The 64,048-nt window shown below is 33.0% G+C and overlaps 8 protein-coding genes and 2 pseudogenes across 18 annotated transcripts; 6 read left to right on the forward strand and 4 right to left on the reverse strand.

Annotated features, from left to right (window-relative positions):
• Positions 1-514: 514 nt before the first annotated feature.
• Positions 515-6,881, reverse strand: LOC100807371 (uncharacterized). 9 transcript variants are annotated; one of them, XM_041007346.1, is made up of 10 exons: positions 6,417-6,818; positions 6,079-6,233; positions 5,551-5,820; positions 4,641-4,740; positions 3,895-3,951; positions 3,393-3,510; positions 2,454-2,536; positions 1,758-1,819; positions 1,546-1,642; positions 515-937 (listed from the first exon to the last, which is right to left on the reverse strand). In XM_041007346.1, the coding sequence occupies exons 3-9, from the start codon at positions 5,769-5,771 to the stop codon at positions 1,546-1,548; spliced, it is 738 nt and encodes a 245-aa protein (XP_040863280.1). In that variant the 5' UTR covers positions 5,772-5,820; positions 6,079-6,233; positions 6,417-6,818; the 3' UTR covers positions 515-937. The 9 variants fall into 9 exon arrangements, with proteins under 9 accessions (XP_040863280.1, XP_014619942.1, XP_040863278.1 ...); XM_014764456.3 differs by having other exon boundaries at positions 1,546-1,651; XM_041007344.1 differs by having other exon boundaries at positions 5,551-5,946.
• Positions 6,882-16,728: 9,847 nt separating this feature from the next.
• LOC100809866 (inactive leucine-rich repeat receptor-like serine/threonine-protein kinase At1g60630) lies at positions 16,729-22,586 on the reverse strand. Of its 2 annotated transcripts, none has more exons than XM_006592001.4 (3): positions 22,064-22,586; positions 19,974-21,917; positions 16,729-17,649 (listed from the first exon to the last, which is right to left on the reverse strand). In XM_006592001.4, exons 2-3 carry the CDS (start codon positions 21,316-21,318, stop codon positions 16,991-16,993), a joined length of 2,004 nt encoding a protein of 667 aa, XP_006592064.1. In that variant the 5' UTR covers positions 21,319-21,917; positions 22,064-22,586; the 3' UTR covers positions 16,729-16,990. The 2 variants fall into 2 exon arrangements, with proteins under 2 accessions (XP_006592064.1, XP_003540649.1); XM_003540601.5 differs by having other exon boundaries at positions 19,974-21,914; positions 22,064-22,573.
• A 1,411-nt stretch (positions 22,587-23,997) lies between these two features.
• On the reverse strand, positions 23,998-24,770 carry LOC100527090 (uncharacterized). The gene is made up of 3 exons (XM_003540744.5): positions 24,634-24,770; positions 24,328-24,494; positions 23,998-24,259 (listed from the first exon to the last, which is right to left on the reverse strand). Exons 2-3 carry the CDS (start codon positions 24,372-24,374, stop codon positions 24,055-24,057), a joined length of 252 nt encoding a protein of 83 aa, XP_003540792.1. The 5' UTR covers positions 24,375-24,494; positions 24,634-24,770; the 3' UTR covers positions 23,998-24,054.
• Positions 24,771-30,768: 5,998 nt separating this feature from the next.
• On the forward strand, positions 30,769-34,200 carry LOC100817349 (protein ENOR3-like). Of its 2 annotated transcripts, none has more exons than NM_001372089.1 (9): positions 30,769-31,119; positions 31,283-31,339; positions 31,455-31,545; positions 31,637-31,797; positions 31,922-32,022; positions 32,129-32,266; positions 32,944-33,036; positions 33,138-33,255; positions 33,394-34,200. In NM_001372089.1, exons 1-9 carry the CDS (start codon positions 30,987-30,989, stop codon positions 33,486-33,488), a joined length of 987 nt encoding a protein of 328 aa, NP_001359018.1. In that variant the 5' UTR covers positions 30,769-30,986; the 3' UTR covers positions 33,489-34,200. The 2 variants fall into 2 exon arrangements, with proteins under 2 accessions (NP_001359018.1, NP_001359017.1); NM_001372088.1 differs by having other exon boundaries at positions 30,773-31,119; positions 31,895-32,022.
• Positions 34,201-35,327: 1,127 nt separating this feature from the next.
• On the forward strand, positions 35,328-37,750 carry LOC100820014 (eukaryotic translation initiation factor 4B3). The gene is made up of 2 exons (XM_003540752.3): positions 35,328-36,559; positions 37,398-37,750. Exons 1-2 carry the CDS (start codon positions 35,487-35,489, stop codon positions 37,465-37,467), a joined length of 1,143 nt encoding a protein of 380 aa, XP_003540800.1. The 5' UTR covers positions 35,328-35,486; the 3' UTR covers positions 37,468-37,750.
• Positions 37,751-38,535: 785 nt separating this feature from the next.
• On the forward strand, positions 38,536-40,756 carry LOC106795253 (probable amidase At4g34880; annotated as a pseudogene).
• A 3,586-nt stretch (positions 40,757-44,342) lies between these two features.
• On the forward strand, positions 44,343-45,170 carry LOC100781542 (dirigent protein 23). Its single transcript, XM_003540763.5, has one exon. The coding sequence runs from the start codon at positions 44,412-44,414 to the stop codon at positions 44,982-44,984; it is 573 nt and encodes a 190-aa protein (XP_003540811.2). The 5' UTR covers positions 44,343-44,411; the 3' UTR covers positions 44,985-45,170.
• A 1,496-nt stretch (positions 45,171-46,666) lies between these two features.
• LOC100810931 (translocase of chloroplast 120, chloroplastic) lies at positions 46,667-51,037 on the reverse strand. Its single transcript, XM_003540603.5, has 2 exons — positions 50,886-51,037; positions 46,667-50,561 (listed from the first exon to the last, which is right to left on the reverse strand). The coding sequence occupies exon 2, from the start codon at positions 50,530-50,532 to the stop codon at positions 46,897-46,899; it is 3,636 nt and encodes a 1,211-aa protein (XP_003540651.2). The 5' UTR covers positions 50,533-50,561; positions 50,886-51,037; the 3' UTR covers positions 46,667-46,896.
• Positions 51,038-51,473: 436 nt separating this feature from the next.
• On the forward strand, positions 51,474-53,835 carry LOC100811469 (pentatricopeptide repeat-containing protein At2g21090-like; annotated as a pseudogene).
• Positions 53,836-55,129: 1,294 nt separating this feature from the next.
• On the forward strand, positions 55,130-56,654 carry LOC100789013 (PI-PLC X-box domain-containing protein DDB_G0293730). Its single transcript, XM_003540774.5, has 2 exons — positions 55,130-55,555; positions 55,940-56,654. The coding sequence occupies exons 1-2, from the start codon at positions 55,130-55,132 to the stop codon at positions 56,465-56,467; spliced, it is 954 nt and encodes a 317-aa protein (XP_003540822.1). The 3' UTR covers positions 56,468-56,654.
• The last annotated feature ends 7,394 nt before the right edge of the window (positions 56,655-64,048 follow it).

The following is a 64,048-nucleotide window of genomic DNA, read 5'->3' on the forward strand; positions in this document are numbered from 1 at the left end:
AATAACAGCATTCTATATTTTAAATGACTATAGACACTATTTAGTACTATTAAATACAATACTATTTAAATAAAAGTATTAAAATAACTATTTTATAAAATAAGTATATGTCTATTTAAACAATTTTATTTTATTTTTTCTTAATCAATGATTCAGGGTCCATAGACACATTAAAAAAGACCTGGTTCATGCAAAAAAATAAAGCAAGAAATAAACACATTAAAGAAAAGGATAAATATATATTATAAGCCAACATACATAAGTTGTTAGCTGCAAGGCAACTCAGCGAACTACAACCGAAACCATGTACTTATGTTTGGTTTCCCCCGTCTAATAGGCCTCTGACTTGCGGTTTTAACGTGAAAAATGGAAGCTAAAACAAAGTAACTTCTCTGTGGACGTAAAAATTAAACACGCATATGAGTTATTACCAAACATTCTATAACTTGATTCCCGCACGTACAACCAAGAAATTATGTAAATAATGATTTACCTTCACACATTACACAACAGCTATCAACTGTTAAATATGACCATTACTTAAATTTGAAGTCGATGACAAACTAGCATAAATAGATCTACAATAGTTCCTATGGCATGAGAAAAACACCTGCACTCTGAAATCAATAAGGTGCATTCAGCTCAAACCATTGTTATATTAATCGCTTCCTATTTTCTCCTTTTTCTTTTTTTTTTTTTTTGCAAGGAAAATGTTTTGTTTATACAATAGGAGTTCCAAGGTTTCCTTCAAATGAAATAATAAAGCAGGGAGCAATAAGATCAAAGATGGATTAGAAACTCTGGAAAGTCATGAGATAGTCCCTAGCTCCTCAATGGCATGTGGCACCAAAACAGTTGCAGCTAAGAATGCGAACCTCTCTACACTGATTCACTTTAATTTGTGTTGGAAATGTTGATGGAGTCAGCGCTTTGCCCGCTTGAATTGGCAATGCATAAACCAATCAACTTTTTAGGATATATGATATTCTGTACTTCAACAAATACGAGTATATGACCAGATATTCATGCTTTTTATGATAGCCATTTTTAAATTTTATTTTAAAGTTTGGTGCAAGATGTACTGCCAATGAATATGCAAATCAATTTTTAAACCTAACATCATCAAGAAAGATGCTCTGGTTATGTAGCTGTGGCAGAAACATATAGTGATTTTAGCTTGTTTGGTAGCAAAAAGGGAGTGACAGCTAGCATGCCTTCAAATTTCCCAACCAACTAGGCAAATCAGTCAAATTGAATCATATAGCGATTTGGTTCAATTTCCTTATGGCTTGCTTTGATTTGCTAAGTGGATGCCAAGAATGATTTTATATATCTCTTAACAGTTGGAATTTGTCATATGGTTGGCCTACTTCTCTTTCTTTATTTCCTTTCTTTCATATATTGAACATATTGCTATTTTTTTGTGGACACAGATTGCAAATTTGCAATTAATCATGTACTTGCACTCACAAAACACATGGAAGCATGAATATGCAACTTCAACAATGAAATACAAGAAATGAGTTAAGCTTACCAAGAGCTTACCTATGTTCTATTAAGCAAAATACTACTTGCAAGATCTTCGTTAATGTTAACTTGCAGTGGCGGCATTTGGCTCATAATGCCAGGCATCTCACTCATACTGCACAAACTTAATTAAGTGAACTTCATAATGTTTATAGATATCAAAACCAAATATAAAAGAAAATGAATTTGCACGATATTAACAGCAAAGTGAATTCAAAATATTCACGTACTTATTAAGAATGGTATTAATATTGTGCCTTGTGTGGCAAAAGAGGTCGATGTTATCCTGCAACTGTGTTAACAAAGAAAGTGATCATTATCTCATTTTAATGTAATTATATGTGAATGAATAATATGATGAAGGCATAGCAAAAAGAGGGGGGGTAGAAAGTATATAAAATATCAAAGAATGATATGCATTAAATCCCCCCCCCCCCCCCCCCCCCTAATGCAGAGTAAAATGAAGTGAATGAAGAAGAACCTACTTAACAATAGACACTGGGAAATCAATGCAATACTAGCACACAATAATCAAAGATGTAAATTTGGAAATTCATTGATGCATGAGAGTAATTCCATTCATTAAGATGTTTAATTGAAGCAGCAAGACAGACAATTCAATCACTATCTTATATGGCATATCAAACCTTGACTTCAGTTAAATGACTGATAACTTTTCAACGCCACATGTGAATGTGATATTTTTCTTCTATTTCTAACAATTTTATCTTTTCCTGAACATGGTATGAATTATCCATCCATCAAAAAATTGAGGCAGGTGAAATGCCACATATAGTTAATACTTCAGGCCTACTATTTGTTAAGCATGGTAAGATTTTCTTTACTTGTGGAAGACATATAATCATCAGCTGATCCAGTATTTCTGAAGAAAAAAAAAACTAAAACATGACAGTTGAGCTATTTACCTTGTAAGTAGACAAATTGGCAGTGATTTGATTAAAAGCTTGAGCATTCTGCTCCATGAGTTGCTTCAAAGGGCTACATATACCTGATTGCACACAAGGAAGAAAGTATTTGATGAAAATAAGGGCAATGGTCACACAAAAAATGAGACATCATAAAAGCTGGGGCTGGGAACGATTCTATTCTAAGGCTAACATTATAATCCCATGGGGTTTGGTACATCAATTTAAAAAAAAATGAAAAGTGATAAACCAATCATGGCATTCCATTTACCAGACACAATGAGACATTAACTAAAAGCTACCAGAACTTCATTTAGATATAACAGAACATTAACTACCAAAAAGATATGTCATTGGTAAAGAATGAGTAATATGTACAATTTTTTTCTTCTTTGGATTAGCATAATAGTAGAAAGCTGGCTTGCCAGCAGGGATAATGGGGACGGAGAGTAGACTTGGGGATTGAACTGGTGTCTCCACAATTTGTGGGAGAACTTAACACCATGTGGGCCACTTCTCCACATTCTACAATTATTGTATTTAATATTTATGCATTTTTATTTTGGGATCTAATGATCATAATTGTTGGATTCATGATTAGTTATTAGGATAGGAATGTGGGAAATTAGAGGTTAAGAGCATGTTTTGAACTGTTTTCAAAAACATTCTTGGTTTTCAATAATTAGAAAACAATAAAATCCATTTGAAAGATCATTTTCACTCTAAAAATATTAAAAACAGATAATATATTTTCTCTCAGCGATGAAATGTGTTTGCTTATAGATTCTAAGACTGGCAGACTGGCAGTCAAAAGCTGAGCAAGAAGTTTAAAAATCATGAATAATGTGGTTGCACACAAGAAAGAGAAAATGATAAGAACTTACATTATAATTCATACTTCATATATTAAATTAAATAAATAAAACCCGATAAACTAACCATCATATTGTATCCGTTGCCTTTGGTCCATATGGTGTGAAATGCGAGAATACGTAGCCATGCTTGAGGGCAGAGCTGAATGTAAATTTGTCTTTGAAGCTAATTCCACTGGCTTATCCTGAAGAAGCATGACTTTAGAATACTGGTTCTTCAGTCAACATTAGATCCTAAAGACATTATTGATTCAATATATCAAAACTGGAATCCCATTTATGGGATGCAATGCAATCATATTTTGTTATTAATTGTGTTATCATCAACATCCTTGAGGTAAAATATGTTTTGAGTTTAAAATGAACTTTACACACATGTTCATCAGCATCCTTAGAAGTAAAATATGTTTGAATTTTTTTAATAAAAATTATATTTGAAATTCAACACCTACATAGTACATAAAACATCAAAGGACAGAATCAGGGAAAGATTAATATCACAACTCTTAAAACACACTAAATTACAAGAAACATAGTATATGTACATCAGTTTCCCAGATTTCATGTACCTTTCTATTATTGACCTTTTTTCCCAGATTGTGTTCTTCTGATTTCCTCCGCTTTCTCTGCAAAATAGTTTAAATAGTACTTTAAAGGGGCAAACCACATAAGTACCCAAGTCCAATGCTTAATGCATTATGTTCATACAGTGCATAACTTTCTATTTTGTGGATAAAACTTTATAAAGGACCCTAATAACTTTTCAACTTTTAACTGAAAAGAAAAAGGGCAAGGAAAGTTAACTTGGTTTATTTTATTAAGAGTATATTTGATCATGAGATGAAACATAACCTTTAAATAGGGTTCTAAATTGTGATCTGCAGTGGCAATTGCAGCCACAACAACCATATTTTGGCCAAATTGAAAATTCCATCAGCTTTATTTTCCTGCATTTTTCTGCAATTGCTGGAGCTGCTACCATGACAACAACCAAAATCTAAAACCCTGCCTTTTAAATCACTAATATCACGGTTGCTTATACAACAGTTAGCTACACAGCCATGCAAAAGTTGAGCCATTGTAACAATGCCAAAAACTAAGGTTTCGGAGGTGGCTAGACTAGAAAATTTGAATGCATTGGGAAAAGGAAGTGCAACTGTACATGTTCAACTTTCAAGTAATTAATCACAACATATTCAAGTGATTTTAATGCATTTAAAAATTTGTCTTCTATTGTTGGGAATTGGATAGGTATCATAACTGGTGACAAAAAAAAATGGAGATTGGAGAAACTGTTCAAAGAAAAAGAGCTTACTGTCAACCATCTACACCTCAAAGCAACATCACGAACAGTTTTATCAGGCAACAGGGCAGCAATTTTGATATACCTCATGATACTTGGCTCATCAGCATATCTAGTCCCAAAACAGAGGAATCACAAAAACAAGGGTCATGAAATATTTTTAAACTATATAAAGAGAAAGAAATATCAGCACTATAACATAAATGGTCTGATTAGTTCAATGTTAAAGGGAGGGGAGATGGATTTTAATGGAAGGTGGGAGGAAGGAATCCCTTGTTTAGTTAGGAGGGGGAGGGGAGGGAAAAACAATTAATTTACTATTATACCCTTAAAATGAACAAATAAAACCATTAAGCTCAAGTATTCAAATTTAGAATAATATAGTCAACACAATTCACAAACTTTTAGTATTTTCCCTCCCTTCCAAATCCCCCAATACAGTAGAGGCAAAAATGGGAGGGAGGGATATGGGGTCCCCTAATTTCCCCTCCCCTCCATTTCCATTTTCGTCCAACCAGTGTAAGAAGTTAGCAAAGAAAAGAATACTTAGCAGCAGTTTAATTAGGATTTGAAATGACAAACCAAAACAACATTCGAAAATTGAGAAGACCATTATAAGAAAAAGTAAAGCATGTAGTTCACAGATACAAAGACGGACAGCATGATTGCTTTATGTTTCATAAAATGGCTTACAGACAGACGGCATGATTAGTTCACGGATACAAAAGGGCCAACTGGCAATTGATTCATCACACAAACAAAAAATAAAAAATTATGTCCATCTAAGATCCGAAATTATTATCATCATGAGAAAGTAAATTGAAAATGAGTTACCATGCACCAATTTAACACATAGAAGCCATAATGAAAGGGTTAAAGAAAAGCTAAAAATGTCCTAACCTAGTCAAAACAAACAACTTACCTGGCAAGGTCCTCCTCCAATCTGTACTGTTCATCAACAGACCACTCAACAGCCAACCCTGTGTCGTGCTTCAGCCCCGGGACCGAATCGAGAAGAAGCGAAGAACTGGATGGATTACCAGCTTGACTCATGACAGGATTACTGTTAATGATGCTTGAATTCCCAGAATATATCATCCCAGACGAACTACTTAGCCCAAAATAATTTCCCATTGGAACCATCTCAGACAAACGGTTAATAGCACCACCAGGTTGAAATGATATTGCATGCCTGTTCAAAATAGAATCTATATCTTCATTGTGAAATCCAGCGTTTGACTGTGCTGCCATCCTTATTATACCGTTATCTAAAAACTTCCCTAAATCACCTTAAGCCACAACTAGCATCAGCAACCATCTTTAAACCAAAACAACAACGCCAATTCACCGATTCAGGGTACCCTCCAAGATCAAAATTATTCAGATTCCACACAAATTAAAAGTAAAAAAAAAAAAAGGAAATACCCAACAGGAATCAAAGGCCAAATACCCAGATAAGGTTCGATATTCAGTTGATTAAGGGAACTTGGTGACACCCCAGAATAAGCAACCAGAAATCCCACGATCAAAATCCTCCAAAAATTCAGACTTCAGCTCAGAAAATGGAGATCCCAGAAAAGTAAAGAGTGACCCAGAAGGTGAAACCTGAAGTTAAAGCCCAGAAAAACCCAAAGTCAGAGTCTAGAAAAGAGAAGAAGCTTCATCGTCAAGAGGGTCAATTATAGAGCTACAAAGTAAAGGAAAACGATAAAAGCCCTGATAACAGCAAAATCAGACGTGTCGTAACAGAACAACAGGGAGTGGATAGAGAGAGAAAGAGAGAGTTACCTTTTTGGTAGCAACTTTCCGACCGAGGCCTAGTTGGTTGTGGTGACGGTAGTGCTTTTTTTTTTTTCTCTTTCTCTCTCCAACACTACGCTACAATGCTAATACTGAACTACCATTTGGCATTTGCTACTTTCTGGGTTGCGGGGTACGCTGCTTTGCGTTGTGACACCGAAACACACACTCTCTCTCTTTCCCCTCTCGAGAGAGACAAGAGATGGCTTAGAGCTCCGCCAACAGGGATGCAGAGAAAGGGAAAATAGGAAAATCTAGTTTTAATTTTTGAAACAATTGTTTTTAAATTTAAAGGAAAGATAATAATGGATGGTTGTGGATCTTGGAATTCAGCAACAGTGCGAATCCCAATAAGCATTTGATGCTGATCATTGTGGACTCCACCTCTCCTTTCTGCTTAATTTTTCTGCTAATTTATCTTTTATCATTTGTTTTTTTATGCAAAGTATGAATGTTATTTTATTTAAAAGCACAGGCATTAAGTACATACATCCTATGCCAAGACAACATCCCATGATAACTCCATTCAAATTTAATACATGTTCAAAAGATAATTAACAATAACAAGTAGGGTATTTATGTATTAAATTAGTGATTTTATTGATTTTTCATCATTAATATATCTATTTCAATGATATTCATATGTTATTAGTTTGTCAAACACATATTATAATATTATATTTATGTTAACTAAAATAGAAGTAATAGATTCAAAGTGTGTTTGATTTGGCAGTGATTTTTCCTATATCTTTCATATAAAATTAAAAATATTGTTGAATCCACAAAAATTTAACTGAATCTACTTAATGTACCGTCAAGTCGTATTTATAGCCTTTTTGGCTTCACATCACATTGGCTTAAAACTTCAACCCAAAAAATAAGTCATATTGAATAGCTTTGAAGTAATATATTCCCAGCCTATTAGCTTTGACCGGGGCTCTCTGTATATTTTTCACTAAAAATTATAGTCTAATTGTTGCTTCATTAAATTTACAAAAATTTAATAGAATCTACTTAATGCACTATAACGCCACATTTATAGTCTTTTTGGCTTCACGCCACATTGCCTTAAAACTCCACAATGAAGGATAAGCCATATTGAATAGCTTTGAAGTAGCATATTTACAGCGTGTTAGGTTTGGTAGGGACTCTTTGTGTATTTTTTACGAAAAATTAAAAGCAGTTTAATTGTTGCTTCATTAAATCCACAAAAAAATTAATTGAATATAAGTAATGCACCATCATGCCACATTTATAGCCTTTTTAGCTTCACTCCACCAATGAATACTCATGAATTAAAAATGACTTCCATTTGAGAGAAAAACTATCATGTAAAAGAAAATCATACTTGAGAATGTGATTGTTAGAGTACAAGTGTAAGGTGGAATTTCACATCAGGTAGGAATGAGAATGTTAGACACCGGATAAATTAGGAATGTGGTATCAAATTTACTTAAATGGTTGCTCATGATGCATTGATGAAAATCTCTGTAGTGTTGACCCCCTTCGATTTCATAACAATTGATATCATAGTTGATGATTCGAATTGGTGGATGACTCAGATGAGTAAATGACATTGATGGATCCATGTACATACGAAGATCTCTTGTATTGAAAATCTTACTGGTGGAATGAGTCCATGCATAAAGGGTCAGGTAGCAGGTCTCACAAGTGTTGCAGCGGTGTTAGGTACTAAAGTATGTTAATTGTAATAGTTAGGCGAGCCAAGGTAGCCACAATTAAGCTCTAAATGCCACCATGGGATACTCATGGATTAAAAATGACTTTTGCTCGATGGAAGACTACCATATGAAAGAGACTCACACATGAAAGAGAGATTGTTAGAATACAAGTATGAGGTGAAGTCTCACAATAGGTAGAAATGAAAAATTTAAGTATTATATAAGTGAAGATAAGATTCATAAACATGAGCCTTAAGGTTTTTAAATTAAGGTGTGATATCAAGTTCACTTTATGTGATTACTCATGACGTATTGATGTAAATCTCATCAATGATTACTGGGTCAAATTTCCCAACCCAATCTAGTTGTTGCTTCATTAAATCCACAAAAATTAATCGAATCTACGTAATGCACCGTCAAACCGTATTTATAGCTTTTTGGTTTCACGTCACGTGCCTTAAAAATCAACATCGAAGGATAAGCTATATTAAATAGCTTTGAGGTAATAGACTCACAATGTGTTTGGTTTAGTGGTGGCTTTTCACATATTTTTCGTGAAAAATTAAAAGTTTTGTAATTATTGCTTATTAAATCCACAAAAATTTAATTGATTGCACTTATGCACCGCCACACCTCATTTACAACGTTTTAGTGTGTTTGGAGTGTTGTACTTTGACATCAATTAAACATTCATTATTTAGTATGTATTTGGAGTATCATTTCACATGTACCAAACATCAATTCACACTTTCTAATACACAAACTAGAAGATATGTACAATGTGTGTGTGTTGGACTGAAATAAACTTAAGTTTGAGTTAAACTTAAGTTTGTAAAAATAATTTAAGTTTTATTTCTTTAGAATTAAACTTTTAAATAAAATTTTACTCTCAAACATACATACCTTTAAAGAATAATCAAACATGACTTTAAACTAATTTTACTCTTAAACATATATATGAAACACTCCGACCAAAATCTAAAAAATACCTAATTAATATTAATAGATTGAAAAAAAGTTAGTTAATTCACATCACATCATTAGTCATTTAGATATACATCTATAAATGCATAAGAATCATATTGAAATTATTACTCGTATGACCTGAATTTTAATAAAGATATTTTTATAAAAATACAAATATAAAAATAAATATTAATATCTTACCCAAACTATAACTTATATGATCCCTAGAGTTGAGAATTGTCAAAGCACTAATCATCATTATCAATATAAGGTCCTCCCATTCCCATGTCGGGCTAGACACATGTGCACTTCCTTCTATAGAAATAGTTTGAAAATTCTACAGGAATTCCAAAACAACCAAAAAGAACCAATACTTTATTGAAAAGAACCGAGTTTAAAATGTTTTATTTAAAATAAAAAAATATGTAGAAATGATTTTTAAAAATTAAGAAGAGTCCATAATATATTTTCTTCCGGACTAGTGATCACTAGCCAGCGACAATCTCACTTGATTAGCATGCTTTATTAGGAAAAATCACAACACACCCTGCTTTGGGGTTGAGAGCAACTTTAAACCATGTTTTGTTTTTTTTGTTTTTCTTAAATATTAATTATTAGATTTTATCGCAAATAATCAAAATTAAAACACAATAGTCATGAGGTTTTTTTTAAAGTTATGTGCCTATTTTAAGTAGTTATGTGACCTTAAATTAGGATCATCTATACACAATTATATTATTATTTTTAACTGCATTTTTTTTCATATAAAAATAAACTCTTAAAAAAAAAAGTATGCCCCGGCTATACCGCCTTCTATATTATTGTCATATTTTCTATCCATGAACTCAATATAACACGCGGAAGACTTATTTCTTTTAAAATGAATAATTTACTTTAGAGAAAAAATTAAAAAAATTCTAATTAATAACGAGAAAATTAAAACATAATTTTTAACACAAATTATCATACATATATTTTTAATATTAATTATTTTTTTAAAATGATTTAAATTTCTACTTTTTAAAATAAAATACTTACTGTGATTCAAATATTGATAAATTTCGCATGCAGAGCACAAGGTTGACGAGAAAACCGATTTAAATAGTTTAGTTCGAGCAAAAGTTTTTGGCATGGAGGTGATTCTAATCTAGAAGGGTACTGTGGGATAATGGTTTGCTTTGTGGTCTTGAGGCTTTATTCAAACTTCAAAGTTTAATATTCTTACAACTCCATTAAATTTTGTGTTGGGAATAGGAATCATATCTAAGTCAACTCCTTGACTTCAACATTGATGTTATAGAAATCGGAAATGCTAAGCATTATAAATAAATGTTGCCAAGTGCCACAAAGTATTTCTTATTTTGCACTGAAGGATTATTTTTTATCATAAATTAGATGTTGTTTCGTGTTGATTTTGTTGTTTTTCGGTTAAAATTGGAGTTCATCTAAAAAAATTAAAAGATGTAATTAAAATTTTAATTTTAGAAAAAAAATATATAATTGCATAATACAACATGTTTCTATCTTTAATTGTCTTTGTTTCACATTTAAGTTTTTGACACAGAAATTAAAAAATATAATTATCATCTCATCTTCTTTTAAAAAATTACTCCTTATATTAATGTGATATACTTTTTTTTTCAAATAACTTTTATTAGTTTTAATTCCTTTAATATCTCTCATCATGTTAAATTTATTGTTTTAATTTTTATTAGTTATAACTGTGACTCGTCAAAATAACATTTCCTAAATATAGTATTCTATAAATAAAATAAAATTAGATTCTAAAAAAACTTATGACTTTAATGTATTTCACTCACTAGAATTTAGAAGAATGACTCATATAAATACATTTTTTTATAAAAGTTTGATAGATTTATCTTCTGAAACAAAAAGTTCTTGTTTATAGAAGATTTTTTGAATTGGTTCTTAATTATAAAAAAACCAATTCAAAATTTTAATTTATTAGGTCTTATAAAAAATTTAGATGAAGTATTGGATTATGTTAAGCTAAAGTCTCATTAGAATAGATCAAGTTATTTTAAGAGTAATTCTCTTATACTAGTTATTTTTCATTTTATCTATTAAATTTCAAGAAAATTAATGATTGAGATAGAAAACAACACTTTCAAAATCAATTAAAATAACTTAGATGCCTCCATATGATAGAATTATAAAAGTTAAGTCTAATTTGATTTAACTTGTTTCTATGGTAATGAGTTAATTAATCTTTCCTCCATGCTAGTGGTATTCCTCACAACTTTCTATACTACATTAGTACAAGGAAAAAATAACAATAAATAACAACTAATTTCAATGGTATCAAATTACTGAGTGGATTTAGACTAATCAACCATGAACAACGTAAAACAATGTCTATGCAAAAAATGTAAAACAAAGTACTTGGCATTGTTTAGGGCCATTGACCTTTACACCAAACCACAATTAATGGATTATGACGAAGTGCGGATTTGATCAATTCTGACTTAATTAATTCTCCTGGTTAGTGATTGGTGACCCACTTCAAAGACATGTCCTATATTGATCCAAAGGCACATGAACCGTAAATCATCTAAAACACATTATTAAATGACCTTTTTTCTGGTCACATCAAACTCTTGGCTGCTTCTTTGTTACTTTTCTTTTGGCATGATATTAAATAATTACATATGTAATAAGTTGTGAGGTAAATCAATTAAAAAAATAGGTTAAATTACTCATTTGGTCCTTATAGTTTTAAGATTCTTACTTTTTTTGTCCCTATAATTTGAAAGTGATTTTTTTAGTCTTATAGTTTACATTTCAATTTTCTCTTAGTCCCTATAGTTTTGAAAATGATTTTTTTAGTCTTTATAATTTGTATTTTAATTCTCTTTTAGTTCCTATAATTTGAAAGTGGTCTTTTAAATCTTTATACTTTATATTTTAATTTCATTTTAGTCCTTACCATCAAAATATGAGTAATATTATCAATTACAATTAACTACAAAAATATTAACAAGTAATTCATAACTAATTTATCGTAAGATAATTTGTAATAAAAAAAAAATTGGTAATTTATAACTAATTATTTTTATATTTTTTTGTAGTAAGGACTAATAACATAGACTAAAAATATCACTTTTAAACTATAGGGACTAAAAGAAAATTAAAATATAAATTATAAAGATTAAAAAAACACTTTTAAACTACAGAAACTAAAAAAGAATTAAAATATAAACTATAAAGATTAAAAAAATCACTTTGAAATTATAAAAATTAAAAATGTAAGAATCATAAAACTATAGAGATCAAATGAGTAATTTAACCAATTTTTTTTTAAAGGAGTATATAAGTTAAAGAAAATATATTTATTTATAAATAATTATAAACTATTATAAAAGTAAGTACAGGAATATTATTAATTATGACATAATTTTTTTTATAGAGACATATAATTAGTTAAAGCGTTTATAATTAATTATTAACTACTTTTAAAATAATATTTTTAAAATATTTAAATATTGTATATTAAAAATTTTAAATGCCTTTTTTAATAAAACAGTTTTATTCTATTTTTACTCTTATTTTTATTTGATTTATTTTTTCATAGAACGTTATCACATCTTCAGCAATAATATATAGTTATAAGCTATGATTCTTTGTAATTGATCGGTATTTATTAAATTATTTATCCTGAAATCTTGAAGTATTTTGATGATGACGATAAATAAAGATGAACAAACTTTCAAATCTTTTACAGTGATCTTTTCATTAGATCCTTTATTACTTTTAATATATTTAAATTTATTTGACACTTTTTTTTACTACAAATTTGTAAAAGAAAAACTTCTTAAACCATCTCATGAATATAGAACATAAAAAGGAAAAATAAAAAAGAAAAACATGGTAAACAAAGAACTATATATAACTATATAGTGCTGAAGACGTGATGATGGTTCATGAAAAAAAAATCAAGAGTACAAAATTAAAAAAAAAAGTGTTTTTCAAAATAAGAAGTTTTAAAATTTCAACATACGAAATTTAAATATTTAAATAATGTAATAATACATTTATGTTAACATTATATAATATAATGTGTAATATAATATCACTATATTATAAGTGTTATTGAGGTGTATTATATTTCAAAATTTTAAATGTTTATTAAAATATTTTGAAACATTGAAATATAATGAACGTATATAATAATTCTGTTAATGGATTGTACTGTGTTAAAATGGATCATTTTTTCTTTTATAAAAAAGTCATGTATTGATTGTATAAGCATCTTTTATATTATTATTTAATAACAAACTATCATAAAAAATTTGATCATTTTTATAATAATTATCATCCGATATTTTGTTAACTTTCTTTTTAGTATAAATCATAAGTATCCTCTCTCAAGTGGAGGTAATTAGTCTGTATTTAACTTGGTTGATAATAATTAAATGTAAAGATATAATAATCATAAAATTTAGTTAAACGAACTTTATGTGAACTTTTTTTTTGTAAGTTTCAACAATTAATTGAACTGAAACTTAAATTATACTATGAAATAAATACTAAAAGCTTTTACTGTTTTTTATGACCAAATAGATAAAATTTTATGAGAATTAATACGATCAGTCAATATTAATTATAGTGTTTTTTTTATAAAATTTTAGATTAATTCTAGTACAATATATTAAAATATTATTATTTTATTTGGTACCGAATCCCGCACATGTTTTTCTGGAGCAGATAAAATACTCAAGACCAAACAATCCCGCACATGTTTAATGACAATTATTAATGCAATTACTCTATTGCTCCCAAGCTCAGTCAGGGAGACGGGTGGACATGGATTGGAGTAAATAACAAATAAAAAGTGAAAATTTAACACCTATACATTTTTAAGAGTTAATTTTAGCTAATCTTGGTCAAAACTATTTTTGATTAATCTTGGTTATGATATTTTTGATCTACCTCAATTAGGACAATTTGGGTTGATATCGGCTCATATATTTTTAGATCGACGTCAATTAAGATTTTTTTTTTGCTAACGTTAGTCATTACATTTTCAGTTGATGTCACTCAATGATGTATATAGTTATTAAATGGTTGAGGTTGACTAGGATTTTTAGTCAATGTTGGTCAGTAACATTTTTTGGTCAACATTGCCTAGGGATTTTCGATCAGCATTGACTGTGACTAGTTTTTCATCAACGTTGGTTACAATTTTTTTGGTCGACATTGGTAAGATTTTTTTGACCAATGATGGTCATTTATATTTTTTGGCCAACATCAGCTGAGACTATATTTTGGTTGACGTTGGCTAGGTTTTTTTGCTGACGCTGGTTGAAACTATTTTTTTGTAGGTGTTTGTTGGCCAACATCAATCATGACTATTTCTTTTGGTCGGCCCTGGCTAGGGATATTTTTTGTTAACATCAACTTGGGTTTTTTCAATCGACGTCAATTAGGGGAATATTTTGACCGACGTTAGCTAGGTTTTTTTTACCAATGTCAGTCGATGATGTTTTTCGGCCGATGTCAGCCAAAAAAATCATAGCCAATGTCGGCAAAAAATAAGTCTTGTCTAACGTCAACCAAAAAAACCCTAACCGATGTCGGTCAAAAAACCTACCCAACGTTGACAAAAAAATAATCTCGACAGGCATCGCAAAAAAGAAACCCTAACTGACGTTAACAAAAAAATAACCTCGACTGATGTCGGCTAGAAAAACTTTGGATGACATCGGCCAAAAAATAATCTCAACCAATGTTGGTCAAAAAAACCCTTACCGACGTTAACAAACAAATAATTTCAACCGACGACGATTTAAAAACATCATCAGTTGATGTTGTCGAAAATAATTCTAGACGAGATCATCTAAAAAATAACTCCTACTGACGTTGGTCAAAAAGACCTAGCTGTCATCGTCCCAAAAATTGTATTGGACTTAAAAATCCATACAAATATCCAATTCATACCCAATTAATTGGATTAGATTTAAAATCTAAAAAATTGGATTTGGATATAAAATCAGACTATTTAAATGAATTTAAAGTAAATTAAATTGGATTGAATATGAATTGATTTTATATATTTGGATTTTTTTCACAACCCTAGTCATGGAACACCAATGAATAAAAGGGAGGATCTCAAACTTTTTCAAAAGCCAAATTGAGTCCACTTTGAAACACATCAAGGTACAGAAGATTCAAAATGTCCTTCATCTAAGCTATACTACAACCTTTAGAAATTGAAAACTTCATCCCAACCAAATTGTTATCTTGCTTCTGGATCTATAATGTGGGAAATTGGACAGAGATTTGAGAAAGAAAGAGGAGGGAGAGAAAAAGAGAGGAGAGAGGAAAAAAAAACCAAAATGGAATACAGAGAAAAAAAGTATTTTAAAAAATCATTCTGATCAACATGAATATATTTTAGAAGGACACTTAAAAAGAGAGAAAATTTGTGAGCATGCCACTTAATGTGTTTTTGTTTATCAACTGATGTTTTTATTAATGGATCCTGATGGAGGCATTAACTTGCTTGATGTCCGAGTCTCAAATTTTTTTTTTTTTAATTTTTTTATCTTTTAAGGACTAACTTTTAACAATATTGCTACTAATTGATCTTGATGAAAGATTTAACTTACTTGATGTAATACAATTTCAAAACTTTTATTGTAATTTTTTCATCTTTTAAGGATTACTTTTTTTACGTCTCACATTTGTAAAGACAAATTTGATGGTTTAATCCGGTGCAGACTTATTTGAGCCTAGTTTAATTTTTTTTTCGTCCTTTCAAATTGGGTTGTATCTCATTACGAAGTAGTGAATTTATCATAAATTGACAGGCCAGCCAATTAGCTAAATTTTGCATCTACATGTACTCATCGTGACATCATCAAAAGTAGTTTTGAAGGTGTACGTATTTGCCTAGTTTACCAATCACCCTTATGTGTTAATTTTTTTAGAGTGGTTGAATTTCTATTATTTTTTTTTTACAATGCCTAATATCCTTAAGAGTTTGTTTGGCAGAGAAAAAAAATATAATAAATGAAAATAAAAAATGTGACTAGAAATAGGTGATGAATAAAATAAAAATTAAAAATATTAGATTAAAGAGAAATAAAGAAATAAATGAAAATAAGTATAAAAAAACTAGTGAATCTCATCCTATTTTCAATCAATTATTTTCACCACCATAATTTCTACTCTCCACACCCTATTTCATCCAACCAAACAAGACGTAGCAAATAACACACTTACTTTTATTTTAAACTCAATTTTTTAAAAGGTAATTATACAATTTATTACATAAACATTTTTACCCTAATTTCTATTTTAAAGTTCTTAATTAATTATACGTATATAATTTATAATTTAAATATTTTTTTAATTTGTGAATTTTCTATTTTGTACAAATTTAAAAATATTGGTGCCACACTCGCATAGTTAGTTTTAGATTATTCCAAACACATTTATTGACAACCTCACAAGTCACAACCATCAACTCATGACTATGACACATTTATGCTTACACAAAAACGCAGAGTTGCATTGTAGCATAATCAGTGTTAGTTTAGAGTTAGTTTAGTATAATTAATTTTGATAGAGTTGATTTTAAATTGTTGAATATAACTTTGACACGGATCTAAATTAATCTGAACCCCATGTTTTTATTTGGAATGTGTGTTTTATTTTAAAAAGAAAATACAAGACAAAGCAGGAACTGATGATCTCCCACTCTTTGCAACCTGTGATGACTCTATAAAAGAATCCTTAATTACCCTTTAAAATGCATTTACTCACACAGCTAGAGATTAAAAATGTAGGTCCTCACGTATCACCTAGTTTATGCATGAATCGTATCAATAACCAATTCAGGAAAAATCAGAATGCATAGTTTCAACTAATAAGCTGTCAAAAAGTTACCAATCATATGCTCTGGTGTTCTTCCCTTGGAAAGCTTTGAACAGTATCTGACCATCTACCAGGGGAGTGATCACTACTGTTAGATGAGACATGAGCCTCCCCTCTTGCATCTCTTATCATCTTTAAAACTTCTCTCATTGTAGGCCTGTTCTCCGGCACTAGTGAAACACATGCCATTGCAATGTTCAAAAGAGCCTGAAGCTTCTCTTCAGATGCTTCATTGCCTGAAGCAGGATCATCCCCAGACTCCGTCTCCTCTTCGCGCACTGACCGAACCCACCTAGGTATGTCTGAACCATATGTCTGAACAAGGTCTTGGAAGGGTGTTTTGCCAGTTAAAAGCTCAAGAAGAAGGACCCCGAAACTGTATACATCAGCTGGTTGAGTTTGTGACCTTTGAAAGTTGCGGCATTCAGGTGCTCTATAGAACAAAGAAGTTGCACTAGGCTCATCCATTGTGTCAGGATTAAGGAACACAGTGAGACCATAATCAGTAAGACATGACTCAAAGTCAGAACCCAACAATACATTAGAAGATTTCAGGTTTCCATGTGTCAAGCCAGGGTTCTGGTGGATATAGAGCATGCCTGTTGCTAGATCCTCAGCAATTTTAAGGCAGGATGTCCAGTGAAGAGGCTTTCCCCCACCAGATGTTTTCGATCCTGCATTAGTCATCACAACAGCTCTTTTGTCAATTATTAGTTTGAGAGCAATGTCAAGATGCAGCAGAATTTTCAGTTTAATTCTTAGCACTTAGAAATGATCAAAGTGGTGTTATTAGTTTCATGCATAGTGTATTAGCACGTGGTGCCTTTAGAATGCTATTTTGGTTTAAAATTCAAGCACTTCCCAAAGGCTCAATTAACAAATACAAACAATTTCAATCACATCATGAGAATATCACTTGCGCCCGAAATAATGAAGTAGAGCTAAATGCAACAGATATGTAAGCCTTACTTGCATAATTCAATTTCCAGAGGCAAGCTCAAACATTGCCTCAGTTTATTCAAGGTAACTCAAACATACATGATAGTATCACTTGAATTCTACCTTCATCTCCATGTAATTATTAATTATCACCGTATATGTTGTTTATTATCAAGATACAAGTCAGTCATACAACTACATGGTAATTGCACGAATACTAAAAGTTCACAAGGACTTAACTTTTAAGAGAAAAACAGGCACAATGCGTGTGAAGAGAAAAACAATGGTTTCAGGCCAGCAGAAATACACACGAGGATCCTGGAAAAGTGGCAATTGGAATGGTTGACATTGACTACTTTTTATTCTAGGATATTATGATTCCACCATTATTTCTAAGAGAAAAAGAAAGCCTGACTTGTTGATTTGTTAAATGCTCTGCAAGAAAGTATATTATCTTATCCCCTTTATAGAAATGAACTAGGGGGCTGTCCCCTAGGAATAATTATGCTTATACTTTTCTCACAAATACTCAACTTTTAACATCATCGGGCGAAGATAACACTTTTCTTCATATATTTACAAAACAATGTAACAGGTTTTAAAATTTAAACAGTTGCCGGAACACTGTTGTTTATCTAGCATCTTTCCTTTATCTTCGAAAAGGATTCAGGATTCTAGAAAGGGGCGATCACTGAACTTTAGAAGGGACAATTCCAAAACCAAAGAAATCGAATTTGTCATGCTCAGGACCAACAGGTAAACTAAATCTTTAATATTGAAATGCAGATTTCAGATACCATATTGAAAATAGTTCAATTGTGTCATTTTTCTTTTAAATAACACAAATTTGAATAAAAATATGGTAACGTTAACCGCGATGATTCATCATAAAAACATGATGATGCTGATAAAAAAAATAAAAAAATAAAAACATGATGATGATGATGGATGGGATTATTATGAAATTCCAAATGAGTTATGAAATTTCGAACATATTGAATATAGTCAATATACAAGGCTTAACTTGACACCGATTAAGGTGGAATACATGATATTACACTGAAACACGACTTCACTCTTTTGTAATGTTTCAATGGTTGAGTGAGACAACACTAACATGGGGGTCACGCTAATAAATGAGTTGTCAATTTAAGAGCACACACATTTATAAATTTTGAAATTACATTAAACAGCTTGACAGGGAAAGCAGCACCCTTTGTCCTTATTTTACTAGTAAATCTGAGGCAGAGGGAAAGATTTAGAGCATAGACATAATTGGAGGCCCCATTACCAAAAGATAATCTTCCTTTACGTCAGTCTCAGCCCCCCTTTTAAGGACCAAACTACATTCTTATAATAATAGTTACATGAATCATATTCAGACTTCCATTGTATACTACTAAAAACTAATTATGCAGACACAATTGTTTTCCATTAGATAATTATATAAACATACATCTGCGACAAAAAAAATACGTTATAATATGAATTTTATAATTAACTTCATTACCCCACCTTGCATAAACTATGTCTTCCAGGCAAAAAATTATCCTCCCCAGAATCCTCACAGTGTGTATATTAGCACTAGCCAGATTAAAATACCTTATACCGTTCTAAACCCTATCCCCTTTTTCTTCACTGAGCTCCAAAAAAAAAAAAGGAATTTGAATAAATAATATATATATATATATAAACTAGTGAAGGAAACGGACCCTCTCAAATAGTATATCTACTATTGCTTCAGAAGTCGGTCTGCACTTGTCAATGTTACCAGGCCCAGTGGCATCTTCTCGTTAATATGGCGTTAGGATCAAAGAAGCAATAAGATACACATTTTAAATTTTATATAATCTTCGGTGCATACTGCACAAGAACATTTTTACATTAAAATTACAGCACGCTCAACCGAAATATGAAAACCAGTGAATCATATATGAATTATTTTTATGGATCGTAAAGGTGAAAGAGAAATAAACAAGACATGAGTCTGAAAATGATTTAATATTAAGAAAATTGAGTAGCATGGGGTTGCTTAGATATGAAAGAAAAGAATGCGTACCGTGAATAAGGGAGAAGAGGCTGCCATTAGGAAAGTAATCATAAACGAGGAGGCGTTCCTCCTTAGCCTGGAAATAAGCCCTGAGAGGGACGAGGTTAGGGTGGGTGAGCCTCCCAAGGACTTGAATGTGAGCACTGAACTCTTCCAAGCCAGGGTACCTTGCATCTTTCAACCTCTTCACAGTAACTATGAACCCCGATTCCATCACTGCCTTATACGTACTTCCCATTATACCCCTCCCCAGTGTCTCCGCCGAAGCCTTGAGCAAATCCTCCAAACTATAACTCATGTCCCCATCCCCTCCTCCGCAGAACACCAGCTTCCCTATACCCTCACTTTCCCACGCAAACCCCCCACCTTCTTCTTCTTTACTATTATCACCTCCTCCCCCACTTCCCGCCGCACCCACTTCCCCTTCTGCCACTTCAGCACCACCCTTCCTCCTCCTCCTCCTCCTCCTCCTTCTTTTCCACTTCCTGCAAATCACCCACACCAAAACCACGCATCCTAATGCAAAAACAACTCCCCCAACGCTCCCTCCAATTATCTTTATCAATTTCGTGCGCTTCGATTTCCCCATCGTCGTTGACGTTGTTCCTCCCGGTTTCAACGGATAGCTAGGGCTTATCGATGGCGGCAATGAACCGCTTCCGTTTTTGCATGCTTCTTCGATCTGTTCCCCGCAGAGCCCCGGGTTCCCCCAAAACGACGACTCATTGAACCGGATCAATGCCGACGTCACCGGAATCTCGCCGGATAGACGGTTTTTCGAAACGTTTAAATACCTGAGGCTGCTCTGGTTGAAACCGGGAATGCGTCCAGTCAACGCGTTGTCTTGCAAGTAGAGAACGTACAGTCGCCGGAGATTCAGCAGCGACGCCGGAATTTCGCCGGAGATATGGTTTTGCGACAGTACAATGACTTTCACGCGGTGGAGGAGGGCGACGGAGGCGGGAAAATCGCCGGAGAAGTTGTTTTCGTTGAGGAAAATCGATTTGAGGTTGACCAAGGCGGAGATGTTGGGTATTTGCCCGGAGAGCGAGTTTCCTTTGAAACTGAGGACTCGGAGCTGGTCCAAACGGTTCAAGATCTTGGAATCCAGAGAACCGGTTAAGTTGGAGTGTTCCAGAACTAGCTTCCTCACTCTTCCGTTGAAGCAGTCTCTGACCCCTAACCACGTGCACACGTCGGTTCCTTCTCGCCATGGAAGCTTGTTGAGAACGTCTATGGAGGATTTCAATGCCAGAAGCGGTTGTGAATCATCTTGTGATCTTGCTGGTTGGGACAGGAAGAGACAAAGAACCGAGACAAGGAGAAAAACAAAGACATCATAGGATCTCTCCATGTTAGGGACCAACCACACACTACACACTAACTACAGCAAGTGAGGGTCTTTTAGTTTCAATTGTTTTGGTTTCCCATAATGAGAGCCATTGAACACTTTAATGCATGGATAGGAGAGTTAACACTAACAGTTAACTGGCCTACTTTAAATTAGCTGAAAAACGGTTGAGACTTGAGACAACAGAACAGGATCTTTGGTTTTTCTTAGCTGTTTTGTTTTCAGTCTTTGCTCTTCTCACTCACTTTTTAAGTCTTCAGATCTACCATTGACAAAACCAAACCCCTTTCTTGTGGGAAGAAAAGAGTCTTCAACTACTCATCTAACCCAAAAACTTGAAATGGGATTGAAACTTGAACAGAACACAAGTAAAGTAAAGTAACCACGGGAGTGGAAGAGCTAGCCAGCTCTGTTTGGGAGCTCTGGTAGGGATCCATGAAATTGGAGACACTTACTGTGGTTAAAGTGGTTGGCTTTGCTGGGCTTCTCGAAACTCCTCCACACTCACGGACACTGTGGCAGAACTCTCACGTGAAATCAATCATCCCAGTAACCGCAGACCACAAATAACCATTCTCTATGATTTCTATATTCCTAAACTGCTGCAACATTATTAAACAAAAAGTAAACAACTTTGCAAGCAAACAAAAACAAGTACTTTTTATTTATTTACACTATATATATTTTGGTTTGATCCTGTTGCGGGATAAACAAAAGGCCATGCATGTAGTAGTAATTTTATACTTACTTTCTCGGGTTGCTAATACTCGTGGATTTTAGCACTTTTTTAAAACTTGGCCGAGGTGGGATCCAATGATCTCTCCTTTAGAATCATTGCAATAGCAATACCCATTGAATGGAATGATGGAGGTTTGAGACAGGCTCAAAAAGTTTCAACATTTTCTCCAATTTCTTCTTTCAGTGGTGGAATTGAATGTTTATAGTGAAAATAATATATATTAACAGTAGTTGTGGCAGTAGAAACACACATGGTGCAAGTGCAGATTCCAGCTGCTAAAACCGCTATAGTCGAAGATCCATCTGTACTCTGAATGGGTTAGGAGCAATAATGAGAGAGAGAGAGAGAGAGTGAGAGTTTCTCTGCTGCATCTATATGTATTATGCGCGTGTCTGTCTGTCTGATCAGAGAGAGAGAGAGAGAGGACAGAAAAGAACATGCCCCGTTCTTCCTCTCACGAAGGCAAATGCCCCTCTTTTCCCACAGGAAATTGGTGAACGAATTGAAGGCCAGCGAGAAAGCAATAAATGAGATTTCATTTTACAAAAAAAGCAGAGATGATGATAAAAATATTAAAAACCAAACACCTGCCACGTGTTGCAATTAAATGGGCACTGGATGAGTCAAAACAAAAAAAGTGGACTGGTGTGTAGTTGTGAGCTCGTGGATCACTCACCATTGACTCTTGCCAGCTGTCATATTCTGCATCTTATCCTTTGTTCTCCCTCATCATCATATCATATCATATACAAGCAAAATAGATGAATTATATTTGGTTTGAAAATTAATGTATTAGAATTAGAATAGAAAATTCAAAAGAAGTGGAGAAACTTAACGTATTAGGCCATGATTCTGTGGCTGTGTTTGGTTGACCCGAGACCAAACCGAAACTATAGGTGCTATTAAGAGACCGTGGCTCTTTTATTATGTGTGTGTGGTCATCGAAAATCATGATGATGTGTTTTAAGATTATCATGCGGGGACGGGCCTGGCCCAGCCTCTTATGGGTCCTATTAAGAGACCGTACGCTCTTTGATTATGTGTGGTCATCGTACACAAAAAGGGTGCTAATTTTCCCCCATCCTGATTTTATCTCCTCATTCCAACATTTTTTTTTGTTTTTGTTTTACAAAATTATCCTTCAAGAAAATATGATTCTATTGTGTGTATTCTATCATGATTTTGTTATGTATGCCAATTGACACTCCCTGTGTAAATGAGCTACACAATGTTCCATTCTATGGTTAATTCGAAATATAAATTGCCTTCTCTAAAAGTTTTTTTTTACTACTATACTCTTATGGGGTATTTATAATTTTTTTCCGAAAAAAGTAAGTTGACAAAAGAGAAAAAATGTGTAAAATAGTTTTACAATCATCTGATCACAAATTATCATTATGATATATTTATTAACTTTTACCATAATTATTTTAAAAGTCATATAAACAATCAATTGATTTAATAACACTCTTGAAAAAATGAGATATCATAAAAAAAGAAGTTAGGAGTGGAAAGATATCAGGGATATGAAAATCAATGCCCTAACCAAAGGACTGTGTTTTAACTTTTAAGATTATGCAAAAAATCCTATTATGATGCGGGCACGGGCCTGGCACAGTCCAAGGCCTGTGTTTTAAATTTTAATCGTGAGCCTATTCAAGCTTAAGCTTAGCTTGAGACGGTAAAGAATATCCATTTTAAGTTATGTGGTCTTGTAGATTTTTAAAATATTAATTTTTGTTATTGGTAAAAAAAATTAATTGTTACAAGTACATGGTACCCTCGATATCAATGTTATTTGCCTATGATTGTTAATTGTTAATAAGAATGTGCAAAAAGAGGGGCAATAATTGAACTAATTCCAGCAGGCGTGAAGCTAAAGCAAAAGAGTAAGACAACAAACAAGCAACGATAGAAAGAACAATACGCAATGGCCTTTCAACTTTTCATTATATATTTTAGCTTTCATTATAAACTAAAAGTTTAATATGCAGAAGTAACTACTTAATAGGAAGTTGTACAAATTGTTTTGTTTCCTTGAAGTCCTCTGTTGGAATCACTTGCAAGCGTTGTGTGAAGGTGTAATTCTTCATAGCAGGGTGACTGATTTCCATTTCATAGTCTCCATGAAAAAGATTGGCCTCAAAGAATCCATTTTGATCTGTGGTTCCTGATAATTTGCATAACCTCCTTTCAGAAAGGAGCCTGTCCACAGCATATAAGAGAGAATCAAATTTTGTACATAAAGAATTATGAAGAACAATAGGTAGTACCTCAAAATAGAGCTCAGCGGGTCCTGATTCATCCGCTGTGAGACCATCCTTAAGCATAGACCAACAATTAGACTCAGCAAAAATGGCACCAACAAATTTTAATCTTGTAGTTGTTTTCACAGGTGCTGTTACAGGAACGTCGTTTCCCTCACTCACTTGTATCCAAGCTGCATAATTTCAACCCAAGCATAACCATGAATGAAGAATAATGCATTTCTGTTATTGATATTTCATTTACAATAATAATGACCCTATAAATGGGAAAAACTATATGCACGATTTATAATATTTTAGTACAAATTTTACCGGATAAAATATAATGCTTATCCTTTTCAAGGTAAATCTTCTGGGAGACACAATCATGTGCTTGATTTCTGCTATGGGCTACCACATATTTGTTGCCTAATGATTCTCTATATTCTATTCTTGCCTCCCCAAATGCAGTCCACCCTTGAAGTCCATTATTCAGTTCTGGTTTTTGGATAATTCCTCCATTGTATTGAGGCTTCTGTGGATGTGCCAAACACTGAGATTGAAAACATCTAACACCCACGATTAGAATGAAATTTTCAGTAACATATGTAACGCCTTGAAAATATATGTTGTAAAGAGAGCTCACTTCAATGCTGGCAGAGTAATCATAGGATAATGCATCAACTTCAAAACCTGTGGTGGTGGCAAATGTGATATATTAGTTCCAACAAATATATTTTTATAACATTAACAGGAATGGTATTTTAGAAATTAAAAGAAAAGGAATAGGGGATAAAATTTTACTTCCAACAAATATATTTTTATAAAATAAAATAAAAAGGATAAACTAACATATAAATTTAATTACTTTATCTTTAATTTAATTTATAATATTATATAAAAATAATAAGTTAAAAAAGATAAAATAAAATATTTTTCCTTATATTTTCCTTTAGAACACTACTTTTAAGATGATGTTGATAAAATTAACTCAAACTAAAAAATCTAAAGTTAACATATTAAATAATAAGTGTTCACTAAAGAAACTAAAAAAAATATAAGATGACATAAAATATATATATATCTATATATATATATATATATATATATGTTTATATGGTATTTTTATATAAATTTTAATTTTATTTTATGGATAAAAATATATTTTGAGATGTTATAATTTTATTTTAATAATTAATGTTATGGTTTTATAATTTTTATTTATAGAAAAATTATTTCATTGCATTTTTAGTTTTAATTATTACATTTTTTCATAATGAGTATCCACTATTAATCTTATACTAAAAATACATTTACGAAGTTTAAAATAAAGTTAAAAAAAAAGATCACTTAAAGTATACATTATACTAGCTTATTAGTTAAAATAAATCGTTTGATATAAAATTATTCAAAAATTATATTTTATTTTAAAAAATAATAAGAAAATTTAATAAATATTTCAAGGATAAAAAAATAATAAAATATAAAAAGTTAAAAACTAAAACATAACATTTTTAAAAATATTACTTCAAGCAATGTTTCAGAAAATGTTAGAAATTACTAAAAAAACTTATTTACCAAATCATAAAATAAATTTTTCATCAAAAAAAGAGTTAAAAACCAGTTATAACCTAAATATAAAAATATTCAATATGATTTTTTATAATAAAAAACATTTAAAAGAATAAATTAAATATTTCTTATACAAATAGAAATTTGGTGCTTTTCCATGTTTTTTTTAAAGACGTCTTAATAATTGATACGGGCTAGGTAACTATTTTTTCTCTTCCTAATTAATACGCACACATGTATATTTTTAAAGGATACTTCCTCTTTCGATTATAAAAAAAAATATTTTATATTTATTAAGAAAATTAGTGAATTTTATTAAATTGTGTCATTTTTAATTAAAAATAAGTATTTTTTTCTAAATTATTCTTTATTAAAATTTTATATCAAATATAAAAAAAAGTTATTAACCTTATTAAATAAATATTATTTTAGAGATAATATTATTAAATAAGACATAAGAAATTGATATTTATTTATATTTGAAATATATATATATATATAAAGAAGAAAGAATGTCATTATATTTGTTGGTGTTAGGTGTTAACAATATTTAAAAAAACGTAACATTATTCAAAAAAAAAAGAGATAGACAACAATTGAATATATTATTTCTTCAATAAAAAAAAATCCCCTAAAAAAATAATTAACCTAGTATTAAAATTGTATACATATTAAAAAATTAAAACAAAAAAATAGGTTAGTAGGGCTGAACCCCTCTTTCCCTCCCTAATCATCAAAACGCATCATCTCTTGTTGCATGACAAACTCATTTTAATTTGTTAGCAAACTAAAGTACTATTGAGAAACTATAACCCCAGTGAGTGGTGATTGTGTTGTAGTCACATTCTGTTAGGAAAAGGCAGAGGAAGGAGAGATAGGGAAAGAGTCTGGACTTTGAGGGCCAGTACCTAGCACAAACTTGGATAAGATATTTTTTATATCTGCCTTATTACATGAGTAGATTTTATATAATAGTGATTCCTATAACAGAATTTGTATTTTTGTGACAACAAGGATCTTAACAGAAAATGAAATCAATGATAAATGGTAAATAAGATTAACACTATAGCACTACAACACTCCTTCTCAGCACTTTTTCCTTCTTTTTATCACTTCCAGCCCCATCAAAAACACCTTGTCCACAAGGTGTTGGATCTTCAAACCATGTAACTCAATTAATTCCCATAAAACCTGTTTTAAGTCGATAATCCAAAAACTTTATCCACAAGAACAAAAAAAAATATTTATAATGACAGAAGATCTTGAGATCTTACCAAGACAGATTTACATTTAAAATAAAAAAAACGCCTAGAGAGGCATAACTTAATAATTGAGGAGGAAACCATCATCCGTTTTATAAGCACAATAAATTATTCCCCCTTGGTCTTGTTACAATTGTTATGTAGTAGAAAAAAATTATTTGAAAATAATTATTATTTTAATTTTTTAATGTAATATTAATTATTTTTTTACTTATATTTCTTATAATTAATATTAATAATAGATAACGAAATTTATGAATAAATTAATAATAATATAAAATTAATTTTATAAAATTACTATTCTCTTTTATTCATTTATTATTTTTTCTTTATCTGTATAAAATAACTTAGGAGGATAATTATTTTAAAACAAAGGGAAAAAATAAGACATAAATGATTATTTTTAATTCATAATATCACACATTCAATACCTTACTGTGTATATTTTACTTCCAACGTGCAAAGTAACTCAATTAATTCCCATGAAACTTGTTTTAAGTAGATACATTAAAAAACTTCATCCACGAGAACAAAAAAAAGCATTTATAACGACAGAAAATCTTGAGATATTACCAAAGACAGGTTTATGCTTGGAATGAAAAAAACACTTAGAGAAACATAACTTATTAATTGAGGAGGAAACCATCATCGTTTTTATAAGCACAATAAATTATTCCCCCTTCGTCTTGTTAAATTGTTATGTAATAGAAAAAAATTATTTGAAAATAATTATCATTTTAATTTTTTAATGTAATATTAATTATTTTTTTACTTATATTTTTAAATCTAGCTTAAATAGTTGTTTAGTCCTTACAATAGTTGTTTGCATTTTGGTCCTCATAATTATTTGGTTTTGATAGTTTCTATTTTTTATTTTGGTCTGTGTAATTTTTTCTTTAGATTTTTCAAAAAAATATAACAAGAGGGTCCAAAATAACAAAAAAATTAATAGGGATGAAAACCCAAAAAAAGGACATAAACCAAAACTCTCCTATATTATAGAAATTTAAAAACATATTTAAACTTAAATTTATTATATTTCTCATTATTATATATATTAATTATTTTTATTAAATATATATATATATATATATATATATATATATATATATATATATATATATATATATATATATATATATATATATATATATATATAAACAAGTTTCTACTGTGTATTTGAACCATATACATAATAATGAAAACTTATCAAGATACATAATGAAAATTTGTTTTTATTTGTTGTAGATTGTGTCAAATGTGAGAAGTATTTTTGTCAATGTTATTAGAATTGGATTAGTCATAAATTTAATCAAGGTACTCTGGTTGGGTCCTGCCCACTTTGTTCTGTGTTTTTTTTTCTACGTTGATCATTGGAACAAAAAAAATAAAATTGTTGTACGTTTAAGGCAGCGCAACGTTTGTACGTGCATACCATGCTGCTGTTGCACTTCTCATATACACGAAGTGACACAGAGAATAGGAGACACAGCGAAGCTTCCTTCAGAGTATTGAGACAGCAAATACTGTAATGTATGCATTTTCTTCCTTAAATTATTCGATAAGTTTATACAGTCTGATTAGACTTTTAAACGAGTTCTTACGGTTTGAAGATTTTTACTGATACTCTGAAAGTTTTTAAAATAATACTCACTTATTAACAACAGTTAATGCATTGTTAACTTTTGTTGAATTACATGAGACATTAAAAAATTAATTAAATTATTAAAAAAATATTTGATAATATATAATATCTTGAAGTGGGATTCTACATTTTATCTAAAATTTTAAATGAACATCTATAATTTGACAAAAATGTCTCCACTATTAATAAATAAATGTTTATTAATTTTCTCAAATATAAACATATAAACCCTCAGCTAAAATATTTTAAAGTCAAAATTATTTATAAATTCAATAAAAACATATAAAATATTTAATTTATGCATGTGCTAATGCTATATCAACGATTCATAGGGATTGCTACTCTTGATCTATCTTTCCTTTTTTTTTTGGTTACATCAATCCATTTTTATATCATAATTTTAAGTATTTTATTATCGTGATAATAATGTTACTATAAGTTATCGTCTTTCTTCTAAGTCACGAGATTTCTCTTATATTAAGTATTTTACTAATGTTGTTTTAATATTTCTCAAATACTATTATTTATATTAATTTTAATCCACCATTATGTGGTGACTATAAATACAAATTCTTAAACAAGTGTACTTTTAGGAGCTGTTATTTTCATCGTTAAGTGATGAGACTATTTTTTTAATTAAGTATCTCATTTATTTTTAATTATTTTTTTTTTATTTCAAATATTGGTACTTAAATTTAATAAAACTCAATTTAAATTTTAATTAAATTTTAAATCATAACAAACTGTATTAAAATAAACAGAATCATTTTTAAGATTATTGTAATATTAGTCAATCTTAATTTAAATTTTATATTTTTAATTTTGAATATTCACACTCCATGTCAAATAAGTAAAGATGATACTTATAGGTTTAGTTTAGTTAATTGAGCAAACTCTTTATATCTGTTTATTGTTTTTCTCAACATATGTTTTTCCATTCAAAGATCAAATCCATTGTGATCATCATGTTGGTAATTTCATTATTGTTTAATAATAATAATAATCTTTTTTACTTTAGTGCTTTTTAATTTTTTTTAAAAATTAAAAAATGTTTATGCCGTGCAACCAAGAAAATGTAGCTATTATAAATAGGAAGCGTCACTGTTGAATAAAAAGATTATTATATATTTTTTTCTCTTTTTTAATAAGCTTCTCGTCACTTTTTCTTTATCATTTTTTTAATTTGATTTTAGTTCTTTAAAAAATTATTTGTTAAGTTCATGAGTATTTATTTAAATTTAATTTTAAATTTTCACACATTATATTAAAAAGTAAACACAACCAAGAAATTTAACTTAATTGTTTGATGGATAAGTTATTCGAAATTTTCGACGGATATAAAATATATAAATAAACCTAAAGATTATACATCAACCTGAAATATAAGTTATGATTCTTTCCAGGAGAACAACTCCTTTTATAAATAATTTTTGGCTTCAACGTTTAAGAATGATGTGAGACTTTATTATTTGAGATATTGTATATATTGTTTAAGTATTCAATGAACCCCACAATTTTGTTGTTATAAAAAATGTCTGGATGGATTTAGAAAAATATATTATTTATAAATAATATTAATCTTAATTTTTGAAAGATACAAGATTTTATGATTATTAAAATAATTTGACAGATTTATGTTAAAGTCAAGGAGTGCACTCTCATTTTCTAAAAATTATAAATAAAAGTATAAAAGTTCTTTTAACCAGAAAAATATAAATAAAATCTTATAATTATTATTTTATTTAATTTATATTTATATATTAAAATTTATTGATTTTAATTTTTATAATTTGCTCTCACATATTATTATTAGGAAATATAGATGATTATTTTTATTACTATTACTATTATTTTTGAACTTACGAAGGAATAATAGATTAGTTTTACGTCCATCAGATAATTATCCAAAAAAATCATGAATGGGATATAGGATAAGAATAAGAAAGAACATCACAATTTCCATTAGGGTTATCCTTGCAAATTGCAGAGTGTGAACAAAAAAAAAGAAGAAAGAACTGACAGCTAATGAGAGGAGAGAGAAAGAAGGTGAAAAATGAAAATATCCGTGTAGCGTGTGAAGGGATGAGCCACGTCATCAAGGAAATTGATTTTAAAGGGTCTTGTTCTTCCATCTTCAGCGACCAACACCTGTGCAGCAATTCTCTGTCACCAAATTTGATCTTTCTTTCTTTCTTTCTTTGGCGGGAATGACAGAAACGGGGGTTTCTGATAATTTCAAGGGCTTAATACTGGCGATGGGTTCTAGTGCATTCATCGGTTCCAGTTTCATCTTGAAGAAGAAGGGTCTTAAGCGTGCTGCTGCACGCGGTACTCGTGCAGGTCGTTTCTATTCATTGTCAATCACACAAATTCCCAATTAATACTTTTATTTTGTGACCAAGCAATTGCATTGTATAGTCTTTGGTATTTTAGATCAGATCCATGAGATGCTATGGTAGCTTCTGATCCCGTTTTTGATAATTTTGATTTTTGAATTTTTCAGGAGTTGGTGGCTATACTTATCTACTAGAGCCGCTTTGGTGGGCTGGCATGGTGACAAGTAAGTGTGGCACCTTGATTTCTTCTCGCTCTCTCTCTCTCTCTCTCTTTATCCAAGGTTGTTGATTTGAATTTTGAAATGAAACTATTTTGGATCTTGAACTATTTGCTTACAGTGATTATTGGGGAGATTGCAAACTTTGTTGCTTATATCTATGCTCCGGCAGTTCTGGTTACTCCCCTTGGTGCACTTAGTATTATTGTCAGGTACTCTAGCTTTAATTAAAATTTTGATTGTTTTGATGAATTTTGTGTTTGTGTGGATTGTAGAACTAACATATCCGGTATGTGTTGCTAGTGCTGTTTTGTCTCACTTCTTGTTGAAGGAACGGCTTCCGAAGATGGGGGTATTGGGGTGTGTATCCTGCATTGTGGGATCAATTGTTATTGTCATCCATGCACCACAAGAGCAAACTCCGAGTTCTGTCCAAGAAATATGGGATCTGGCCACTCAACCAGGTTGGATTTTAACCTGTTTTAATTTACCCTTGAAGTTAATTCCTATATTCCGGTCTATTACCTGATGTTTTCATCCCCCCCTTTTGTTTTTCAACAGCATTTCTGTTTTATGTGATGGCAACAGTTTCGGTAGTTTTGGCCTTGATCGTACACTTTGAACCTCGCTATGGACAGACTAATATGCTGGTCTACTTGGGAATTTGTTCATTAGTTGGCTCACTTACGGTAATTATGTTATGTCTATCTGTGATGAAGTTTCATATTGATATTGCAACACTTGAACTAACTGTGTATACTTGCTACTTTGTACATGAAATTTTCAAAATTTCAGGTTGTGAGCATAAAGGCCATTGGAATTGCAATAAAGCTTACACTTGATGGAATAAGTCAAATAGCTTATCCTCAGACTTGGTTTTTTCTTACCGTGGCCACAATCTGTGTCATTACGCAGTTGAATTACCTTAATAGGGTGAGTGAGTGGTGAAACTTTGCTAGTTTGGCCTGCATTTGATGCATGATTAATGGTTTCTTATTCTAGTGCAGTTCCATGGGGCTGGGGCAAAGCCTCTTGGCTTTTGTTATTATAGTTGTTTTTTAAGAGGAAAATCAATCAAAAGGTTGGTCTTCTGGTTTTGGTAACTAGAGCAGTAGAGCCGAGCCTTTTTGAATTAGATTAAACTAGAATCAATATAGAACTCATACTCTCTATAAGGTGATGGTTTGCAAGTGACAAGTCCTTCATGCACAACTACAAACACCTAGTCATGTAGATAACAAAACAAGGCCCTGCATGAATTCTCACATTGAAATATGTATGAACTGGAAAAAAAATTGAATTTTGAACTTGATACAGATCTTGAATCATGACCCATTGAAAGTTATACATAGAAGTATAAAACACAATATTGTGAATAGCCCTGTCCTCTGGATGTAATTGTACTTAGTCTTGGGAGGTTTTCTTTCCACATCCTTGATCCAAACATTTTTTTTATACTGACTTGCAAATAGAATTTCAGTAATGTTTTCTCAACTGATACGTTTCTTGGGGTTCTCACTGATATCAACTTCTCTTATCATCCATCTATTATATAACTCCCTTTTGCTTTTGACAAATCTTGAGCTTATTTTACTATTCAAATATTTCAGGCTCTGGATACATTCAATGCCACAATTGTTTCTCCTGTATATTATGTAATGTTCACAACTCTTACTATTATTGCCAGTGCAATAATGTTTAAGGTATGATAATAGATTCATATTTCTTTGATTCATTTGGTGATATCTCAAACTTTTCTTTTTGCTGAAAATAGGATATGACAAGCTTGACTATTTACTTTCAGGATTGGTCCGGTCAGGATGTCAGCAGCATAGCCTCTGAGATATGTGGATTCATCACTGTTCTTACAGGAACAATCATATTGCACATGACTAGAGAACAGGAAGAATCTAATATGCAAAGTACAGAATAACATGTTACTTTCAATCTGATTCATGCCAGTTTCCATTTGTTTGCTCATGCATTTATAGACTCTTACAACTCGTAGGGTATAGCTATTAAACCTGATGAAGTGATGGTATCTTCTCTATTTGATGCAGAGACCTCAACATGGTTTATAGGTGAGGATTTGATGAAGGGTGTTGAGAATGAACACCTGATCCGTATACATGATTCAGATTACCTCGAACGTTGAATTTTCCTTGGAGGTTAGGTTGATGTTCGAGAACATTTTCCATCTGTGCTGATACAATGGCGTGAGCCTGCCCATGGTCACATGATGTTTTGCAGTGTGGATTGCTTGTCCTTGAGCTTAATGAATTCAAGCATCCATGGTGCTATAGCTTTCTAACCATTTCTCCGCATGCTATTTGCATGCAGCTGTTGACTGGAGCCATCTCAGATTTCAAACGGAAATGAGATTGCTGTCTCATTACAACAAATGGAATTTTTGGAGCGATCTTATGCCCTGTTCTATTGTCCATCTTAGCCAGTGTAACTTTTCTTAACACACACACACACGTATCTTTTGGTAGGAAGTGAGCAATTGTTTATACAGTTCCGTCTGTATTTCTCATTTAATTAACTATTAGATTTATAGTTTATTTTCTTGAAATAGGTAAATGATAGATCCGTTGACTTCCGCGGAAAATGTTGAGGATATTTATTCTCCGATCTTCTGCAGTAAAAAGTGAATTATTATCTATTTTTTTATCCTCCAGACCTGAGGATATTAGCAAGCAAAGATGACTTGATACAGTTATTCGCATCAAAGAACCTGCTAGTGGAGTAGTGGTAGCGAGTTTAGCGTACTTTTGCATGGCATCTATCTTTGTTCTATCCTCATTCATTCCTCACTTATTTATAATACAATTCGTTAAATTGTTGCTTCGATTCGAAGCGAACTACGTGTTAATCTTTTATGATCAACTTATAGCTTTTCTTTACTTTTTTTAAACCGGAATTAGAACATCCATTAGATATACCGTTTCGGTGAATGTGGGAGAGAGACGTTATCTATCATCTGTTTCATCTGCATAGATTCCTTTTCTTCAAGAAAATTTAGTGACATTAATGGTGTGGTATATGAGATTAAGAGACAAGGTAGGAACATATTATGGGCTACATGATCATTTTTATCTTTTATTTTATTCTTTGTGCTAAGTTAGATCTTTTATCTTTTATTGTCATTTATCTTATTTAAAATAATCTTTCATCATTTAAAAAAGTTCAATTTTGTATCTTATCTAATTTAATAGGTTTGAAATATTTTTTAACTATTTAAATATATTAAAAATAATTATTTATTCAAGTGTTATTCAAAAAATAAAGTTTGATATATTTAAATAGTCCGAAGAATTATTTTAAATTTATTAAATTAAATAAGGTATCAAATTAAGCTCTTTAAAAGATAAATGATTATTTTAAATATTTTAAATAAGATAAAGGATTAAAGGAAATTTAAAAAAAAAATAAAAAATCATTCTGAATAAAATAAAGGATAAAAAAATGATCATTTAGTCTATTCTATAATGCATTCTCATTAACACACTATTATTTAATTGTTAATGAGTTCTACGGTTCTACTCGTAATAATTTTCAACTAATAATAATGAAAAACAAATTAAAAAATATTACTAGCATTCTCTTTAAAATTAATAACCTATTGTTATTTTTTTCTGAATATTTCTTTAAACCAACCAAAAGTTGACCATATATGTGGAAAAATAAAATTATTCATAAATCAAATTTAGATTTATTTATTAAGAAAAATAAGTCAAGTTACCTTCTTTTATTTTAATTATTCTTATTGTATTTCTTGATTTTTGTTATGACTTTTATGTTTTAAAAGTTAGGTTTTGGATTCTTACAACTTTAAAATTGCCAAGAAATTATTCCTATTGCCACACTTCAATTTTGATTTAAACTCCTACATCAAGACATCAACATCTTTTGTCTCAGAATTTAAAATTGGTTATTTTTCATTAAAAGGAAATAATTTTTATTAATTAACAAAACAAGAGGTAATTGGCACCGTTAAGAAACATTATGGTCTGATGTCATATATATAAGTGTCCACCGCGTGGCTGTGGTTTGCTGAAGAAAAACGCAAGCTGCTTGTTTGATAGGGAAGAGAAGAAAGAGAGAAAACAAAGGGCGGTGGTGAGTGCTTCTGCTTCATCATCATCAGAGAATGGCGGCTACTGTGTCTTCTGCTTGGTCAAAGCCCGGCGCGTGGGCCCTAGATTCCGAGGAACACGAAGCCGAGCTCCTTCAACAGAACAACAACAACCCCAACGACAAGCCACTCGCCGACTTCCCCTCCCTTGCCGCCGCCGCCGCCACCAAGCCCAAGAAGAAGAAGGCCCAGACCTACTCCCTCGCCGAATTCACCGCCAAGCCCGACTCCGCCTTCGCCGACCAAGATCCCGTCGTCCTCCCCACCGGCCCCCGCCAGCGCACCGCCGAGGAGCTCGACCGCACCCGTCTCGGTGGCGGCTTCCGCAACTATGGCGACCGCCCCAACAGGAATAACTCCTCCGGCGGCGACGAGTCTTCCAATTCCCGCTGGGGTTCATCTAGGGTTTCTGACGAGCCCAGGAGAAACGGTTTTGGGGCTAGGGATTCCAATCGCGAGCTTCCCCCTTCGCGCGCTGACGAAACTGATAATTGGGCCGCCGCGAAGAAACCCTCCGGGGGGTTTGAAAGGAGGGAGAGGGACAAAGGAGGGTTTTTCGATTCGCAGTCGCGCGCTGATGAATCTGACAGCTGGGTTTCGAATAAGAGTTTCGTGCCTTCTGAAGGGCGGAGATTCGGTTCCAACGGCGGCGGGTTCGAGCGAGAGAGGAGGGTTGTTGGGTTCGGCTCCAGCGGCGGCGCGGATTCCGACAATTGGAACACAAAGAAGGGCGAGTCCAACGTTGGTAGCGAGAGTGTTGGTGGGAGGCCGAAGCTTGTGTTGCAACCTCGGACAGTGTCCGTGAGCGATGAAGGGGTTGATGGCAATAATGCGGGGAAGCCTAAAGGTGTTAATCCGTTCGGAGAGGCGAGGCCGAGGGAGCAGGTTTTGGCGGAGAAAGGGCAGGATTGGAAGAAGATTGATGAGCAGCTTGAGAGCGTCAAGATTAAGGAGGCAAGTGGTGGTGATGGGTTTGGAAAGAGGGGTTTTGGCTCTTCCAACGGTGGTGGAGGACGTGCTACTTTGCCTGAAAGTCGCACTGAGAGGAGTTGGAGGAAGCCCCAATTTGATGATGATCGTCCTAAAAGGTTTGTCATTGATACCAATACCAACCCAACACGGTAGTAGTAGTGGTAGTTCCCTCTATTTCTTCTTGATTACTTGTTTTTGTGTTTGAGATTGTGTTGTGCATCTTTTATAATAATTAGGAACTTAAAAAGATTGATTCAGTGTCTCCTCTTAGCTGATACCAGAATGGGAAAGTAAATGAACTAAGGGCTCAGAACTGTTATCAGGGATGTTAATTTGCTCTTTCTAACCAGTTCCCATATGTTGTTTCTGTGTGCGCAATGTGGTACTTTATCTAATGCGGATGAGATGCTAGTTATAACCTTCACCTGTCCGATGTTATGTACCTTTTGTCAGTAGTATTTTCAACTAATTTAGAGTACTGATTTTTGGATATTATTTTAAACAGTTTCTTAATGACACTTTTGGTTACTGACCTTTCTTTATTCTTTATGCCAAAATGGTTTTTAAGCATATAGTGGTGCTGTCTGTCTCTCCTGGATGAGTGGATGAGAAGAATGTTATTATTATTAGGCTGAGTCATTTAGCTAGCCTAAGACTTGATTGATTGTTGGAAGATCTTCTGATGGACTCAGTACACATTTCCATATTTATCACTTAAGCCTTGGTATATAGTAAAAAAATAACAACAACAATAAAAATGATAAATGTGTTGGTGGTGGACCCCATCATTAATTAAGCAAGCTTGAAATGTCATCATTTGAATGGAACGGAGCATAATCCTACCTGGTGCTTAGAACTTGCCATAATTTCTGTTTTCTCATATGGAGTATGTTTGCGACTTGTATTTTTTTTCCCATTTGTAATGCTGTTGAGCCTGTTTGCTGTTAAATGCAGTGCTGAGAAAGTGGAAGATGAACCTGATCAAAAAAAGGAAGTGGAAGATGAACACGTTGAAAAAAATTGAAGAGCTATTAATTTCTTTTGGTCCCTGCAGATTGATCGATAAGAGAGTTGGAAACGAACACTGAACCTCTAAAACTTATTTTTTGTTTCCCATTGAAGTTTTGTCCGTCTTTATCTTTTCATGTTTTATTGTGAGAGATTAATACTGAAAGAGTTAAGAGACATTTTTTGTAGCAGTGTTGGTAGCTTAGTAAGTCGTTATTATGAATATGTTTGTTGCTAAATGTTACCGTAATTTCCTCCCCACATCATTCATAATCTATATAAGTAAGCTTGGTGATGAATTTTGGAATTTGTTTATTTTGTCTTTCCTTTTATCAAAGGATGTTCATGTTCATGAGTTTTCACCAAAAAAAGAAGAAAAGAGGATGTTCATGTTCAACTCAATGATATATGTAATCGCCATGGATAACTCGGATATTCAGAATCCCTCTCGATGTAGAGAGTTGCAGAGAATAACAAAGGCTTCCTCTACCCGGTAAATCTGACATCGTAAACGACTTGGTTTTCTTTCTCCTCCAAGTTAAATTTTTTCAAAATGGTTATTGATTAGAGATCAATATGCAGCTAGTAGAGTGGCCTATATTACGTTAAGCATCCTTGTATTAATTGTTGCAGACGGCACAGCCTCCTGTCTGCACGTTGAAAGAATTTGAGAAGATAAGCAAGCCTTTCAAAATATGCTTTAGATTGTTATTGAACACCACAAATTCCAATTTATTTTAAGCATCAGCTGCAACTTTCTTTTAACCTTTTTAGCTGCGGGTATGCAGCTTGACCTGGCTTCATCCTTAAGCTTTGGTCTATTCCTACACTGTTAAAAAAAAACTCAGTTATGTTATATACATATAAAACATCAATGTGTTTTTATTAGCAGGGTGTAGTAAAATAGCGGATTAAACAAGTTATTACTTGTTTGTGGCTTAAAGTAGTGGACGCAGCAATCATCGACTAAACTTTCTGAATTTATTCTTCATTTGTATCCAATTGAAAAGAAAATGATTCAATTGGAGGTCATCTTAAAGGAGCTCTTAAAACACTAGCTTTAAAGTAAGAGAACTCTGATCAAATGTTAGTAATACCCATACAATTCGGTCAACGGGAAGAACTGGGGTCAAAGGTTACACGTGACGCGCACGTGGTGGCCAGGCTCAGAGATGCCGGTGCCATCCCTATACCCAATGGCTGGACTTGCAAGGGTTAGTAACTCACCCATCACTACTATTCAATAACTTTTTATTTTATAAGATATTTCTTCTCTACCAAAGACTAAGAGAGTGTAATTATATGAAAATTAAGTAAAAATTTGAAAAATATGCGCAAGGCTTAAATTTGATTTGGGCAGGATAACTAGTTCTTCCACATTCAACACATAAAGATGGCTTTCAACTTATTCGGAAAAATTGGTCAAGATTAGTGATTAAGCTAATTGAATTATACAGATACCATGATTCGCGTATAGTATGGAAGAGGTAGTAGAGTTTCCAACTTATTTATGTTTTAGTGAGTCACTTTTTGTTAATTTATCTGTATATCTTATCTTACAATTAAGAATCCTTATGTGGAGTCGGGAAGTCCATGTGGATCTAGCTCTGGATCCTCCATTGCAGTGGCAACTAACATGGTTACCATTTCTTTGGGAACTGAAACGGATGGCTCCATTATTTGCCCAGCTCACCACAACTCAGTAGTGGGACTCAAACCCACTGTTGGGCTCACTAGCAGGGCAGGTGTGATACCTGTTTCACCTCGTCAAGATACAATTGGGTAACAAGATTCACCTTTTAGCTTGCTTGAATTAGTAATATACAAAGGGAATTGGTATTGCTCACTCCAAAATTACTTTTGGCCTCTATTATTAACTGGCTTTTATCAAAATACCTTTTTGCTCCTTTCCTTTCATATTGGCACCCACCCCATCTCTTTCTTGCTTTTTTCTTTCACTCCCTTCCTTCCCTCCCTCCTTCCATCATGTATCCTTCCCTTCTCAGGTATTTTTTTCCCTCTACTGGCTACACAACCAACCTATGATTCTATTAGGTTGCATAATTTACCACACATCGAAATCATGATTTCATTGTGTTACAATTTATGTAACACAAAGGAATTATAATTCTGTTGCACAACTAGAGGTGCAAAAATAAAGTACAATGATTCCATTGTGCAATGTTTTTTGCAATTCTACTTATGCAACAAAAGTGTATTTTCATTGTGCATTGGGGGAAAGATATTTTTGAAATTTTGAAATGATGGTAAGGACCAATAGCAACCCCCACATATAAATGTTCTACTTGAATTTTAAATCTTTAACATTATGTATTTTTTTGGAAAGTCCAATATGTAGGACAGTTTCAGACGCAGTTCATGTGCTTGATGTCATTGTTGGGTTCGACCCAAGAGACCATGAAGCGACAAAGTCAGCGGCTAAGCTTATACCTCCTAATGGATATAAGCAGTTCCTAAAAATAGATGGGCTCAAAGGAAAGAAGTTAGGAAATTTCTAGGGACACCTAGCGTTTTGCTGGTACATCCAGCAGAAGATGAAAAAGTCTAATTTTACCCTTTCGTAAGCTTTATACGGATCGTCGATCCATAGAAAAGGTGAAGGACATTTTAGCCCTTTCATTGTGTTGTTGGGTGTCCCAGCAAAAATACATCCAGCAAAAGATGAAAAATTCTAATTTTACCCTTTCATAAGCTTTATACGGATCGTCGATCCATAGAAAAAGTGAAGGGCATTTTAGCCCTTTCATTGTGTTGTTGGGTGTCCCAGCAAAAATGTTAGATGTCCCTAGAAATTCCCAAGAAGTTAGGTGTTGTTAGGAATCCATTTTTGAATTCTTATGATGGATCCAATGTCATTCCCATCTTTGAGGCCCATCTTAATGTGTTAAGGTAAAAATTGCTTTAGAATATTTTTTTGACTCTCCTGGCCCTTGCTAAGCTTCACTAAGATTATATTGTTTTTTTCCACTTCAAGGCAAAGAGGTGCAATAGTGGTAGATAATTTGGAAATAGAAAATTTAAGCATCATTCTCAACCCTCTCCAAAGTGGTGAAATGAGGACCTTATTGGCAGACTTCAAGTTGTCTATCAACGATTATCTGCAGGAGCTCGTTTTTTCTCCTGTGAGATTACTAGCTGAGATTATTGAATTCAACATCAATCACCCTGATTTAGTAAGTGTTTATACTATGATTTTTAGATGAATAGTAGCATGGAATAGGGTCATTACTTTTTCTGGCAGTGTAGCTCGTCACCCCACATTTTTAAGCTGATATTGCTTCAAATTCATCCCAACTCCAATACTATAAATTAAAGTATTTATTTTTCTATTGGAATGAAAGTCTCTTAATTAAGGACAAAACAAGTTAGGCCAAGATTCATCAGATCATTAAATATAAAGTTTGATTAATAGTATTTATTTTCTTGGCATAGGCCATTTTTTATGGCCTAACTGATTTATTAAAAGTTTATTTAATACATTTTCGTTGTAGCATGAGAACTATATACAAAATCTACAGCAAAAAGTTATTTGTACAGGAAGTGTATCTTTGAAAATAAAAGAAAACTATCCACGTGGATAGTTTATATAACACTTTGGTAGTGCCAATAGTAACTTTCCACCAATAAATGGAGTAACAAATTTATGTAGCACTATTGCCATTCAACGGTAGAAGTTGTAGTTACTAGACTCTTCTTTCTCTCATTATCTATTATGCTGTCAAGAAATAAGGTTACGCGGTCCTCTACTTATACGTGCCTCCAACAAATGAATAAACAAAAGAATATAATTACATCATGACACTAAAAGAAAATTTTAAATTATGTGTTTGTTTCTTTGTTAAAAATTATCTATCAATTTTTCTGCCTTAACTTTCCTTTTATATTCAATACTTCGAACTTTCATCTACCGATTTGTTAAAAATTATGTGTTTGTTGATGTTATTTTTGGAAATAATTATTTTTTCAAAAGCTATCTTTTGAAGCTATAAAAGGATAATTATTTCTTTGAGATAAATTGAAGCAGATAAGTTTTTTATGGTACAAGCGACACATGTTTCAAAATGAATACTTTATATTAAAGGATGTCTGATTTAAGAGATATATCACATCTTTATCATTGAAACCATTGTCTAATTCATAAGGCCAATCTATCATATGTGTTAGAAAATTATACTGTGATGTGTAATTTCTTATGTTTGAACATATAAGAAGCTATACTTTAGGAATTTTAGATAATGTATTTCCCACATTTATCATTTTTTGTAAATTCCGTAAGCAAGTTTAGAAAACTTAATTGAATCTATAATGCAGTGCAGAAATTGCCATTTGATATTTTCTCAAATCTTCTTTACGTATCTCTTCTGTTACTCCCTTTAATGGCTTGTCTTATGAAAAGTATCTCTGCCCTAAAAGTTTTTCTCGGAGAGAGATGTGTATAGGTGAGGTTCTTTTAGAATGAAAACCAACCAACCAACCTCCCATAACACCCTTTTTCAAATTCATCTTTTCATTTGATTGCCAAAATTGCCCTTTAACTAAGTAAGCAAAGAGGAAATTGATTTTAATAATTGTTAATCCCAAAATGACTTTACAACATTTTAAGCCTAACAACTATCATATTAGGCATTTTTTTAATTTAAAATCATTTTATAATTACACGAGGCACTAGTTAAAATAATCTAATGATCTTTCACTTGGTTCATATAATGACTTCAATATTCAACATTAAACAATAAGTGCATGCTAAAATTATCAAGTCACCATTCTTAATTAAATTAACTAATTATAGATGTACCATTAACAAAAATACAAACTATAAATATAAAAAAATTACTAAAAAAATAAGTTGTTATGTTTGTTCAAAGCTAATTTTTTTATAAGTTAATAATTTTATGAAAGCTACTAAATTATTTTAAGTATTTTATAACTCTCTCCTTTCCTATCTATAGGACTCAAACCAAGAGTGATGCTTGTTCTTTTTTTACAGGACTCAAATGTTAAAAGTATTGTTAAAGAAACTCAACACAAAAGTAGAAAGAACAACAACAATAAAAAAATTACAATCTTATGGAAAATTAAAAGAGTGTATGAGAAATTAAATATAATTATCAAATAGACGATAGTAAAAAATGAGAAAAAGAAATCACTTTTTAGTAAATATGTTAATGAAAAATTATTAAAGAGACCTTAGAGAATTAAGATTTAAGAGGAGGGGAACTAGAAAATAATTTTATATATAATACTACAGAAGTTTAAAAACATTGAAAAAACCATTGGCCTTGTAGGCTCCCTCCCTTCCTCCACCTCTGAATTGCACCAATCATCTTTGATAGGATAGTCTAATCCGATTTTTACTGAGGTAACTTATACAATCCCTTAAATCATTGTCCATTTCACAATCATATAACTAGTATGATACATCATTATTGTTAATTTTCTTTAATTTGTTCTGTTTTGGGTTGGAAAATATTCGTAGTGCCTTCATTAAAAAAAAAAAAAAAAACTGTTGCTATGAAGTAGGTGAAGAAAAAAGAACAAGACAGTAACCGTGAATTTGGATAGAGTATTTAGAAAGGGTAATGTAATTTTTTAGGGTATTTGAATTGATACTCAAGAAAATGTTCCGTTTGGATATTTACTTTAAGAATTTTATAAATTCTTCAAATTTCTAGTCCTTTTTTAAAATAAGGAATTTACAATTACACTAAAATAGGTGGAATTTCAAATTTCACTCGTCACACCACATACTTCTTTTCTCTCGGTTCCGTTGCTTATTGACGATAGGAGATTATTCCACGAGATTGATGTTCAATGACCTCCTGCAATCGAAAACTCATCGGAACACAATATTCCTCAACCGAGATGAGGGCACAAATTGAAAAACTCAATGCTCAAGCATCCTTTGTTGTAGGACTTTGACAGACATGACACACACACAACGTTGATCGTTGCCAACAGGTATGTTTCACCAATGTACAAGTTCTAAAATCCTCACCACCATCGTCGACGACGTCGACATGGATCCCTCAACGTGGTGGTGTTGTGCCTCCTTGCCGTCAATGCTATCGGTGTTACAAAGCTTCAAACATGGCCAATGCTTGATCTTTGGTCCATCAATGAGTTTTGAAAGGATGAGAAGTAGATATTAATCAAATGATCCAAATTAAATTAATGGTCCAAACAGATTATTTTTGCAATTGAATGAAATTTGATTTCCTTCATTTAAATTAATTTGCATTTTAAATTCTTTATTATTTTAAAACTCTCAATCCAAATACACTGGAAATGAATTCTTTGTTCAGCACCATGGCACCGACATTACTGCTAGAGATAGGTAGGTAGGTAGATGTTTCCATTTTGATCGAATGACTTTTGTAAGCACCTTTTTTACCATCACGACTAAAAGGTGTTGTTGTTAAAACCTTATTACCAAATTTCCAATCACGATAGATTATTAAATATTTCTACCAACTTTTGTATAAGAATTTCACAACAAATAGTAGCAATTTTACCTTACACAGCTTTCAGCCACATGGGGAAAAAAAGTCTTGACTTCTTGTAGCTGCTGCACCAGAAACAACATGCAACATATTCAAAACCACCATTTTATAAGTTGTCTCATCTTTTCAGCGGTTGCTAAAGCAGCTAAACGACCACGTTACACCCATTAACGAAAGAATTAAAGCAAACGTGGACCCCATGAGTTGAAAACGCTACATCGTTCGTATAATGTTGTTAAACTGCCCTTTGAATTGTTATCGAGGGAAAACAAAATTCTCCATGCACGAACCTACATCTAGAAAAAAATAACAAAACACGTGCTTGAACCTCAATTAAAAGAAACAAAACAAGAAATGCCCGTGTTAATTTGATCGATCTTACTATATATACAAAGTAGTATTACACGGCAAAAGCAGATCATATAAAAAAGGATCAAAGATGGTAAGGCAAAGCGTGGTGATGATGCTTATTACAATAAGCATAATGTGTGCAATGGCAGTGACTGAAAGCTTAAAAGTGAAAGCAGGGAATTGGGGTGCGAGTTTTGAAGGGGAGAATAAGGAAACGGTGACGAACCTGGAATTCTATTTCCACGACACGCTGAGTGGGCAAAACCCGAGTGCGGTTCGAGTGGCTGAACCGCTTGACAAGAAAAAGACATCCATGACCCTGTTCGGGGCGATCATGATGGCGGATGACCCGTTAACGGAGACATCGGACCCCAAGTCGAAGATAGTGGGCCGGGCCCAGGGGCTTTATGGGTCGTCGTGTCAGCAGGAGATTGGGCTTTTGATGGCCATGAGTTACTCCTTCACCGACGGCCCATATAATGGAAGCTCCTTCGCTCTTCTCGGGAAAAACTCGGCCATGAACCCCGTTCGTGAGATGCCTGTCGTGGGTGGCACGGGTCTGTTCCGTATGGCACGTGGCTATGCCCTTGCCAAGACTCATTGGTTTGATCCCACCACCGGTGATGCCATTGTTGCCTACAATGTCACCCTCCTTCATTAAACTAAACAACTTACATTTGTCCACTCTTTCTATATTCCTTAATGCTTAATTAGTTATTTGTCTCCATGGAACACTCTCTTGTCATGTCTTCCTTCTTTTTCTACTACTGCCACCACATCCCAACATATACTTCGCTTTGATAACTTCCAGCCGTTAATAAAACCTTTATTTCTTTTCTCTCTGTTATTTTTTGTCTTTTCTTTTTCTTATTATAGTCTGTTTAAGGCATGTAATTAAGTTCTGCATAAGTTAAAATTAGTATTAGTATATACATAAAAAATTATCTTTTGGAGAAATTAATGTAAGAGTTTTTACATATTAACTTATTTATAAACTAGCCGACCCCACCTAGTGGGATAAGGCGTTGTTGTTGTTGTAACTTATTTATAAACTGATTTTAGCTTAAAAACAAGCTTTTTTTTTTTTTACTTTATTTTCTTGACCTAAAAGTGTTTATTGAGAAATTTATCCAAACATACTTTTAATACAAAACTTTTACACAATAAAATGATATGAATTCATGCGTGTACCTTTTTATCGGTTCAGTAATAATTTAAAGAATAAAAATATACTTATGAAATGAGATTAAAAAAATTTCATTCCAACACCACTTATCCAAAAAAAAAAATGTACCATTTCACAATTTTTTTCCCCTGACGAATACAATATTTTAGCTTTTGCATTGTCCTGGGTTGTCTGTCTTTGAAGTATTGGACTATTGTTATCCCGTGATGTTTTATTTAATTTTTGAAATCTAATCAGACATGTATTTTGTAAATGTGTAGCGAATTACTAAAACCCACGCATGTTGTCTATACTTTCTGTCCTTTAAACCGAAAAATTAGAAGGCTAACAGAGTAGTAGGATGGGAGTTTTGATAAAGCTTTTAGTAGGGCAGGGGCGATAACTTGTCTTTTTAGAGTATTGAAATTTCACGTCAACATGTCTCAGATCCCATGGCATGCTGGTGGCATAAGTTGAGATTTGTCGATGTGTAAAATTAAAAGGGTACACGTTACTTCTCCCGAAAGTGCTTTACTCTAGAAGATTTGCATGTTACATGGACATTAAAAAAAAATCACTTGTCTTGGCCACTGATGACTAACATGAACTTGCATCTCATTTTGAATAAAGATAATGCATTCACAAATGACAAGCACCAGCCGATAATTTGCATGGATATGCTCAAACGGTGGGAAAGTTAACAGTGCATAAACCAATGGCGTTGCCCTTGTCGTGTAGGATTTTTTTTTTTATCTCCAACTTGTCGTGTAGTTCTTGTATGACAATGGCCGACTATTTTGCATCAAGAACCGCCATAAAAGGCCGAGAAACAAATGGCCCAACACAATCAATAATTCACGCAAAAAAAAAAAATCTCTTGAAAGATAAACACTTATCGAGCATTCTTTCATGGAAGTTAAAAAAAGGCATGACATCTTTTCGAACTTGGTTGGCAGTGTCCCAATGACATTTTCTAATAATTTCAAGTAGCAGTTGTGTTGATTTGGACGGGATGATCGACACATACCAAAGGTACTGCGACGGGCCAAAAACCAACAAGCAAAATTTAAGGGAATAGCACTGAGAGCACAAACTGCTATTAGAGTATGGAGAAGCCGAAAAGTACAAGTGACAACATTCTAAGAAAGAAGAGAAGAATTTACAATGCCTTAAATATATACGCAGAAGACAAGAATAAATTGATGTAATTCTTAGAGTTCAGCAGCATAATATAACAAAACCACCAAAAGAGAATTGCTTACAGAGAAAATGATCAAATAAGACAAACTTTCGAGTATAAAAAACATAACGAAAATCAGTATCACTCATTTCATGAAAGATGCCATCTTGAAATCATTCCCTAATACCATCAAAGTGCTCCAGCTCAAATAAACTAACGCTATCATCATCAGTATTGTCCAAACTGCAATTGTTGATGATAACCAACTAGCTTCTTTAGGAGAGGGATGAGACCAATCAAAGCAATTTGAAGCTGTTCTGAACTATTTAATCGAATACTTATTTGTCCGGCCCCTCGATTGTTCAAATTGGCCCGGGCAACAAGGTTTGTATAACGTCCTACTGGGATCTGAGATTGCACATTGTACCCAACAGCAAGATCTCCATGCCAATCCATAACAGAAAGGCCAAGTGTGGTTAAGAAACGACCAAGAGGGTAATCCTTATCTCTCAGTTGGGCCTCCAAACTGCCACCATAAGCAATGTCGCCACGCCCTGTCATTGCGCCACCACTGACAACCAGCTTGAATCGCTTACTAGCAACCAATTTGTCTTCAATCTTCAATCCAGATGATAAGGCATCACCAAGTAAAGTAAATGAGAGACCAGCGGTTGCATTATTTCTTCTAAAATTAGTAAATCTTGTCTCACTGCGTAATGTATAAGCCAAGTCCTTCCCCACAGTTTGCAAATCAAAACCTAATGAAGTTGCTTTCCCTTTCCCATGCTTAACTGAACTGGATATTTCCATCTGAACATTAGCATCCTTTTTATCTTTAGTAACCTGACCAGAGAAAGATAAAGGTATCTTTTCCTTGAGAACGAACAATCTCTCTACATTCAACCCTTCATAACCCACATCATGATCCCATCCGTGAGTTTCTAAAACAGGTCTTACAAGCCACTGATTTGATGACGAATCAAGATAACGATACCGGTGAGTGGGGTTATCAGAATCAAAAGAAGCAGGCAGGGCCAAATCTGGCATGGGAACAGGAACAGAAGCTGCACCACCACTTTCTTCTTCCACATTTTCACTATGGTCACTTGGTAGATCTTTTGCTGATTCTGCCATTTTCTTCAACATTTTCCGTCGCTTTTTTTCTTCCTTCAATTGCTTCTTCATCAAAAGCTTCTCTCTATACTCCAACTCATCAAAATATGCTTTCTTATGAGCTTTAGACAGCTTTTCCACCTGGGCCTTAGTTAAAGGTTTAAATGGCGGCAAGTCGTCATGTTCATTTTCATCATCAGACTCTGATGATTCATCAAGGTCATCATCAAGACTGTCCTCATCACCAAACTGCTCCTCTGGCAACTTTAATTGCGGTCTTGATTGGAGAAGGGTTGACAAAAGAAAAGGTAATGGAGGCGCTCTTGCTCGAGCTACATATGGCTTCCCAGGTGGACTATCTTGTAACTTGAGAAGAGCATTGGCTTCAGCCAGAATTTTAGAGGCAAAAGATAGAAGTAACAAATGAGGTTTCCAAACCTGGCCATTTGGCAATACTCTCTGACCAGCCCTATTTGTTCTGCAAGCAGAATGGTTCTCCACCAAGGATACAGGATTCATGAGACGCATGTCACCAGCTGCTTGTCGAATGGCTTGCTGCACAACATGAGAACGTTGAGTAAAAAACGTGTCATAACTGGAAGCAGTACCATTAGGGCCTTCAGGAGGAGCAGATGCAGCATGAGTCAGAACCACAATGGCATTGAACCAAATGGATGGCCCAAAAATTTCAGTAATTGTGCGCAAGAGTGGCATATCACTAAAATCCCTGCTCTGCATGTCTAACCTATCAAGATACAACACAATATCAGGTGGAGTTTTCTTAATAAAGTGCTTAACAGACTGGAGGATCTTCTCATTGCTTCGCTGGTCAGCCCAGGAAGGTAGAAGTCCCGGTGTATCAATGACCCGTACCTTAATGCCCTGCACTGTTCCCACAACATCCTGAACCTTCTTGGTTCCCATATGAAAAGCACTGGTATTAAACTTAACCTCATCAAAAATAGAATTGATGGTAGCACTTTTACCAACTCCCGTCTTTCCAAGGACCATTATTGTACAAGAGAAATCAAGTGGCTCCTGACCTGCTGCTTCGAGCTGCTCAGCCATTGCACTTGCACGATCAAAGCTAAAAGCACCAACACGCCCCCCATTCCTTCCTCTGAGTTGCTCAGCCAATCCTAATCTATATAAAACTTGAGCTACAACAACATTATGGGGAGTTTGCCCAAGCCTATGAGCCAACCGTAAAAACTTCACCCTAATCATCTGAAGTTTCTCACGTGTCTCATCATACTCCTCAGCCTCCCCACTCGAGGAGTCCTCCATTTGCTGGGACTGACTATTAGATACAGTACCATTAGCACGAGGTTGCTGCACTACCCGAGATGCAGGTTCCAGTAATGGAGCTGCACGACCAAGGCCAGTTGGATGAACAGGAGTGGGCCCAGCGGCAGCAGAATTTTCAGATGAAGGACGGACAGGAGTAGGCACAGTACCGGCAGACCTTTCAGATGAAGAAGAAATATCTGCTGCAGGTTGAACATGTTGCTCTCCAGTCACTTGAATAATCTTCTCCTGTATGCTTTCAGGCTCCTCAACCACAGAAGTGTTGTCATGATCTCTATGCTCTTCATCAGAAATCTGAGATTGATCATCCTTATTACTAGCTTCCTTTGGTTCAGCTGCACTAGCCTCCTGAACAGACAGTGGCTGATTAGAGGAATTTTCCAAAAAGGGTGGTGAGCTTCCAGCTTCAGCATAGCCATTCCCACAATCTCTTATTTCAGTATTTTGAATGCCATCAGTACTCATTTCTTCACCATTTCTGTCTTTGTGACTCATATTAGTGCCCAGAGAATCATCCTTCATATCCCTAGTTACTTCATCTTGATGTTCTAAAGTCATGTGAGCTGAATTGCCGTGTACTTCTTCAGATGTATCATCTTGAATCTCACCAGAAGGATCAACTGAAGCATTTAACTTTACCTCTATCTTGTCATCTCCAAGTTCAGGATCTGGGGCACACTCCTTCAAATCCCCAGCATCAGTACCTTGGGCTGGAATGACCTCACTGGATTCAGATTTCATAATAGCCTCAGTAGCAACACCATCCACCTCATCTGTGCTTCCATTGTCCAACACTATACCACCATTCTCTCTAGGAGTCATGAATTCAGAATCATCAATTTCAGCCTTCTCACTCACCAAACCAGAATTTCCATCCACCATAGAACCATTCTCCAGAACTAACATCTCTCTGTCAGAATTTAACCCAGATTCTTCCTTTCCATCACCCCCATCACTACTCTCCAGATTATCATCCCCCACACCACAGGACTCATCACAAATTTCTCCATCTCCAGGCACTCCAGAGTCAACACCATCCAAAGGAACATAATCATTTCCCTGCCCATCCCTTTCCTCCAAGTCCTGCTTAGCAATTACTTCATCTTCCCCGAGCTTCCCAGAGTCAGTATCAGCTCCAACAGCCTGCTCAAAGGAATCGGGCTCCTGCACGGCATCTGGAGTATTTCCATCCGCCAAAGCAGAAGTCAATGCACTACCGGTTTCAGTATCGTCTTGTTCATCAACTACCGCATCCTCCGAATTGAGTTTGGATCCCTGATCATGGACCTGCTCCCGTGGCTCCATTGCCTCCTGAAAAACATACTCTGCTTCTAAACCCTTCGTTTGATCAGACCCAGCTACACTCTCCTCAGAAACCACTTCACCCACTCTCTTACTCTCTCCCTCTCCATTGGCACCAAATTTATCAGCCTCATAATCCATAACAAAATCCTCGATGTCACTCAAAAACCCTAGATTCATCAAAGGGGAGGGGGGTGGGGGGAATCAGAAAGCCATACAAGCGACGAATAATGATAAGAAAATATGGAGGCGGGGGAACGAAAAACACAAATTAAGAATACTAATATTAACAATTGCAAGTTTGAACAGCAATAACAATAAATTAAAATAGAAGCCCAATACAAATTAAGAGTTACAAGATAAAAACAATAATAATGTTCAGAGTGGAGAGTAATGGAATAACGGAATGAAGTAATGAGGGGCAGGTGATTAGGGTTTAGGATAAATAAAAGAAAACATTGAATGAAAAAGAAGATAATAGGAGAAATGCTAACCAGTGTAATATAGGTGGGATTAGAGAGAGGGAGAGAGAAAGAGAGTGAGAAACGTGGTAGGGGTGGAAATGAAGTGGAAGTTGAGTTGAGCATAACACCAGATGAGGGTTTCTTTACTCCTTTGGCAGTAAATAGATAAGGACAGATGAACAACGGCTGGAGATCGGATTGAGGAATATGGATCGGACGGTGGGGAGAGGCGCATAGGTATCGTCGTCAAATACGCAAGTCAGGGTGACGTGGAATAAGGGTTTCTCCTGTTATAGATTTTATCACATGGGGATGCCTAGGCTAAGTTTCACTAATCACGGGGCTAATCAATAAATCACTTTTCTTCACTTTTATTTTACTACCAATATTTTTTGTTATTCAATACTATATATTTTATGTAAAACTTACTAGTATTAAGGTCATTTATTTCAAAGATTATGTGCTTAGTCTTAGAATTTTTTTTTCTATGTGAAAATCTTATTTTTTGGATTTTTTCAGTAATAATATCTCATGATAAACGTGTCTCAATCTCATATTCTAAAAAATAAACAAATAATTCACGAAATAACTGTGCCCTAAGTTATATTGATGAAGTTATTCAAGTTTCCTTCCAATTTCACCGGATACCACACGGACACTCGAATGGTAGGCACCAACAGCGACGATGAAGTTATTCAAGTTTCCTTCTAATTTAACGAACCCACCATTCGAGTTTCCTTCCAATTTCATTTTCTATTCCCACTCATCGTCGCTGACGCTGACATAGATGATGAAGTTATTCAAGTTAAACTTACACACTTCACATTCACATGGTCTTTCTCTGCAATGCCAATGCCAATGCCATCTCCCTCATTCCAACCCCTCAAATCCCCCCACAACCTCTGCATCGTCAAGTCCCTCCTCTCCAACCCTTCCCTCTCCGACGCCGTTTCCTCTCTCGACCTCTTGCGCCTCAAGGGCATTCGCTTACCCTCTCACGTTCTCGCCACCCTCTTGCGCCACTGCTCCAAAACCAGGTCTTACCGAGAGGGCAAATTCATTCACCTCCACTTGAAGCTCACTGGTTTCAAGCGCCCCCCAACGCTTCTGGCCAACCACTTGATCTCAATGTATTTCAGCTGCGGCGATTTCGCTCAGGCACGCAAGGTGTTCGACAAAATGGACGACAGAAATTTGTACACCTGGAACAATATGATTTCTGGGTATGCCAAACTGGGCTTGATGAAGCAAGCTAGGAGCTTCTTCTACCAAATGCCTCACAAGGATCATGTATCTTGGAATTCAATGGTGGCTGGATATGCACACAAGGGCAGATTTGCTGAGGCTTTGAGATTTTATGGACAGTTGAGGAGATTGTCTGTGGGGTATAATGAGTTTAGCTTTGCTAGTGTCTTGATTGTTTCTGTAAAGTTGAAGGATTTTGAACTTTGTAGGCAGATCCATGGGCAGGTTTTGGTTGTTGGGTTTTTGTCCAATGTAGTTATATCCAGCTTAATTGTTGATGCTTATGCCAAGTGTGGGAAGATGGAAAATGCGAGGAGATTATTTGATGACATGCCTGTGAGGGATGTTCGTGCGTGGACGACATTAGTTTCGGGTTATGCTGTGTGGGGGGACATGGAATCGGGTGCTGAGTTGTTTAGTCAGATGCCTAAAAGCGATTCCTGTTCATGGACATCTTTGATTAGAGGTTATGCAAGAAATGGTATGGGTTATGAAGCACTTGGAGTGTTTAAACAAATGATCAAGCATCAAGTTAGACCTGATCAATTTACACTCAGTACTTGCCTCTTTGCTTGTGCCACTATTGCTTCACTGAAACATGGTAGACAAATACATGCTTTTTTGGTGCTGAATAACATCAAACCAAATACTATTGTCGTTTGTGCTATTGTTAACATGTATTCGAAATGTGGAAGCTTGGAAACTGCCAGGCGAGTCTTTAATTTCATTGGAAATAAGCAGGATGTAGTGTTGTGGAACACGATGATATTGGCACTGGCTCACTATGGGTATGGTATAGAAGCAATTATGATGCTATATAATATGCTAAAAATAGGAGTGAAGCCAAATAAGGGCACTTTTGTTGGCATTCTAAATGCTTGTTGTCATTCTGGTCTTGTTCAGGAAGGGCTTCAGTTATTCAAGTCCATGACTAGTGAGCATGGTGTCGTCCCTGACCAAGAACACTATACACGCTTAGCTAATCTTTTGGGTCAAGCTAGATGTTTTAATGAATCAGTGAAGGATCTGCAGATGATGGATTGTAAGCCAGGTGACCATGTTTGTAATTCTTCGATTGGTGTATGTAGAATGCATGGAAATATAGATCATGGGGCAGAGGTAGCTGCTTTCCTTATTAAATTGCAGCCACAATCTTCTGCTGCCTACGAATTACTTTCAAGGACATATGCTGCACTTGGGAAATGGGAATTGGTTGAGAAAAATAAGACATATTTTGGATGAGAGATAGGGGAGGAAAAGGTCAGGCTATTAGTTGGATTGAAATTGATAATAAGGTTCATACTTTCACTGTATTAGATGCGTCACATCCTCTGAAGGAAACGACATACTCAGCTTTGTGGGCACTTAGTTACCGCATGGAAGGCCATGCCCCATTAACATGTGAAAGTTAGATAATAAAATTTCCCAGTAGATCATTTTTTTGTAGAGAGCAGGAAAATATTTTCCATTTACTAAGTTATTATTCTTTTTCTTTTTCACTTTCTTTTTGCTGATACCAGATTCTGCAAAGTTAAACTTCCACATTGTTATACTTATTACTTATTAGATGTTTCCTCCTTAAAAACCAAGGAGGAATGAGGACAGTGGTGGGTGGGAAGAACCGAAGAAGACAGATGATTTTAGTGAAAGATTTATTGCTTCCTTCTTTTCTCCCATTATTTTGTTTGTATTTTTCACCAACTGAATGAAATAACAAAAAAATTCCCCTATCAAAGATCTTACTTATTTTTTTCGAAGAACATCTCTTTCCTTATATGACGTTGAATGTTTGCCGAAGAGCCTGACCATGGAATATGGGAATGCTAATTGTGAAATTACAAATCGAATTCCTAATGGTCATTGATAGGTGAGAGATTACTGTGTGAGCATTTGATGGAGGAAATTTTCACGTTCTTCTGGTTCACAAATATTCAGCTCATTCTCTGAAATGCTTCATGTTGAATCGCGTAGGGAACGATGAAGCAATATATGATAGTGAACTGTTAGTGGTGTTTTCATCAGTTTGATGTTTTATGTAAGGCTCAGGGAATTGAAAGGTTGGATAATGCATCCGCGTATCATGTCAATAATATGCAGTATGCACTATTATTAATGAAAGACATCAAGTTCTTTACAGGTTCTTGCTTTATGTTTAATTATATTTTCTTCTTAAATGTATAAAACGTGACAGAGGACAAACATCAACAGAAAAAAAAAACTAAGCGAGAATAGCCACGCTAGACTGATCGATTCATGACATGATTCATCATCACACCAAAAGCAGAGGGTAAAACTTGGAACAAGTGACCTGTGGTTTTGATATCAAGTTTGAGGCTCTAGTTTGCAAGTTACGAGCAAATCTGGAAGAGATTCTCATTTTCTATAAGCCTATACTACTCATATCCATGTGTCTAATTAAAATAAGGTCTGATAATTTGTTTCTTAATATCTTCTCGCTATCACAGATAAATCTGGCTGTCAAGGAAAAATATTAAAAGAAATAAAATTGGTCTTACTTTTGTTTTTTCGACACGTGATCATATGGTCTCGATTAAAATTGGTCATATTAAGTGAATAAACAAAGACAAATACTAAGTCAGAGAAGCTTCAACAATCAACAGCCATACAAGTGGACCAACCAATAATATATATTCTCGATTATAACTCCTTGCCAATAATTAGAGCGAAGGTTCCCACGACGTTAAAGACAACAACAGGCTAATAGAGGAGTCCTTCCTATCCAAAAGCCAAAATTCTTCGAGATAACCAAAACAATTGAATGAAGAAAGCACAAGAAACATTTCATATTTCTCAACCTTTGTCCAATTCAGCAACTCTATTCACATTGATAAAAAAAACAATCAATCCTGACGAGACAATGCCTTATTATATTAAGTCCCACCACCACCAACAAGGTCATAACCTGAACCAGCTAACTCCAGCAACAACAACAATAGAAGAGGAAGAACTAGGAATTCCTTTTGTTGTTGTTGTTGTTGTTGTTGTCCTTGCCCCTCTCCTCTTCTTTGATGGGTTCCGAGGTCTCCAAACAGGTTGAGAGACGAAAGGCGATCCACACAGAGGGAAAAACTCTGTCTGATCTTAGAAACTCTGGGGAAGATTACCCTGGCTCAGATTATCATCCCTCAGACAGAAAAAAATGGATGTCTGAGCTCAACCCTGAGAAAGTTGTGATAAAACAAATTGTTTGGCCTGGAACCCATGATTCTGCAACCAACAAGATTGGCATCCCATGCATCACTCGGCCTTTTGCTCAATGCCAATCCTTGTCCATCTACCAGCAGCTTGTGTTGGGGACAAGGGTGATTGACATTCGGGTGCAGGAGGATCGTAAAGTGTGCCACGGAGTCCTCGTTACATACAGCATCGACGTTGTCATCAAAGATCTCAAGAAGTTCTTATCAGAAACTCAGTCCGAGATCATCATCCTCGAGGTTAGAACCTATCAAGCACTACACTCATATCTTAAATTTGCTTCACGTATCTTATATGTATCAAATAATGATATTATTGGACACTTTAATAATACGACGAAGTATCCAAGTCTTTAAAAACTTAACAAAAGTCCAATACATTATAAGAGACATAGAAGCATTCTCCTTTGATGAACAAAAAATGGAAATTGTCCTCATTATAGATGATTTCAGTGAGAACGATAATATTATTCCAATAATGTTCAAGAAATATGTTCATAATTTGGATCACAGAAATGTAATTATGCATACGTAGATATGTGTCTTATATTTATCATATCCTATATAACTTTAGAATAATTGTATCGCTGTATTGGAGACATATTATATATTTGCATCATATAGGTTAGAACCGAGTTTGGGCACGAGGACCCTCAGGAATTCGACAAGTACCTTGAGGAACAACTGGGGGATTACCTAGTTCCCCAGGATGATAAGGTTTTTGAAAAGACAATCGCAGAGGTGCTACCAAAGAGAGTTATATGTGTTTGGAAGCCAAGAAAATCGCCACAGCCTAAGGCAGGGAGTCCTCTGTGGAGTGCAGGGTACTTGAGGGATAACTGGATCAACACTGATTTGCCATCAACCAAGTTTGAGAGCAACATGAAGCATTTGAGTGAGCAGCAACCTGTTACGTCCAGAAAATACTTCTACAGGGTGGAGAATACCGTTACGCCTGTGGCGGATAACCCCGTTCTGTGTGTGAAGCCTGTCACTGAGCGCATTCATGGCTTTGCAAGGCTCTTCATTAGTCAGTGCTTCTCCAAAGGGTATGCAGATAGACTGCAGATTTTTTCTACGGATTTCATTGACCAGGATTTCGTTGATGCATGCGTTGGACTCACACGTGCCAGGGTTGAGGGTAGAGCCTGAAAATTGAAATTATCTCTCTTATGCTCGTAACTCTTCTTGTTCATGGTTCTGTCTCTTTTATGTAGCAGTGTAGCTGGATCATATGGTTGTTGGGGTCACATAATATTTGGTGGAAATTTCTGATGTGGTAATAAACAGTGGTTTGTGCTGTGGTGTCATATGAATGCAAATCTTTAATTTGGATTAATTGCAAAATTTGTTCTTGTTCTAAATTGATTTCTTTATTTTTTAATTCAGTCCTTTTTTATCTCAAAATATACTATCATGTCTTAGATTAATCAATTTACATAAAAATAGAATTTAATCTTATACTATAATATATAAGATTATCAAAATATAATAAATTAAAAAAGAATAAAATTTGAATTTTGAATTATTTTGCATAAAACTAATATTAATATTATATTTTGCACTAAATATTCAAATGAGCTTTTGGATGTAACCTCTCTTAAAGCAATTTTTAAGTTCTTATTTATTTAAGAAAATATTAATCAACTTTGTAATCTAATCAATGTTTATAATTTAATGGTCAATAGTTAAAATCTAAAAATTAGGATAGTATATTTTAAAATATACCAAGACTCAAATATTAAATTAAAAAAAATAAGAAGAATGATTTAGTATAACATACAAAATAAAGGGACGAATTTTAGAATTAAACTTTTTAATTTTAACTTACACTCGTTTCATTTTTGTAGTTGATATATGTTCAAAACCGTATCTAGGATGAGAAGAGAGGAAATTACACTTACATTACAGGACAGAGAACGGAAAGTACCAAATATACAAACATTAAAGTTTGTTTCCGGTTGTTTCGTCCTTCACGAAATTGTAGACGTGCACTCAAATCCTTTGGTGACCTCAGTGTCTTCTTTGGTTAGTTTTGGTCCAAGAATAATGGAATGCCTTGCTCCACAAGGCAAATTAAGCTGCGATAGTACTATATTATAAAATCTTGAATAAGCTTTTAAGTCAAGGTATACACGAAATTAAATCATGAAATTTGCAAGTATCTATTCGTTTACTTGTTAACATTATTAAAAAGCAAATTTAATTACTTACCTCTTACAACTGTCGATCAATCTTTATCTAAATTTTTAAATCAAATAAACTCCTAACTTTGACAATAATTATCGGCTCTTAAATTTCACAAACATAAATCTATTTTTTTCCACAACATTTTTCTACGTAATGTCTACCTAATCTCTTACAAGACACTAGTTCTTAATAACGAAGCTTAAGTTTTATTTGAACTTCTGCAAAAAAAAATAACGAAGCTTAAGTTTAATCTCCAATTCTGTTCTGTCCAAAAAAGGGTCCAATCTCCTTCTCGACTATTTATTTTTAAAGTGGCAAATAAATCAATCATAGCACATCAGACTGAGTCTTTTGAACACTGTTGCAATTAAATTTATTATATTACCAGAGAAAGTTAGACCCAAGAAAACATTGATTTTTTTTTCTTTTGTTTTTGTTTCTTCGGTTGGTAAGTAAGGGCGGGGCTGTCGTGTAATCAATGCCATTAGAGAAGAGGAATGATACTCTTACGAGTTACGACTGCTAGCATACAAAAATTTTAGGATTCAAGGACTTACAAGTTACAACTTACAACAGTTCTTTGATAAATTTTAGGAATGATTGTTAATAAATGGTTATTTGTTTTGTAAGTGAAACTATATTAGGTTTGTTTGATTCACTTTTATGCTTTGTATGAATTGAGAATCAAACATAGAGGAAAGAAATAGGAGCGATAGAAATAGAAAATAAATAAAATGAAAAATATATGTTTTTGGATGGATAGAAATGAGAATATATTAGAAAAATATAAAACTAAACCTAAAAAATGAAAACAGAGGGAGAGAGATCATTTCCTCCTATTTCATTCCAATTTGGAAAGAGGAGAGAAATGTTTTCCAGTAGGTTCTACACGAATAACTTTTCTCTTTCGTATTGTTTTTCAAACAATTGATAGAAAATTAATATTTTTATCATATTTTTCACTTTTCTATTTTTTTCACTTTATTTCTATCCAACAAATAAGAATAATGGATGTAATGATAACAGTGACAACAATACAATTTTATTCCACTTTATCACATTAACTTGACAAATATCTCTTGTACTTAGTGTGATAAAATAATTTTTCCCATTTCTTCCGAATCCTTAAAAAAAAAACATTTCTTCCCAATCCAAGAAGGTTCATAGTTCCGACAAGATTTGTCGCCAGAATGCTTTAAAAACAGAAAATTGGAAGAGGTAGAGTCAAAACGTACTCGATGAATTCCATTGAGTGAAATATATCATCACCAAGGAGCTGGGTAATGGCCTAATGGGTATGATGTTGCACAAAAGACAATGAATGTGATAATACCTCTGAACAAGTTGCTACAAAGCAAACAGAATCATTGGAAAAAAAAAAAGTGTAATTGTGGAACCAAAAACAATAAGCAAAGATTTGAACAGAGTAGATCCTCAAGAGCAATTGTATTAAACAATATTTGCTGAATTGGTGCTGAGAAAAACAACTCCACACCAAGTTTATAAAACGCAGTTGGGGCGTACCTTACCTAAGGTAACCATGAGCTCAAATGATGATGAATCACAGCAAAACCCTACTGTTAATTCCAACAAAATCAAGCCTATAGATTAATGTTCTGCTTATTTAATGGGCCAATAGTTAGATGAATAGTTGAAAACTGATTATTTAACCATAAGTTGTTGCGACCAAATTTTTTTTAGGTAAATTAATTAAACCAAAATAAACTGAATTGAGGGCCTTGAACGCCAAGAAAGGGCCAGGGTCTTAGTATCCTACAACATTTAGTTTGTGAAAAAAGAAAATATGGAGATGATAAAATTATGCGATAAGGATAAATGTTGATTTGAAGAGTTATTATTCAAATAAAAAAAATAACCACTTGGAACTAAGAGCAATTCGTGAGTCAAGGGATGTTTATGAAGATTGGCTTCCTCAAAAGTCAAAGTAAAGTTAACATTATTGTGATCAGTTGATGATGTAGTCAATCAATTAACAAAACAAAGTAATGGATTTTGAGTGAATTATTTTTTTCATACTTTTTGTGTTGGATTAAAAAATTTATATTTTTTTACTAATTTTCTTTTATTATAAAAATATTTAAATATAAATTACTTTATTTCAAAATTAATTTTGTAAAAGAAAATTTATGTAAAATATTTTTTTTCAATTTCTCACCCCAAACTCACACACATATTAAGAAATTAATTATAATAAAAAAATTGAGTTGAAAATAAATTTAGATAATTTTTGTGTTGAATTAAAAAAATTATATTGAATTTTCATTACTTACTTTCAAAATAAAAATATTTAAACATAAATCATTTCACTTTAAAATCAATCTTAACAAAACTAATTCTATAAATGCTCAATCAAACAGTTCAACTAAAAAAATAAAACAGGCTATTCTAGTTTAGCACAATTTAGAAAATGTTTGTCAAGAATAATTTTATGAGAAATTTTGTACAACAGGCTATACCAATATAATGATTCCAATTAAGATTTGTAGGCACATTTTATTTTAAGTAAACAGAAGAAGCAGCATAACACAGCAGCTACAAAAAGTGGATATCCAAAAAATATAAATTGAAGTTTTAAAAAAATATCAGTTCAGAAATTATGAACACGCGTGTATAAATCAATATATATTTTATTATTAACCATGCATTTTTTACGTGATTTAGTTATTTAAATTTAATTATTTTAAAGTGGGGAGATGGGTAAAGTATTTACCACTATTTTTTGTTTTCACCAAGAGGAAAGTTAAAAGAACACAGCACAAACCGAAACTAATGCCCAATAGCAATGGAGATAATGCCCGATTGCCTATGCCATGACATCTGCTAACGAAGGACACCTATCCCAAACAGTAAATTATTTACCCCCTAATTTAAAGAAAGCATTTTTTAAGTGTAATCCACGTTTTATTTTTTTTAAAAAAAAATTGTAACCCAGGCCACATTTTTTTTGGTAATTAATGTAACCCACATTAAATTAACCATGAATAAACCCTCATTTGTTTACTTCTAAATTAACGGTTAATAAACCCTCCTTTTTTTTTTTTACTTTATATGCATTTCCCATTTAAAGGAGTTAAATCCCATTTAAAGGAGGTGCCAAAAATGCTTGCTTACTGCCATGTTCTGAAAATCACATACTAGTTAAACAATAACGTACCATTCATTTGTCAGAATGATTTTTTTATCCATAAAAATCAAAAAACAAAAAATTTATAACCATTCACTTGCATTATGCAATCGACTGAAGTATTAGACCCCTTAAAAATTGTCTCAACGATTAAAAGCAAGAAATAATAACTTTTTAAAAAAAAATTGTCTAAAAAAAGCACCTTTGTAATTAACCAATCTAATGCTTATATTTTTTTTGAAAAATAAACAGTGCATTTTTTTTATTTCGTTACTTCAAATTTTTATTGCTTTTAAAATAAATTACAGTGATCAGCCTCATTCGATCCTACGGATTGGAATTTTGCCTAGATGTGCAATATTTTAGAAACTAATTACGTAAGTAGGATGGTTTAATAATTAATTGCTGATTTATGGATGATTTTATCATGTTGTAATCTTTTTATTTTCTTTCAAGTCATTATATCTAGTTGTCCACTACTGTGACTCACTCAATTTAATGTTGCACTGTAACATAAGTGTCATATGACAGTATGACTGTTTCTGAAAGGAATATCCTTGATCCTACGAATAAAAGACTCATGAATTTCAGCCTTTATAAAACTTGAATCTCAACCTTTAATTTTATTTTTAAACCTTTGTAAAATTAATAAAATATGAGAAAATAAAATTTCAGCTAGTAGAATGATTGTGTTTTGTTTAGCATCAGAAACTGAATATTGGCAGCATTCCTTTTATAGATTACTAACAATCAAATTCAAGAACAGCACAAGTGCGTGGAGGAACGCAGCAGAATAAATAGCGTTTTGATCTGTTCTTTTTGTTGAGTCTCTTCTCTTCATGTCATTTCATATTTTTGTGGTAATAAAACGTGTTTTGTAAATTGTAATTGCATGTGCTGCCGTGGTGGCACTATTATCTTCTACTTTAATCAGATTTAGGACTTGTTTGTTTCTTATTTTAAAAATATAAAACAAATTACAATAAGGCTCAAGCATTCACCTCTAATATTTTTTTCGTTCATTTTTTGTAGATGATAATTTTTGCACATACTATTTCATCTATGTATTTTTTTTATATTATAGAACACGTATTTTTTGAGTTTTTATTTCAAGTTAAATTAATATTTTATTAATTATATCAAATATAGTAAAATATTTGTAAATTATTATTAAATGATTTTTTATCCAACATGTATTGGGGATAAATTTGTATGTCCACGAACCAAGTCATCATGAAATCAATTCTAATTTTAATAATAAAGTATTATTTTATTTTTATTGTTATATTTCATTATTTGATCAAATAGTCCATTTGATAATGTTTTTTATTAAAATTAAAGATTTATTATTATAATAGAGATTATGATAATGAGAAATAAGTTTGTTGTTATTTTAATCTAAATCGTTCTTGATCATAGAATTATTGTAAATAGGATATCAATAATCCGGATAAATTAATATATATGTAATAGTATTCATTGGATAAATATTAACCGATCTCATTTATTAATTTGCATATATAGATGAGTCACATATTGATGTGATCATTGAACCGACTCAATTAAAAAATTTTAATGGTTAAGAAGAGTTATAATAGTTTTCTTTGAATGGAGATTGTTATAGTAATTAACAGGTTATTTGTTGTATTTTGATTCTGGACACCTAATGTTTTATAGCACTTGTTGAATGGACATTGGATATGATTAAATACATGTAGAATTAATGATTAATCAAGAAGGAATTCATCAACTCTTTGGTAATGAGTTTGAGCTCTACGAATAAAATTATATCCAGGTTAGAAAAATTAAATGAAAGAAGAAATGAGACTCTTAAGTCATTATGAGTTAATTCAAAAGGGTTTAACAGTAATATCATAATTTAGAGTTAACCTAGAGTTGTAAAGATAAAAGAAATTATCACACTACTCTTCTAATGGTTCTTGAAAGTAAAATGTTACTTCATGCTATCCGGACGTTAAGGAGTGTTGTTAGACGCATACCTTGATTAGTATATTAATTTAATTAATATATTATCGGCTTAGTAGTGAACCTACGGGGTCACATACAAACGAGTGTTCTAATCTACGTTAAAGAAATTATTTTAATATTTGATGATTAATTAAATTAAAAAATTTAATATGATCAAATGATTAATTGATTTGAAAAAGGTGGAATATTATTATATTTTTGCTAATACTGGAAATATAAATAATATGAAAGACTTGGTGAAAGAAGAGAAACAAACATGTATGATTTTATATTTAGAATTTGGGTTGAAAAGACGACTAGATACAAGTTTGACTTGGTCAATTATTATTTCAATTTTAATTGCTAAATGGTTAGCAAGAAAAGGTAACAAGAAATAATATTGCTTAAAAAAAATACTATCAATAATGATTTTGATTTGATCAGAAATTTAGTATCCTTAGTGTGCTAGAAACAGAGTCTTAGGCTGCACGTTCAAAAAAACCCAAATATCACTTCTATATTCTTATTTTTCCACTTGTCAAAGTTGATGACGAATAGAAGTCAGTCTCGATGTGGATACACGTAGAGTCTTCACATTATTGAAGAATTTTTATGCTTCAAGAATTCATCAACAGTTACACTTTTTAATATATCATCTGTCTATAATATAATTTAAATACAAAATAGATCATTTTATTCTAAAATATGTGTTTTTGAACATCTTTTTTCCTACAATATGATGCATATATACATACAAAGATGAATAATCCCTTATTATGTGATAAGATGGGAGGAAAAAGACAATAGGTGTATATATTTTTAAAATCTTTCTAGACAAAAAATTGATGATGTCAAAGAGATAGTCAGGCACTCATCATAAATATAAAAATAACTAATCTATATAGCAAACTAAAACAATATTAACTTTTGAAGTATAATATATATTCTGCAGTAAAAAAAAGTATAATATCATGTGTATGTATATATGTATCTTTTGTTTTTTTTATTGATAAATATTAAATGTTAATATTTTTGAATTTTTATTGATAGAAATTATGGGATCTGTGATTTTTTCTCTCTTTATTCTCTTTTAACCAATACGTACATGTTTGTATACACGTGAGACTTTAATTAACTAAAATTAGAATGGTATTTAAAATTAAAATTCAAAATCAAAAGCGTATTGATTCAATAAAGGATTATTTAGTTTAATTTTTTCACTTCTTTTATACTTTTTTTTTTAATTCAAATTATATGATATGCTTTAAATTGAATTAATTCATATATTTCTCATCACCCTAGAATTAGAGCTGTGATTGAAGCCTGATGATGATATAAGACGTATTATCTCCATTATCTACTTAAATATTTAACAAATTTTAATTAGACCGTTGATCTGTTATCTCTTTCTTTCCCTCTATAGATCCAAA

Source organism: Glycine max, chromosome 12 (genome assembly GCF_000004515.6).
Source record: "Glycine max cultivar Williams 82 chromosome 12, Glycine_max_v4.0, whole genome shotgun sequence".
NCBI classification, from domain to species: Eukaryota; Viridiplantae; Streptophyta; class Magnoliopsida; order Fabales; family Fabaceae; genus Glycine; species Glycine max.

Excerpts from the sequence above, each read along its gene's own strand:
- LOC100781542 (XM_003540763.5), top strand. The coding sequence starts at position 44,412 with ATGGTAAGGCAAAGCGTGGTGATGATGCTTATTACAATAAGCATAATG.
- LOC100807371 (XM_014764453.3), bottom strand. The coding sequence starts at position 5,879 with ATGGCAGCACAGTCAAACGCTGGATTTCACAATGAAGATATAGATTCT. Across the intron at positions 3,952-4,640 it reads TGAGGTGTAGATGGTTGACA|AGAAAGCGGAGGAAATCAGA; the intron begins GTAAGCTCTTTT and ends ACTATTTTGCAG. Across the intron at positions 2,537-3,392 it reads GCAACGGATACAATATGATG|GTATATGTAGCCCTTTGAAG; the intron begins GTTAGTTTATCG and ends GTGTGCAATCAG.
- LOC100810931 (XM_003540603.5), bottom strand. The coding sequence starts at position 50,532 with ATGGATTATGAGGCTGATAAATTTGGTGCCAATGGAGAGGGAGAGAGT.
- LOC100527090 (XM_003540744.5), bottom strand. The coding sequence starts at position 24,374 with ATGGTCTCACAGCGGATGAATCAGGACCCGCTGAGCTCTATTTTGAG. Across the intron at positions 24,260-24,327 it reads CCGCTGAGCTCTATTTTGAG|GCTCCTTTCTGAAAGGAGGT; the intron begins GTACTACCTATT and ends TGCTGTGGACAG.
- LOC100809866 (XM_006592001.4), bottom strand. The coding sequence starts at position 21,318 with ATGGAGAGATCCTATGATGTCTTTGTTTTTCTCCTTGTCTCGGTTCTT. Across the intron at positions 17,650-19,973 it reads CCTCTTCTCCCTTATTCACG|GATCGAAAACATCTGGTGGG; the intron begins GTACGCATTCTT and ends TGACTAATGCAG.
- LOC100817349 (NM_001372088.1), top strand. The coding sequence starts at position 30,987 with ATGACAGAAACGGGGGTTTCTGATAATTTCAAGGGCTTAATACTGGCG. Across the intron at positions 32,023-32,128 it reads CATTAGTTGGCTCACTTACG|GTTGTGAGCATAAAGGCCAT; the intron begins GTAATTATGTTA and ends TCAAAATTTCAG. Across the intron at positions 33,037-33,137 it reads CCAGTGCAATAATGTTTAAG|GATTGGTCCGGTCAGGATGT; the intron begins GTATGATAATAG and ends ATTTACTTTCAG.
- LOC100820014 (XM_003540752.3), top strand. The coding sequence starts at position 35,487 with ATGGCGGCTACTGTGTCTTCTGCTTGGTCAAAGCCCGGCGCGTGGGCC. Across the intron at positions 36,560-37,397 it reads GATGATGATCGTCCTAAAAG|TGCTGAGAAAGTGGAAGATG; the intron begins GTTTGTCATTGA and ends TGTTAAATGCAG.
- LOC100789013 (XM_003540774.5), top strand. The coding sequence starts at position 55,130 with ATGGGTTCCGAGGTCTCCAAACAGGTTGAGAGACGAAAGGCGATCCAC. Across the intron at positions 55,556-55,939 it reads CCGAGATCATCATCCTCGAG|GTTAGAACCGAGTTTGGGCA; the intron begins GTTAGAACCTAT and ends TGCATCATATAG.